The sequence below is a fragment of the Pleurodeles waltl genome, chromosome 3_2, assembly GCF_031143425.1.
Source record: "Pleurodeles waltl isolate 20211129_DDA chromosome 3_2, aPleWal1.hap1.20221129, whole genome shotgun sequence".
NCBI classification, from domain to species: Eukaryota; Metazoa; Chordata; class Amphibia; order Caudata; family Salamandridae; genus Pleurodeles; species Pleurodeles waltl.
The window spans coordinates 107,062,673-107,134,761 of NC_090441.1; positions in this window are offsets into that span (position 1 = coordinate 107,062,673).

Consider the following 72,089-nt stretch of genomic DNA (forward strand, 5'->3'; position numbering starts at 1 on the left):
TCCTAAGGCCGTGCTTGGTGCAGAGTTGGGTGGTTATAGGGGGTTGGCTGCAGGGCCTGGTCACAGGTAACCCATACTGTGCACGGCCAAAGGCCATATGTGGTGTAGGGTTGGGTATTTATAGCAGCCCCCACACGCCCCAGGGACCACCACCTCCCTGGTGCAACATCGGAAAATAAAAAATAGGGGGTCTTTCAGGTGGGGACACCACCTCCCCGGGGACCACTATCTCCCAGGGACTAAATTCAAAGATGGAGGTGGGCCCTCGTGGAGCCATAGATGGCCTTATGAACCCCCCCCCCCACAAGGACAGCTGTTTCTCCTGGGATGCCCACCATCGGGTGGTAGCAGTTTGCCTTTGCTTGGTAAGAGCTGACAGCTCCCACCAAGAAAAAGCAAACATAACTCCGCTTTCTGCAAATGGGAGGTGTCAAACATCTCCCCCTTGCAGAAAAATAGATTTTCATCTGTTTCTCTTCACGCAAATGTGAAAGATGAAAGCATTTTTCCTACAACCAGGGAGCTGCTATTGAAAGCAGCTCCCTCCCTGATGGGGCAATACCGGCTCCCGCAGGACGTAGAGATCCAGCTAGGACAGTGGGGGCTTTCAGGCTCCTCCCATGGTCCTCTTCTGGCACCAAGCATCTTGCTTGTGTGCCGCTTTGAAGTCATTCTATAGAGAGAGCATTGCAGTAACAATAGCCTTTCCACAGAATGAATTCAAAGCGACATAGATGTTTGGTTCAAATGTTATAGTTAGGTTTTGATGCACAGCAAACCAGACTCCCAACTGGCATTCTGGTAAAGGTCTTGGACTGCCACTCAGTATGTTGAAGGTTCAAATCCTGGTAAGTCATGGCAGTGTGTCTATTTATTTACTAGTGTTTTGACTGTTAAACCTTCCCAGTTATGTAACATTCATATCTTTTTGACATAAATAAATTGGGTTGAATGGCAAATTTATGTCTGGAAAGTGCACAGCAAAGAGTCACCTGTGGCCTGGAGGTTAAGGTCTCAGGCCCTCACTCTGAAGGTTGAACGTTCAAGTCTAAGTGTGTCAGTAGTCACATTCCTGTTTTAATTACTTTTCATATTCAAATATTTAAGGTATATTCCAAAATGTGATTGCACTTTTTACTTGACAAATGCATGTTTCTTTTCAATTTGTCCTAAAATATCTAATTCTAAGTATATCATTCATCAAAGTCTAGAAAAACTCTTTGGGTGGTTAGATGGGGTTGGCCACAAGGCCCTTCTGCCAACCCCTGCCACATATGGCCAAAGGCAGTAAATGGGCCTGAGTTGGGTGGGTACAGGGGGTTGGTCACAGAGCCCAGCCACAGGCAGGGCCCTTACGACCAACCCCCGCCATGCATGGCTGAAGTCTGTGTGTAAAATGGGTTGGGTGGTTGTAGAGGGTTGGCCGCAAGGCCTAGCCTTAGGCCAGGCCCTGCAGCCAACCCCTAACGTGCAGTGCCAAAGGCAGTACGCAGTGGAGGTTGAATTAACATATAGGGGGTTATTCTAACTTTGGAGGAGGTGTTAGTCTGTCCCAAAAGTGACGGAAAAGTGACGGATTTACCACCAGCCGTATTACGAGTCCATTATATCCTATGGAACTCGTAATACGGCTGGTGGTATATCCGTCACTTTACCGTCACTTTTGGGACGGATTAACACTCCTCCAAAGTTGGAATAACCCCCATAGTAATTAAAATTACTTTAAGGTTAAAAAAATGAAATTCACTTAAAAAATCAAAAATTACACTGATGTCATAGTTAAGCTCACATTTAAAACGTACAAAACCATTGTAAATCAGCTGTTATAGTTAGAGTTATCTCAAGTAGCTATAACTCGTGCCCTCAGGTAACAATAACTTGTGTCCTCTACATGCACTGCTGATTATCCCACAAATTACAGCACTCATGACATCTTTGATAATATAATTGAGAATGTCACTGCAACATCTGGAGTAAAATTATTGATGGGATAACTGTGCAGGGCGAGGGCGCGAGATATAGTTACCTTAGGGCACAAATTACAGTTACTTGAGATAACTCTAACTAAAACAGCTGAATTTCTCTGATTTTGTACGATTAAAGTGTGACCCTAACTATAAAATCCCTGTAACCGTTAGTTTTTTAAGTGAATATATCTATATATTATATATATATGAATATATGTATATGTATATATATGGATGTGTATATATATATTTACATATATATGTATATATATATATTCACAAAAAAAACAAAGGTTACAGGGACATAACAGTTTGGTTCAGATTTTACAATCAGAAAACCATAGAAAATCAGCTGTTATAGTTAGAGTTATTTCATTTAACTATGGTTTATGTCTTAAGATATATATAACTCACACCCTTTTTCTCATCAATGATTTTATTGCAAATGTTACAGTGATACTATCAATTATGTCATAGAATATGTCATGAGTGATGTAATATCTGGGATACTTAGCATTGCATGGATAGGGTGGATTTATAGTTACCCTGGGGCATGAGTTATAGCTATTTGAAATAATTTAAACTATAACAGCTGAATTTCTATTATGTAGTGCATGTAAAATATGAACCTAAGTATAATGTCCCTGTAGCCTTAGGTTATTCAGTGAATTTCTAAAGGTTTTGTTTTTTATTCTATTTCATAACTATAATGTCCCTGTAACCTTTGGTTATTTCACTGAATTTCAAGTTTTTTTTATTTTTATGTAAGATGTCCATCAGAATGCACAGTGGTGGGGTTGGATGCAGGGCCTGGCATGGCATTATGCTGCTTCCACCCAAGATTGCTACTCCTGCTCAGTTATATGCCCCATCGTTGCCATCCTGCTTAGCCTCCCTGCTAAGTTGCTGCCCATACCCCCCTTATGCCTGACCTCCAAAGTCTTTGTGCATGCCCCTGCTCCCTCCTTTTTGGCACCATGCTCCATGGACCTGCCACTGCTCCTCCTATCTACTTTAAGCGTTCTGCTGAGCTGCCACTGACCCTCACACCTTTCTAGCATGGTCATATGACTGCTGCCAGTCCCTGCCTCATCCACCCTGCCTGTCTGAGTTCCATTCCCCATACCCTCTCTCCTGTCCTCCATGGTCCATTTTGCTGCCACTCCCTTTTGCAATCCATGCTCTGTTGTGCTGCAACTGCTCCCCCTGCCTGCCTTGCGTGGTCTGTTCTGAAGCCCCTTTACCTGCCCTCACCTTGCCTCCCCTCTCTTGTCTATGTCCAGCCCCTATATCTGATGCAGTACTTCTGCAGAGGCTAGGCAATGCCAAAATAGGCAATCTCATTTGCTCACCACAGCCTGAGGAAAATGTTGCAGGTGGCATCTTGGGACTCGGGACTTGATCCTCACATCCTAGAATTAATTAAAGAAAAACTCATAAGATGGCATGGTAGGAGTACCCAGACCACATGGGAACCGTAGGGAAAAAATAACAAGAAAACGTAGGAGCACTTTGAGTATCTGTGGATGGCTTCAGCACAACCCCGTTGTGGATTTGCAGATTCCGGGCCGCACAAAAAAAATAAAATCACAAACGTGTATTCATGTGTGGCAGGTGATGGCTGCCCATGGGGAGTTGGTTGCAGCCCCTGTCTAAAAGCCACCCAGGCTCCCAAACCCACACGGTTCATGACCAAAGGCAGTGCACAGCAAGGGGGGTGGGCACCTGCGCAGAGTAGGGTGCAGGGCCTGTCCACAGGCCAGACTCTGCATCCAAGCCCAGCATTCGCATGGCCTTTAGCTGTGGGTGGCTTATGGTGGTGTAATAAGATATAGTAATAAAATAGTATTTTACATTAAAAAATGTTTTCAAAAACTAGAAATTGACTGTAAAAACAAAGTTTAAAGTGATGTTATAGTTAGGTGAATGTCAGTTAAAAAAATCTATTTGAAACTCAAAAAAACTCTAAAATTCACCATTATAATTATCTGAAGTAACTGTAACTTGTGCCCCAAAGTAACTATGGGGGTCATTATGACCCTGGTGGATGGCGTTAATATGGAGGAAAGTACTGCCAACAGGCTGGCGGTACTTTCCTCCATATTAAGACATTGGTGGTTTGGCTAAAGCCAAACCGCCAATGTACCACACTGACTGCCATGGCGGTAACGACCGCCAGGCTGGAGACTTCAGTTTCCAGCCCGTCGGCCGTCACTTTTCCCCGCCTGCAGGATTATGACCCCACCTACCGCCATGGTTTTTGTAGCAACCTTTCCGCCACGAAAACCATGGCGGTAGGCACTATCAGTGACAGGGAATCCCTTCCCTGTCACTGATAGGGGTTTTCCTGTCCTCCTCCCCAGATTCCCTCCTCCCCCTTCCCTTCAGACCCCCACTACATCCACGCACTTTCCTTCACACACGCACACATGCATACACACACTCATTCCAACATTCATCCATTCACACACACCTCCACACACATTGACATACATACAGGCACACACGCATTCACACAACACAACATACACGCACTCACACCCCCAGACATGCACACACATACAACACGCAACACACCCCTGCATACACGCACACACAGACATACACACACACCCCCACACACACACAATACCCCCCACCCCCTCCCCTGTCGGAGCACTCGACTTACCTGTTGTGAGGGGGTCCTCCGGCAGGAGACAGGACGGGGTGCTGCTGCCAGCAGCAGCGTCCACCAGCAGAACACCGCCAGGCCATCTTATGGGTCATGATACAGTCTGCGGCGGTCTACTGGTGTGGCGCTGCTGCTGGCAGCAGTACCACCTTTCGCCATCTACAGGCATGGCCACAGCTGGATTTCCGGCATCCTTCCGACAGAAATCTGGCTGGGGTCAGAATAGGGCGGACGGATGGTAGCCGCGGCGACGGTCTTTTGGCGGCTGTCGCCACGGCAGTAGGTGGTTTTTACCGCTGGGGTTGTAATATTCCCCTATGTCATGCGCCCTCGCCATGCACTGCTTACACCTTCATATATTGCATCACTCATGACATGTTTAATGACTGCATTGATAACATCCCTTAATGATAATAGAAATTACATAATTTATGACAAAACTGTGCATGGTGGGGGCACGAATTAATAGTTACTTTATGGAATGAATTATAGTTAATCAAAGCCAAAACTGAAGAACAATATTTTTAATGGTACTGCAAAAAAAAGGACCCTTTGCATTTTTCTAACTAACCCACTCCTGCAGGGTGTGCCAGGCCCGGGGGAGGGTCATCTCATATTATAATGCAACTGCAAATCAGGGAGGGGTGTGCATAGGGCCCCAAAATGTCACCTTCCCCAGGGACCCATCTTCCCCATGCTGCCACATCAAAGAAGGAGTCCTAAATCCTGATATGGTATATTTGGTTAGAGGGTGTCTGTGGGCCCCTCTCCCCAAAGATGTTTTACCCCTGGGGGGGCCAAGGTAGGCACTGTTGCACACTCCCAACAATGCAGTGTGCCCACGCTTTCCCCATCATTGGGGGAGCAGGAGAGAACACACATGTACTGCCGAGCTGTAAAGAGCGGGCAGGAAGCAGGAAGGTGTTGCCCCTGTGCCAGTACAGACCGCTAGCCAAGGGAGGAACCAGCATGGCAGAACAGAAGTGGTCTCTCTGGGCTGCCATTAGGTAAAAAACAAGTCGGAGGTAGACCTCTAATTCCTCCTACCTAATTTAGATGGGCAGAATTAGAGGTCCTGTTTTCCCTACCATTCACCCAGATGTGGTTCATTAATATGGGTAAAGGAGCCATGCCCTTGTTCTTTTTCTAACCCCTAGTTGTTTTTTAAATTTTTGATTGAGACACAAATTCTACCAGTAAACTGCCTCAGTCTTTCTGCTAGGCAGACACTAACAAATCAGGGTTATGGCATGCACAAACCATGCAAAATTGACTTAAAATGAATGGGGATAAAACCGAGATTCTGTTTTTAGGGTCCGGTAGCCTCATTTGGAATTCTAGCTAGTAGAAGGACCATGGTCCTTTACCTACTCCGGTATTGGAAGTAAAGAACTTAGGAATGGTTTTTGACCAGGAATTGACCTTCAAGACTCAGGTCAGCAAAACAGTGAAGACATGCCATTGTATTCTTAAAATACTTGAAAGATTTTGCAGAATATTTCTGAGGAGCAAAGGGTTCCTGTAGTTCTGGTGCTTATTACATTGCACCTAGATTACTGTAACGTCCTCTATTTAAAAATTACTCAGTACTCCCTTAATAAGCTGAAATTGATCTAAAGTGGGGCAGCATGTTTAATTCTTGGGCTCCCTATGGGTCACTCAGTTAGGGAGGGTTTGAGGGCCTTATACTGGCTCCTGATCAGGAAGTGGGTTAGCTTCAAAGCAGTATGTCTGGGGCACAAGGCACTTCATCAGACTGTTCGCACTTGGTATTTCCCAGCAGAGCTCTGAGATCAAGTGTCAATAAGAAGGTAAATATCCCTAGTTTTAGGAAGTCCAGATGGGGGAGAGCCTTCTCAGTGGCAGCAGGCAGGCTCTGGAATATGTTACAGCTGGATATCAGGAGACTGGATTCACTTTTGGCATTTTGCAGTCAAAACGTAGCTATTTAGGACACAATAGGTGGCTCTTGGGGTAGGACTGTAGCCAGGTGCTGTTCGCACTCACTTAGCCCGGTTCTCACTCACTTAGGCCCTGATTTATAGTTTTTGACGCTAATCTGCGCTAATGCAGTTTAGCATCAAAAGGTATACCGCCGGCTACGCCATCCCAAAATGCCAGCCGGGCATCATATTTATGGGATGATGTTAGCCGGCGGTAAGGCCTGGTTAGTGTCAAAATAGTTCACGCTAATAGGGTGGGGGAGGCGTAGGGAAAACTGGAGGTTGTGCGTCAAAGAATGGTACTAGTCAGGTTAGAGTCAAGGAAATGACTCTAACCTGATTAGCGCCATATTTCGGCGCACAACCCCCATGGACATGACTCTTCTCTAAGTAAAGACAGGAGTCAAGCCCCCTAGCCCAATGGCCATGCCCAGGGGATTTATGTCTCCTGGGCATGGCCATTGGGACCAGTGCCATGTAGGGGGGCCCAAGTTAGGCCCCCCCCATGGCACTTATTTTTTTTTTAATATACTCACCTCCACTTACGTCTACTTACCTAGGATGGGGTCCCCCCCCATCCTTAGGTGTCTTCCTGGTGTGGGTGGAGGTGGGTGGGTGGGGGTGTCCCTGGGGCCAGGGAAGGGCACCTGTGGGCTCTTTCCATGGCCTCTCACCATGGAAAAAGGCCCACAGGTCCCCTAACGCCCAACCAGATCCAGGTGTTAAATATTAGCACTAAGCAACCTTAGCGCCATTATTAAGGCCCGCCTCTCTCCCGTGCACCACTTTTGCACGGGAGGGTAAATAAGGCGCCTGGGCCTTAGAGTCATTTTTTGTCCGTGAACACATACCTTGCATCTCATTGACGCAAGGTCATTTTCCGCCAGCAAAAAATTACTTTAACTCCAATATTTTGACGCTAGACGGTCTAGCGCCAAAATATAAATACAGAGTTAAGTTTGCTCTGAAATAGAATAAAAAAATGATGCTATTTCAGCACAAACAGAGTATAAATATGCCCCTAAGCTTTTAGATACCCACTGGGTTTGATGCACAGTATAAGTGTAAATAAATAAACGCAGTATGAGCATGCACCAGCAATCCTAACTAGATGTGCTGGGCTGATGAGCTCACATCCCTGAGCCTTGGGATATCACCAGCCTGGAAAGCCATTGCATTCCTTCCAGAAGGACCTCCCCCACCAATAAAGTTAGCCTTGGGTGCTGCAGGCTTCAGCTCTGCAGCAGCCAAGGATACATGTCAATCACAGTTCAGGGAGCTACACAGTTAACCCCACTCTGCCCTACGACCAACTAAACAAAGGCAGGGTTAAAATTAAAAGAAAGAAGCTGCACTAGGCTTCCTTGCTCCTGAGGTAAGGGAAATTAAAATGTATGTATTTCTAAAATAAACTGCTCAAAATATATTCACCGGTTTCATCCCCCAGCAAGCCATGAAAGCGATTAGCAGTGTTTAACTGTGTATGTGCCCCGCTTCCAGATATTAATTTGCAGTCTGGGGCTGGAATCCTGAAGTGCATGATTTCTTCGTTTGGCCTTACGAGGCCGTAAACTGCAGCGTTTGGTTTGTAATAGCTGCCAAATGGAAGCATGTGCGAAAGATTTCTTTTGAAGATGCATGCTATACTGGTAGTTAATATAAACTAACTTTTATTATCACTCAGTCCTAGCGTCAGAGGCACATGTTTTAAAGCAACTGCTGCAGAGAACATTGTACAAGTTACAGGTGGAAAGTATATAATCAGTCTTTGAACGTCTTAGCCTTCCGCCTACCCGAGGCCAATAACTTGAATATAATTATACTACAAAGATTTATCTACACCGCTTAATAGTACAGAGATTTACCTACACTGCTATGAAGCACAATTTTCGTGAAAGCAAGCTCTACTTAAACAACGGCGGTTAATGATTTAAAAAACTAGTCACAGCAGAGGCACCTCCATTTGCTTTTCATCACTCTTATTTTCACACAAGGAACGACTAGTGTACAGCAACGGCTTCATATGGTAACCGAGAGCTGCATCTGCTATGTTGCAAGTGTGATCCCTTATTGTTATGCTTAAAGCCCAGAAAATCCTGGCTGACAGCAGATATGTTATCCTTGGCTTCTATTTATTCAGTTTAAGGCAGATCAGTGCTTAATTTGTGCTTGTTGTTTCCGGTGCTGAGCACTGGCACTTCTTTTTGAGGGCCGGGGCTTAGTCTTCTGCCTCAAGCATTTGCTGCGAGCAAAAGACACATATGGGAAAGAGGGAACAACGAAAAAGCGTCACAAAGGAAGAAAGCTGCAAGAGTGAGTTGAAGGGGCAGGGAGTGGCTTTATATGGATTAAAGAGGGCCGAGATGGCTTCAAGATTACGCTGCCTCAGTATTTGTGTTCACACATTTAATTGCAGCAGCCACGTGTTTAAGAGGAGGGCTTAGGGCACCGGCACCTTTTTATTTACAAATTAAGCACTGAGGCAGATACAGCATGAGCCAGGCTCCAGCAATACCCAGGCTACTGACCATTAAGGACTAGAAAGAGGAGGGTGTAGTGGTGGGAGATCGAGGGCAGTCTGAACTAAACAACCAGGAGTTGCCTTTGGAGAGTTTCAGCTAATATTCACCAATGGAATGAAAACAAACAAGTAGGGTAAATGCCTTTCCTATTTGGGGTCAGACTACTCACACCTGTAGTGGCACCTCAGCTAACATCAATCAACATTATGGGGGTCATTCTGACCCTGGCGGCCACCACCGACCACGGGAGCACCGCCAACAGGCTGGCGGTGCTCCCACGAGCATTCTGACCGCGGCGGTTCAGCCGCGGTCAGAAGCGGAAAGTCGGCGGTCTCCCGCCGACTTCCCGCTGCTCGGGGGAATCCTCCATGGCGGTGGAGCGCGCTCCGCCGCCATGGGGATTCTGACACCCCCTACCGCCATCCTGTTCCTGGCGGGTCTCCCGCCAGGAACAGGATGGCGGTAGGGGGTGCCGCGGTGCCAATGGCATGGGCACTGCAGGGGCCCCCGTAAGAGGGCCCCACTGTGTATTTCAGTGTCTGCCATGCAGACACTGAAATACGCGACGGGTGCAAACTGCACCCGTCGCACCCCTGCAACTACGCCGGCTCAATTCTGAGCCGGCGTCCTCGTTGCAGGGGCATTTCCTCTGGGCCGGCGGGCGCTCTTTTGGAGAGCGCCCGCCGGCCCAGAAGAAATGTTTGAATGGCCGCCGCGGTCTTTTGACCGCGGTGCGGTCATTTGGCGGTGGTACCTTGGTGGACGGTCTCCGCCGTCCGCCAAGGTTAAAATCACCCCCTATGTGTAGAGTCCTGACACAAACAACAAAAGTGGCAAACAATACTGCACACATCACAATGTTGGTGTTAGGGTGTGTGGAAACTACTGAAGGCCTACTTGCACTTTCACTTACACTTTCATTAAGATATTGCTATGTAGGTAACTGCTCCGAAGGTATTTGCTTGAGATGGACGATAGGGAACTCCTGTTTTAAACTACAGACCACTATTTAATTTGTAATTAAAAAAATGTAAGTCATATGCTGCTCCAGGCTTGTGTTGCCCCCTGCCAGCAATTTCCTATGCCGATTTCCCATTACTTTCTGGTATTAGTAGTCTCACATTTATAATAAAATAACAAACTACAGGCACCAGAATTCAATGTAAATTCAGACAACATGAGTTCTTATTATTTTTGGAAAGGTTTCTAAATCTGGCCACCTCAGTTCTAGACCAGCCAGCTGGTCACTCACATACTACTGAATGATTGTGCGGGAGGTCAGCAGGGGAGTGCTGGCATTGGCCTCCCTGGATCAAACCAGCCAATGAGAAGCAAAATGCAAGGCAAGTCTGGGGCTCTCTTGGCATGTAGGGGAGGTGGTGGCTTAGAGGTGCCTCTTGTGATTTGCTGAGGTTTCTGGAGAGGTCTGTTGTGTTTGCCAAGGTATTGTAAAGAGTGAACGGAGAGCCATGCGGGCTCTCCGTGTTTCAGCAGCGTGCTCAGCGTGTCCGGGAGGGGCACGGAGCACTAGGCTATAAATAAAGGACGGAACTGTGGTGACGCAGTTCCGAGTGTGGCAGCAACAATACATGTCTCTGCGTGTTCTTTAAACGCCGCTGCGCCACGTATACAATGGCGACGAGCGGGATGCGAGTCATCGCGCTGTAATTATAAAGATACAAGGTTGTACAAGCCTGGAAAGACGTACCGAACGAGTGGTGCAGACAGCCGCTGAAAATAAAGGAGACCACGCGGTGCGGCGTCAATGCTGTGAGGAGCGAAGCCCGTTTGCCTCGTGGTGTGCCTCGCGTCGGCGGAGGGTGGTGCCGTTTGGTTTCCCAATCGGGGAAACCCAAGAAGGTGAGCCCTGCCCCGCTCCGCCCCCAGAAGAGGATCGTCGCGGGGAGCGAATCGCTTTGTCGAGTGCCCTGCCCTAGGGCGTGTCCTTGCTGCCGGGAGAGCAGCTGAAATTGACGACGCTCGTCATTTCAGCTGAGCGCTCTATTTATGAGCGTCTCCGGGCTGCGAAAGCTGCAATTAAGGAGCGCTTTCCCCGAGGCCGTGGAATCTTGAAATCGACAAGTGTTTTCCCCGAGGCTGGGGGAATTTTGAAACTGACACATGTTTTCCCCGAGGCTGGGGAATCTTTCATAAAAGGAGGGGAAGGCGTGCCTAGAAAAAAAAAAAAAAAGAGAAAAAAACGACGCAAGAGTGAAAGAAGGGGTGAAACTGGCAGGCAGACCCTCAGAGAGAGAGAGTAAAAGAAAAAAAACTGAAAAAAAAGAAAAGAGACATCATTAACCCGTGCAAAGCACTGGAGTGAGACAGTGCAAACATGAGTGGCCCACCACAAGACAATGCCAATAATGCCAATCCTCCTCAACCACCAGGGAATACTAAACTTCCAGCACAACTAAATAATAGTATTCACTCCTCACTTACCTCCTTACCACCGTTTAGCCAGCTGATTGACCCGGCCACAGCTGCGCCAAGGTGGAGTCTGTGGATAAATCGCCTAGAAAACTATTTTTGTGCTACCCGAGAGACGGATGGAGCAGTGCGTAGGTCTGTGATGCTGTTGATGGGTGGAGATGAGTTACAGGAGCTTTTTGATTCTCTCCCTGATACAGGGGATAAATCTGATTTTGACGCAGCAGTGACTGCTTTGAATAGGCATTTTGATCCTCAACTTAACTCCGATTACGAACGTTTTAAGCTAAGACAGGCACAACAGACCGAGGTCGAGTCGATGGATATGTTTTACGCCAGGTTGAGAAAACTGGTGAGCTTGTGCACGGGTCTCAACCAACAAGAAGAGATCCGAGCACAGATCATTCAAGGATGTCGGTCTAATGACTTGAGAAAACTTATTCTTCGACAACAGGGAATGTCCCTTGATGACATTCTGATTCTGGCGAGGTCGCATGAACTATCGGCGGTACGAGCAGAAGCCATGGCGGCAGTGAGAGGTCAGTCATTGGCTGCGGCGTCATCGACTCGCGTAGTTCAAGTCAAAGAGGAACAAGTGGATGCCATCCAGACACGTCCGGCAACACCTCGTAAGCTGAACCCCGCTAAACCCAGTGATAGAGCCTGCGGAAGTTGTGGCTATGAACATCGACCGAATGCAGGGTGCCCAGCAAAAGGGCAATCATGTAACCGCTGTGGTAAGCCGAACCATTTTGCTAAAATGTGCAGATCTAGGAGAAACAAGCCAGGTGAACAGAAAGGAAGAGACACGAATGTCAGAGCTGTATCCAAAAGTGCGGAGGAAGTAAGGGATCAGGCGACAGCGAGTGGTCCGGTATTTGAGGAAGATGAAGATGAGGACATTTTTGTAATATCCTTTACGGGAGGAAAACCAGGGAAAAAGAGGCCGCCGCCCATGAGTGATGTTTACGTCAATGGCACGCGGGTTTCTGTACTCAGTGACACTGGAGCGTCTGTCAATGTCATGGATGAAACCCTTTTCAAAAAATTAGTACCTGCCCCGCCACTTACGACGACAGCTACCAAAATATATAATTATGGGGGAAGAGAGCCCCTTCCCCTCAAAGGAATCGTGGAAGTGGCCGTAAGCAGTGGAGATAGATCAGCAGAGGCAAAGTTCTATGTCGTGGCCGGGGATCGCGGCACTTTGCTAGGGTGTCACACGGCTGAAGAGTTAGAGCTGGTATTCTTTGTGCGTCAAATATATGACACTCAAGTGGAACGCCTTCTCCATGAATTCCCGCAGTTGTTCGAGGGACTAGGACGTTTGAAAGGAAAACGCATCAAGTTGCACATAGACCACAATGTGATTCCTGTGGCTCTACGACATCGTCGGGTGCCTTTTCATCTACGGCCGGTTGTTGAGAAAGAGTTGCGGTCGTTGGAAGAACAAGGAGTCATTGAAAAAGTGGATGGGCCTACGCCATGGGTGTCACTGTTGGTGATCGCACCGAAACCGAAACAGCCGGGAGCGATTCGTCTATGTGTCGACATGCGCCTGCCAAACAAGACTATCAAGAGAGAGAGGCACATAACCCCCACTATGGATGACATCATTGCGGATCTGAATGGGGCCCAGTGGTTCTCCAAGTTGGATCTTAATGCGGGGTATCATCAGTTGGAGTTGGACCCTGAAAGTAGGAACATTACTACTTTCTCGACACATGTGAGGCTAAGAAGATACAAGAGACTGAGTTTTGGAGTGTCATCAGCTGCTGAAGTATTTCAGAATGCGATTCGAGAAACGTTGTCCGGATTACCGGGGGTAATTAACTTAAGTGATGATATCTTGATATACTCCAAGATGAGAGAAGAGCATCATCGTCATCTAAGGTCAACGTTGAAACGATTGATGGAAGCAGGGCTAACACTTCATAAGAAGAAGTGTGCTTTCTATCAAAACTCGGTAGAGTTTTTCGGATATGTGTTTTCAAAAGATGGTCTGCAAGTGGTCCCACGGAAGGCTGAAGCGATCCGTCAAGCCCCTGTTCCACAAAATCCAACGGAAGTTCGTAGCTTTCTAGGGATGGCCACGTATTGCGGAAGGTTTATACCACAACTTGCCACCATGTCTGAACCTCTTCGACGACTCACGAAAGGGCAACACCGTTGGGACTGGACTCCGGATGCGCAACAAGCATTTGTGGACATTAAAAATGCGTTGCTGGATAAAGCGACTATGGCTTATTTCAACCCCGGTAGGAAAACTGAAGTGGTGGTGGATGCGAGCCCCGTTGGGCTTGGAGCTGTGCTCTTACAGGAACAGAGGCATCAAGAGTGGGTCCCTGTTGCCTACGCTATTAGGGCACTGTCGGCGGTTGAAACCCGGTATGCGCAGATTGAGCGTGAAGCTCTAGCCATTCGATGGGCGTGCCGCCATTTCCACCTGTATTTGTATGGGCACGAGTTTCAAGTAGTGACTGACCACAAGCCGTTGGACCCCTTGTTTGCGGGTAGTCCACGTTTGGCACCTCCGAGAATTGAACGATGGGCTGTTCTACTTCAACCTTATAGGTTCACGGTTGTATATCGGCCTGGTGCGAATAATCCTGCAGATTATCTGTCTCGACACCCGCCTCCGAAGTTGTTTGATGGTCATCAAGAACAAGATGAAGAAAATACTGAAATTTTTGTTAGCATGGTTGTGCAGTCGGCATGCCCTAATGCACTTCTCGTAACTGACATTGTGAACGCTACCCAGGAAGATGTAATGTTGAGTCACGTCAAAGAAGCGTTAAGTCACAAAAGGTGGAAATATTTTCTAGAGAAGACCCACATGTCCTGCCCTGATCAAAGAGTGGCTATGCAGAGTATCTGGAAGGTGCGTGATGAACTATCTACTGATAATGATGGGTTGGTTCTGAGAGGTAGGCGAATCGTGCTTCCACAATGTCTCTGGTCGAAGGTGATCGAGTTGGCTCATCAAGGGCACCAAGGGGCTGCTAAAACCAAAGCAAGATTACGGGCTAAAGTTTGGTTCCCGGGTATGGATACTCAGATTGATGAAATGGTAGGGAGATGTCATTCCTGCATTATCACGTCAATAGAGCCTCCGAGTTGCCCCGTAGTAACTGAACCGGCCACTCTGAAACCCTGGGCTAAAGTGAGCATGGACTTTGGGAGTTTCCCAGATGGGAGATTGACTGCTGTTTTGATTGATTCATATACCAAATTCCCAGTGGTGGAAGTTATAGCGTCAACGGCGTTTGAAAATGTACGGCCCGTTTTACAAAAGACGTTTGCTTTGTTTGGTTTGCCTGACGAAGTCCGAACTGATAATGGTCCTCCTTTCCAAGGGCAAGAGTTTAGGTCATACCTTGATGGTCTGGCAATTCGTCATCGTAAGATAATGCCTTACTGGCCCCAGGCAAATGGGGACGTGGAAAGGTTCATGCGAACCTTGAACAGAGCTCTAATGATTGGAGTGGAACAAAATGAAAATAGTGAACAATGTCTGTATCAGTTTTTGAGTGCGTATCGTCAAACGCCTCATAGCACCACTGGCTGTGCTCCCTCATCTTTAACGTTCAAAGTGTCTCCACGTGATTGTATTCCTTCCGGTCCCAAGTGGAAACCTCCTGCATTGGACGTAAAAGCCACTCAGAGCCGGCGAGAAGCTACCAACCAGCGAGCGAGTGTCCGACGGCGAGCGAAGTATCGAGGATTCCAAGAAGGGGATCGAGTGGTCGTGAAACATCGGCGAGGAGGAGGAAAGTTCCGAACGCCGTTTGAGCCTGATGTATGGGAAGTAATTGGCATAAAAGGGTCCATGATAACTGCAGCAAGAGGGAGACAAAGGGTAACACGAAACGTATCACATTTTAAGAGGGCTGGTCTGAAAGAGTCGACCAATGATGAAGGAGAGATAGAGGACTTTTCCGATGATTCACCAATACCGGCTGAGGAAAGGAAGGATGCTACAGAGCCAACAAGGATCGAGCAAACCAGGCCTGGTTGTGTTTTTGAACACGGGAGTGGTAGCACTAGAAGTGCGAGGTATGACTTACGCCCTAACCCTGTGCCAAACAGTCAGCTGAGAGACTTTGGGGGTGATTCCGAGACTGGCGGGCGGCAGAGGCCGCCCGCCAGTCTACCCCCGACAAAATACCGTTCCGCGGTCGCAAGACCGCGGAGGGTATTTTGAGATTTGCCCTGGGCTGGCGGGCGGCCGCCAAAAGGCCGCCCGCCAGGCCAGGGCAAATCTACCTTCCCACGAGGACGCCGGCTCTGAATGGAGCCGGCGTAGTGGGAAGGTGCGACGGGTGCTGTTGCACCCGTCGCGTATTTCAGTGTCTGCTTTGCAGACACTGAAATACTTTGTGGGGCCCCCAGGGGCCCCACGGCACCCCCTACCGCTATCCTGTTCCTGGCGGGAGACCCGCCAGGAACAGGATGGCGGTAGGGGGTGTCAGAATCCCCATGGCTGCGGAGCGCGCTCTGCAGCCATGGAGGATTCTCCCGAGCAGCGCAAAGTCGGCGGGAGACCGCCGACTTTCCGTTTCTGACCGCGGCTGAACCGCCGCGGTCAGAATGCTCGACGGGGCACCGCCAGCCTGTTGGCGGTGCTCCCGTGGTCGGTGACCCTGGCGGTCACCGACCGCAAGGGTCAGAATGACCCCCTTTGTTTGTTGAACAGTGTGCAATGACCTCCAGCCGTCTAATTTGGACTCTGTGAGCGACATGAGGGTTTAGGGTGCTAAGAAACAAATTTGTAGTGTTCTCAGTTATTAGTTATTTGTGATTATTCTTTCAATTTTATATTGAGGGTTGTTTCGCATGAAAATGTTTTCATTATTTGTTTAAGTTCATTTTTGTTAATCCCTGTTCATGTGGAGTAAAACATGGGAGGGATGTAAAGAGTGAACGGAGAGCCATGCGGGCTCTCCGTGTTTCAGCAGCGTGCTCAGCGTGTCCGGGAGGGGCACGGAGCACTAGGCTATAAATAAAGGACGGAACTGTGGTGACGCAGTTCCGAGTGTGGCAGCAACGATACATGTCTCTGCGTGTTCTTTAAACGCCGCTGCGCCACGTGTACAGGTATTAGTGCCATTGTTGGCATAAAGTGTGCCTGCCACTCACATTTAGCAGGAACTGAGCCATTTATATGGAGATATGAAAGGGCTGCTCGAGAGTGTGCAAAATGTGAAAGTCTAATAGATTAACCATAATTTTAAAATGTATAGAAAAATATATAAAATGCCTAACATTTGTAAAATTAGTTACAAGAGTTGTTTTATAAAAAATATAGTTGAAGTGAAAGCGCTGCCACCTGGGTTGTAGCCAGCATAGGCAGGAAGCATTAGGGATCCCTGCCCAGTTCAGGAGATCACCAGATTGTTTTCAGGAAAAATTCAATGGGTGCTTCACTGTGCTTTTATGAGTTAGCCAACTATCTGCTTCAGTAGAATTTGTACAGTTGTAACAGGATGCAATGTGTTTGTACAAGTAAGTTTAAATTAATGGCATGGGATTTATGGTACTTCCTCAGCTTGCTTGACAGCTTTGCTCTGTGTGATCAAAAATGTGCAAGTTTTAAACTTATGGTGACATAAACAAAAATACATTGCACAAACTTTTGTCTGATCGTGATATAACAGTAAAACTTATTGAACACTCCCCCTTCACCAGTTTCACCTCTTTCACCTTTCTGAAACAAAATCCATTTAGCCCACCACCCCAAAAATGCATCCGTGCTGGTGGGAAATCTGATAGAAATTCATATTGTTTTATCTCATCTTCTTTGAAGCTTGATTCAGTATCTGAGATTTTGGGAGTGAGGGGCCTTTTCAACTCTTTCAGTGAGACTGAAGTCAGAGATATATATTTTATCAAGACTTGTATGATCTGCTGCAGTACTTTAAAATAACATCTGAGATATGTTATGATATAAATGCACTTTGTGGTAGTACCCTCTATGCCCCCGTTGGACAGTCATGCTTGCTTGTTACACTCGCTCTTGCAAATTCACAATTTCGTTTTATATCCAACCACTTTCAAAGTTCACCAGCCACCAATGCCATCACCGCCAGAAAAACCCTGGTGGTAAGGGGCAGTCAAAGCTGGTAAATGATCCCCTTGCATAGAAATGGGCCATCTGCCAGATTATAAATCTGGCTCGTAGTACTTTAAGATCCTGCCCATCATAGGAGTACACTTCTAATGCCCCCCAGACCTCAAGGGAGGCAACTGGAGACTCACAGTTTGTCAGGCATGGGCCACATTGTAGGGTTAATCCCAGGGCTAGTGGTCACAGGCCAGCTGGGCAGTTGCAGAAAGAGGCCTCTTGTAGCTTGTTCTAGTCCTGTAGCTTTAACAGGAAGTCAGGCATGTGACCCTCGGAGTTCATTTCTTTGTCCTTGGTGCAGAAGAGAAAAGAGATCCAGTCTTCTAGGCTCTTCAAAAGTCTCAGACAGCAGGTTCAGTCCTCTTCTGGTCTTCCATAGGCCTGGCACAATTAAGTGGGTGGGAATGACCCATGGGGATGCCCTGACCAATGGGTGAAAGGTTCCTGGGGCTAACCTGACCTACTTTGGTTATTTTCATGATGGCTGAAGTCTTTGGCCACACTAAACTTGGGATTTGATGGGTGAGAGTGAGTGTGAAGTGTTCTGTCTAGATTGGGTGCGCATCTAACACTGAAAGCAAGCTGGACACAAACTCAGGACCCTCAATAAGCCCAGAGACAGATGACTGGCAGAACAAAAAGTAGGGTTATCAGCAACCAGACAATCAATACACAAGAACTGTTTTGGAATCTTGTTTCCCTCCTTTGAAGTGTTCCCCAAGAGTTATAAGTAAACCCAAGCAAGCTTTGACACTGTAATGTTAAAAAGAGGCCCAAAGTGATTGGAGCCGGCCTAGCTGAGCAGACAAAGGAGTAGCCGTGCAAAAAGGAGTAGCAGTGAAAAGGTGTTAACTAACATTTGCCTGTGACACAGGAGACCTCTTTGACGTGTGCTCCAAGTGTTATATGAAAATCCCAACAGATATGTCAAACACGATTTTCAGAGGGATCATCCCTGCCAAATTTAGGTCAGCCTATTGTTTCATCCTTGGAGAAAGTTTATACCCATTCACACCTATTCAAATGCTTATTGCTGGTTCACAGAAGTGGGAGAACAAACTGCAGATTAGCAGGGAGCTGAGGCAGGGGAAAAGTAACTTTCTAAACATTGTTTTTCCTTAATATTTAATAAAAATCAGATTTCATCATTAAGTCCGAATTTTAATAACTATTATAAAAAGTTGTTTAATTATTTTTCTAGCTAGTCCCAATTCCGAAATACGGTATTAATATTTAATGAACACCCAGCCTTGCTACATAACTGTAAGGGCATGTATAACATTACAATTTTACTTGTCCCATTTTTAAATAACATGCACTCTGCATTATGTGTAATAAGGCCTACGTAGGGGGTGAATTATAAATATTTAAAAATAATTTTGAGGTCTATCAACAGGAGTGATTTTGACATATCACATTTGCAGTTTAAAACGTCTTTAGCCAGGCTAAAGAGGGTAGGCCTTCAGTCATAGTTACACTGTCATTGTAGGTGATGACATAATGATGCTGAATCCACTAGTGACATTTAACTTACAAACCCTGGCTACACTTTATACCATATACAAAGCACTTATAGAAAAGGTCCATATAACACTTAGGAGTTCCCCTATTTTCCAATGTTAAGAGGAGCAGCACAAGCATCATTGATTAGCAGGGGCAAAAGTACACTGATCACACAGAGTTCTAAAGCCAAAAATAGAGTCAAAGTCAAAAGTAGAGTCCAGCAAAAGGAAAAAAGCCTGGGATGGTCATGCAGAAAAAGCACATTTCCTATTAACTCAATTTCCACAGGCTCTCAATCATGCGGTTCTACAGTTTTTCTCTGGTTTATCAATGATCTTCTTAGAATCCGTTTTGGGATGTTGACCTTTTCACTTTCCTATTCCATGGTCCAGTTTGACTACTAGATCAATCAGATCATCTCAATCCCTAGGGTGTCATCAATTTGGGACAAGGAATCCTTAAGGTCATCATTGAAAGCAAATGCTTCTTTTTGTGTCCTTAACCCCACATTTTTGGACTGATGCTGTTAGTTTTTGGGCCCTGAGACTGCACAGAGGCCTGCTAACCAGAACTCACTGCCAGTGTTCTGACCCTATATAAATTGTATGTCGAATTGGATATACCCAAATGGCAAGGGGTGGCTTACTTATAAGTCCCTAGCATATGGTACCAAGGGCATGTAAGGCAGAGTGTTGACTCAGGGCTGCAGCGCTGTGCCATCATGTGTGTGACAAAGTACAAAACAGCTCCCAGTCTGCCACTGCGGACTAGAAGGACAGTGTTTTCATTGCAAGCTCGACTTTGCCATTCACTCCAATAGCAATGCAACCCTATCCCTAACAATATATATGTCTCCTCTAAGGAAGGCTTATAGAGCCCTATGACAGAGAGCTGTGTTTTGTTAAGTAAGTCATAGATTCTTAATATTTTTTAACAGCAACACTGTTGTTTTGCTGTGGATACATTTAACAGCCCCATTGGCCAACACAGGGTTACCAGTTGGCACCCCAATCCGGTTAACTCCTGATTGGGACTGCCTAACTGGGTCGTGTAAGGGATCAAATTAATCATGGAATTAAACCTGACCTGATGCCCAGGTCAAATGTAAGACCACTGTCAAAGTTCAGCAACTTTTTTAAAGTTGATACTGTGCTCTAGCTAGCCCAGTAGTCTTGTAAAGACCCTGGCACACAAACAACTTTCTGACCACCTGGGAAGATGTGTGAACAACTCCCAGCACAGGAGCAAAGGTAGTTTCTGCAGAGTGAGGTGTCCCCTCCTCTCCCAGAATGGCAACTCAGGGTGTTAGCCCAAATGATGTGCTTCAAAAGTGAAGACAACTTTGTGAGCGAAGTTGCCCGAAACACCCATGAGCAGGATGCCTTTTGTTTCCTCAGACAAAGTGGAGAAATGGTCATGGAGGGAAAACTCGCCCCTCAAACTAGTTCTACCATGAGTGTGGTACCCTTTGATAGACACACCTCTAGGGTGGGCTACCAAGCTCCTAATGATAAAGGAAGGGTCATGCCATCTTAACCGCTTGGGTGACCTGGACGTAATGGTTACGTCCTGGGCAACACCGCTCGGGTGCCCAGGACGTAACCATTACATCCAGATACGAGCCCTCGGGGGAAGCGCTAGCTATACCCCTGGGGTCCTCGCACCCTCCTCCCCTGGGCAGGGATGGAAGGGGAATGACTTCCCCTTCCACCCCTGCCCACTTGACCCTCCCGGTGGCATCCGATGACAGAAGCACACTATTGTGCGCTGACCTCATCAGAGACCTACCCCCTCCGCGCTGAAAGCTGAGCATTTCTCCTCCGATCAAGTGGAGGGGCGAGAGAGGCATGAAAGGAGAGGAAATGCCTTTTATGTCTCCCTCAGCATTTTTGCTGCCCGATCTCGATGCTATCGAGCAGCAGAAATGCCACTAGACCCCAGGGATTTGAAAAAATATATATTTACACAGAAGGGAGGGGCCTCTAGGGCAAGGGCGCTCCCCAGGGTGGCAAAATATTTTTAGGCCTTTTATGCACCCACTGGGTAAGATCAGCCTATTAAAATTAGGCTGATCTGTCCCTTGGAGGGGGGAACCCCCAGACACCAGGGATCTTTTTTTTTTGTTTGTGTTGTTTTTTTTATATGTGGGGAGCTCCCCCGGGGTAAACATTAACTCTAGGCTATTTCTGCACCCCTAGAGGGCAGATCAGCCTATTTTTATTTGGCTAATCTGCCCCCAAGGGGGGCAGAAACCACTAGACACCAGGGATTTTTTTTTCTTAATTTCACGTGAGGATAGTGAGCCCTTAGGCAAAGGTCGCTCACCTGGGGGGTCAAATTTGTTGTAGGCCATTTCTGCCTCCCTTGGGTCAGATCGGCATATTGTAATTAGACCGATCTGCCCGGTGGGTGGGCAGAAACCCCTAAACACCAGGGATTTCTTTTTGTTTATTTAATTTTTTTATATGTGGGGAGCGTCCCCTTAGGCAAGGGTCGCTCCCCTGGGGGGCAAATTGTCTTTAGGCAATTTCTGCCCCCCAGGGGAGCAGATCAGCCTATTTTTATTAGATCAGAAACCACTAGACACCAGGGATTTTTTTTTGGCAATTTCACGTGAGGTGAGCGACCCTCTAGGCAAGGGTCGCTCCCCTGGTGGGGCAAATTTGTTGTAGGCCATTTCTGCCCCCCTTGGGGGCAACTTGGCCTATTGTAATTAGGCTGATCTGCCCCCAATGAGGGGCAGAAGCCTTTAGACACCAGGGATTTTTTTGGGGTTTATTTTATTTTTTTTAATGTGGGGAGCTACCCCTTAGGCAAGGGTCGCTCCCCTGGGGGGCAAATTTTCTGTAGGCCATTTCAGCCCCCCTTGGTGGCAGATCAGCCTATTTTTATTATGCCAATCTGCCCCCATGGGGGGCACAAACCACTAGACACCAGGGATTTTTATTTTTTTGCGTCAATTTCACGCAAGGGGAGGGACCCCTTGGGCAAGGGTCATTCCCCTGGGGGCAAATTTATTTTTGGCCATATTTGCCCCCCTTATGGGCAAATCAACCTATATTTGGAAGGCCCAACAGAGACCAGGGAAGATTTTTTTCTCAAAATAAGAGGATGGAGTATGGCCATACCCCCAACCCAAATAAATGGGGCCAAAGTTGTTCTGCTCACCAGTGGGCAGATGGAGCAATTACCCCGGATCCACACCCCGTTGGGGGGGGGAGGGGTACTAGATGCCAGGGAATTTAAGAAAACAAAAAATATTAGGGTGGTGGCTACCAACCAGTATGGGCCTGGTTATGCCCCCACCCCAACTGAAGGCGGTAATCGTCTTTCAGCTCTCCCCCTCACACACTAAAACATCTTATCCACGGCCAGCAAGAGGACATTTGATTGTTTGGGGTTTTGGTTTTACATTTGGGCCGTGAAAGCTTGGCTAACTCTCAAAATCGTCCACTTGGACTGGTGAGGGCTGCACTTTTTGGACTTTGGGACACTGCCATTTAGAAAAATCCAAAAGACCAAGACACATCTGAAAATTAAACATCTGGGTGATTCCAGGGTGGTGTGCTTCACATGCACCCCACACTAGTTTCTTACCCACAATGCCCTGCAAACATCCAACTTTGCTGGAAATCACACATTTTTTCCACATTTTTGTGATGGAACCTTCGGGAATCTGCAGGAATCCACAAAAGTCCTACCACCCAGCATTGTCTCATCTATACAGATAAAAATTCTACCCCACTTGTCAGCCTAAAAGTGTTTTTTTTCAAACTGCCCTTTTGGACCAGCTTTTGTTGCTCCTCAATTTTGACATGTTTTTGGCTCTTCGCCCTTGCAGGCGTTTGGCCCACCTAAACAAGTGAGGTATCATTTTTACCGGGAGACTGAGGGGAACCTTGGGTGGTAGGACATTTTTCCCAGTGCGGTGATCCCACACAGAAATGTGGGGAAAATGTGATTTTTTTTAGATAAATTTGAGTTTTGCTGAGGATTCTGGGTAAGAAAACACTGGGGGATCCATGAAAGTCACACCTCCCTGGACTTTCTAAGGTTTCTAGTTTTCAGAAATGTTTGGGTTTGGTAGGTTTCCTATATGGCTTCTGAGCCCAGGACTAAAAACGCAGGTGCCCCCCCGCAAAAACTTGTAGTTTTGTATTTGATAATTTAGATGTGTCCAGATAGGGTTTTGGGGCATTTCCTTTCACGAGCACTAGGCCTAACCACACATGTGAGGTACCATTTTTATTGGGAGACTTTGGGGTACGCTGGGTGGAAGGATATTTGTGGCTCCTCTCAGATTCCAGAACTTTCTGTCACTGAAATGTGAGGAAAAAGTGATTTTTTGGCCAAATGTTGGGGTTTGCAAAGGATTCTGGGTAACAGAACCTGGTGAGAGCCCCACAAGTCCCCCCATAATGGATTCCCCTAGGTGTCTAGTTTTAAAAAATGTGCAGGTTTGGTAGGTTTCCCTAGGTGCCTGCTGAGCTAGAGGCCAAAATCCTCAGCTAGGCACTTTGCAAAAAACAGCTCTGTTGTCTTTAGGAAAATGTGATGTGCCCACGTTGTGTTTTGGGGCATTTCCTGTCACGGGCACTAGGCCTACCCACACAAGTGAGGTACCATTTTTATCAGGAGAGTTGGGGGAACGCTGGGTGGAAGGAAATTTGTGGCTCCTCTCAGATTCCAGAACTTTCTGTCACCTAAATGTGAGGAAAAAGAGTTTTTTTGGCCATATTTTGAGGTTTGCAAAGGATTCTGGGTAACAGAACCTAGTGAGAGCCCTACAAGTCACCCCATCCTGGATTCCCCTAAGTGTCTAGGTTTCCAAAATGCGCAGGTTTGGTAGGTTTCCCTAGGGGCCAGCTAAGCTACAGATCTAAATCCACAACTAGGCACTTTCCAAAAAACACATCAGTTTTCAATGTAAAAATGTGATGTGTCCATGCTGCGTTAGGCCTACCCACACAAGTGAGCTACCATTTTTATCAGGAGACTTGGGGGAACACAGAAAAGTGTTATTTCCCCTTGCCTTTCTCTACATTTTTTCCTTCAAAATGTAAGTCAGTGTGTAAAAAAGACATCTATTTCAGAAATGCCCTGTAATTCACATGCTAGTATGGGGACCCCAAAATTCAGAGATGTGCAAATAACTACTGCTTCTTAACACCTTATCTTGTGCCCATTTGGGAAATACAAAGGTTTTCTTGATACCGATTTTTCACTCTTTATATTTCACCAAATGAATTGCTGTATGCCCGGTACAGAATGAAAACCCATTGCAAGGTGCAGCTCAATTGTTGGCTCTGGGTACCAAGGGTTCTTGATGAAACTACAAGTATATTTCCCTACAACAAGAAGAGTCCAGCAGACGTAACGGTATATTGCTTTCAAAAATCTGACATTGCAGGAAAAAGTTACAGAGTCAAACATGGAGAGAAATGGCTTTTTTTTTTCACCTCAACTTCAAGATTTTTTTATTTTAGCTGTTATTTTCTGTAGGAAAACCTTGTAGGATCTACACAAATGACCCCTTGCTGAATTCAGAATTTTGTCTACTTTTCAGAAACTATTCGTTTTTCGGGATCCAGCATGGTTTCACACACATTGCTGTCACTAACTGGAAGGAGGCTAAAAGCACAAAAAATAGTAAAAATGGGGTATGTCCCAGAAAGATGCCAAAATTATGTTGAAAAATTTGGTTTTGTGATTCAAGTCTGCTTGTTCCTGAAAGCTGCGAAGCTGGTGATTTTAGCACCGCAAACCCCTTGTTGATGCCATTTTCAGGGAACCACAAACCTTCTTCTGCAGCCCTTTTTTCCATTTTGTTTGCAAAATAAAAGTTTTCACTGTATTTTGGTTAATTTCTTGGTCTCCTTCAGGGGAACCCACAAACTCTGGGTACCTCTAGAATCCCTAGAATGTTGAGAAAAAAAGACGCAAATTTGGCATGGGTAGCTTATGTGGACAAAATGTTATGCAGGCCTAAGCGCGAACTGCCCCAAATAGCCAGAAAAAGGCCTGGCACCTGAGGGGGAAAAGGCCTGGCAGCAAAGGGGTTAAAAAGGGGCAGTAATATGACACCCTGAGATAGCCATTATCGCATTGGCTGATGACCACGTGGTCCCCTCAGGAAATGTTTCTGGGATAAATATGGCACCCCTTTTGACCCTCAGATCATCCTGGAATCAGAGAGAGGACTGAAGGACTGCCCAGATGCAGTTGAACCCACATATGGAGAGGCTAAACCATTAGGAGGACTGCACATGTTGCAATTTGGGCTAGCAAAGTTTGGGCTGTGCCTGTGGCTCCTTGCTTGGGGGAAAGTTGATACCCAGCCCCTACCTACAGCAGTGACTGGAAGGATCAGTCGGCTAATCTCCTGGAACCAGCTCCAGGGACACAAGAGCTGAAGTCGCCCAAACTGACAAGTTGGTAACCACTGCAGACGTCTTGCTACTACCAATCCCCGGGCACCCAAAAGGATAAATCCAAGGTAGCCAAAAGTTGCACCTGAGTCTGCCTGACCTGGGAGTGCTATCCAAGTCCAGATTCATCATATCAAAGGGACACTAACCCCCTCCTAAGGATCTCGCCTCAACTGCATTGCAGACTCACAGTAGCTCAGCATCAGCTTGCCTGCTACTGCAATGTAGCTTACTTCGAATGACCCCAATCTCCGTGGCCAAGTTCATCCCTCTTCACCCGTGAACTGAGGAGCACCCACAAAGACACCCCGTCGACTGCACCACAACTGAAGCATCCTTTGAGAATCTTTTGCCACCGTCTCTCAGCCTGAGGACCACTCCATTGAAGTGTATTGCAGTTTCCCTGTAAAGTTTGGATTTTGCTTCAAAAACGCTCTGGTGGCCAGGTAACTGACGAAAGTGTCCACTCTGGCCCCTAGAACTCTGTCCTGCCGGAATTGGTTTCCCAATCAGAGCCGGAGTAGCTGAACTTTTCAAATGTTTTCAAAGTTTCTGTTGACCAGTGCTTGTTAATAGTGATACAATCTTCTAAAATCTTTATCTCCGGAACCCTTAAGCAGATTATATTAATCAAGGTCTTTAAAAAATCATAAAAATATAATCTATGTTTATAAATTGGTATCTTCTTTCTTTAGTGTGTTGTTGCTTTCTTATTTCAATATATTGGTGAAGTTAAATGCTTTACACATAGGTCGTTTGCTAGGCCTTACTGCTCGCAGCCACAACTATCCAGGGTTGAGCTTGAGGTTAAGTACACAAGCCTGACTGGCTGGACCCAAGATAGTATTTGTGAGTGTACTGCACAACAAGTCCCACAGCCATATCATATAGTACACCCAAATCCTCACATTCATGGAAACCCAGATAAAATAGAGATTATCTTTTTTCCTTCACGCCAGTTTGTTTTTCTGACTACCTACTGAAATTAGATAAAAAGGTTCACAGGTCCCTGTTTCCGTGCCTTATACTCAAAAGTTGATTATCAACAGATCACTTATACATATGTCTAGTGAAACATTTTCTCATGTCTTCCTTGAAAATATGACAATTATACAAAAGAGGCTCATATCTTTCACCAAGAGAAATTAACAATAAATCTGCACTACCCCCAAGATAAATTGAAATGAATGCAACTGACCTAAACGGGTATTGCGTTTGCACTGATTCATGAATATAGAAAACTTAGAATGATTCTCATTAATCTTTCTGATGGAGGACAAAGGATTGGTTGGGGTGTGGACACCAAAATATGTAATGGCTGACCTACAGATATATCTACTTGAGGGAATGGTGGATTTACATGAAATTGCCCAAAATGTGAAGGTTGAAGAACAGGTCCAGGGATTGCTGTAGGTCCTTTAGAAAGGGGGAATTTACAAGGACCTCCCATAGGATGATGTTGTTGCAGCTCATCTCTCAAACTTAAATGTTCTTGTCTTAAAGACTGTAACTTCAAATCAAATCATGGTTTAGAAAGTGCAACTACTCACCTGTAAGGGTCTCAAGATGCTAAGGGGGTTTGTCCTGTGAGCTTCAGTTGAGGAGCCAGGTTTTAAGGTCCTTCCTGAATTGGGGTAGCGATGGTGACTGCCTGAGGTGCAGGGGCAGGGTGTTCCAGCTCTTTGACGTGAGGTAGGCAAAGGATCTCCCACCATCCAAGGTCTTCCATATGGGGTGTACGGTGGCTAATGCTTGTTGAGCAAAGACGTCTGGTGGGGGAGTAGAAGGTGATGCAGTGGTTAAGGTAGGTGGGTACTAGATCTTTGAGGGCCTTGTAAGCATGGACGAGGAGCTTGAAGTTAATACTATTTTCGATAGGGAGCCAGTGAAGGTCTCTTAGGTGATTGGAGATATGTTTGCGGCGGGGAATGTCCATGTTGAGTCTGGTAGAGGCGTTTTGGAGGTGCTGTAGCTTCTTGAGGTTCTTCTGGGTGGTACCGGTGTAGAGGGTGTCACCATAGTCGAGTCTGCTTGTAACCAGGGCATGGGTTACCGTTTTGCGGCAGTCCTTTGGGATCTATTTGTAGATCTTCTGGAGAAATCATGTTTGAAAGCAGGAGGATGCAACTGAGTTGACTTGGTGTTCATGGTGAGCGATGAGTCCAGGATGATTCTGAGGTTGCATGCAGTGGTTTGTTGGGGTGGGGCGTGCCGAGAGTCGATGGCCACCAGGAGTCATCCCAGGCTGATGGGGATGGTCCCAGGATGAGGATCTTGGTCTTGTCAGAGTTGAGCTTGAGGCAGCTGAACTTAATTCAGGTGGCGACTGCTTCCATGCAATTGTGGAAATTCTTCTTGGCAGTAGTGGGGTTTTCAGCCAGTGAGATGATCAGCTGGGTATTGTCAGTGTAGGAGACGATGTTCAATAAGTGGTCCCTGACAATGGATGCAAGAGGGGCCATGTAGACGTTGAAGAGTGTGGGGCTGAAGGAGGAGCTCGTGGAACTCCGCAGCTGATCTCCAAAGGTTCTGACAGGAAAGGTGGGAGTTTGACTCTCTTTGTTCAGCCAGTTGTTGTCATCAATGTGCTTACGGAGCTGAGCGTTGATAGCCTTTTCGATGACCTTGGGTGGGAAAGGCAGCAGAGAAATGGGGCAGTAATTCTTGAGGTTCAGGGGGTCGGCCGTGGGTTTCTTCAAGAGTGGGCAGATCTCGGCATGCTTCCAGTCCTCTGGGAAGGTGGCTGTCTCTATGGAACAGTTGAGGGTATGTTGAAGCTCGGGTGCGATGGATGTAAGGGCCTTGTTGGAAATGAGATGAGGACAGGGGTGCATAGGAGGTCCGGAGTGAATGCTACTCAAGATGGTGCAGTTCTCATCTGTGGTGAGGATGGTCCAGCGGTGCAGAGTCTGTGGTGGTTCGATGGGATAGATCTGTGGGGTTGTTGGAGGGCTTGGAAGGTCTTGGGATCATAAGTTGTCGTATATGTCTTTTATTTTCCAGTGGAAGAAGTTGGCTAGCCTGTCACAGGAGTCTTTAGACTGAGGGATGCTTGCTGTTTCTGATTGGGAGTTGGCAAACTTTTACCACGGCGAAGAGCTCTTTGGTGTTGTGAGTGGTGGTGCTGTGGTTCTACAAGGGAGCTTTCCTGGTGACTCTGATGGGGTGGTGGTAGGATTTGATGGCCACTTTGAAAGCTTCGAAGTCTTCTGGAGATTTGCAAATCTTCCATCTTTTCTCTAGCCATCTGCAGGTGTGCCTGGAGTCTGGAATGTGGGGCAGAACCAGCTGGCCTTCTTGAGGTGGTGTTTAGTTGAGGTCTTACGGAGAGGTGCTTGTGTGTTAGCACATTTGGAGATCCATTGGTGGAAGTTCCGTACTAAGATGTTAGTGTCTGTGGTGAGGGGCGAGGGAGACTTCCTGAGGATGTTGAAAGTAGGCATGGGCAGAGTTTGTGTAGCAGCACTACGCAAAGTCTAAAAAAAACTCTGCCCGACTACATGGAGTCACTGGCAACGTGAAGTTGTATCTCGCATTGGAATTCTCACACGAATGGCACCACACGGTTCGCATGGGCGTGGCCATTTTGGGTTTTTTGCTTGTTACGGTGCTGAGGCCTAGTTTTATCCTCTGTATATGTCTCCCATTCCCCACTATTAAAACCTTTTTTCACCTAGTTTCTTTTCATTATATTACCTTTTCTCTTTCTGCAATTATATTTTAACTTTTCTTCAAATTATTTTGTGCTTTTGGCGACTTTTTAGCTTTTTCTTTTTTCCTTTACTTTTTTTCTTCCTTTTCCTAATCTTTCCTTCCTTATATCTCCCACCCCCCTACATCTCCAGCACCCTTGCGGAAGGTGGCGACATCAAGGGGTGCAGCCCCACTCCATATTTTCTGAGGTAGAGGTGGCTGCCTTGGTGTTTCATGTGCAGAGCCACCTCCCCTTAACCTTGGCAGCACGCGGCAGTCCCGGTTCTCGGTACGGCCTCCGGTAGTGCCAGCAGCACTGGGAGAGGGTGAGCTGGGCTGTGCGCCGCAGCTCTGGGGTCCAGTGCACCTAGCAACAGCTAATGCACCACTGGGCCAACATCTTCGATCGTGAGATGGACCTGCTCGACCTGCTAGGCGTCAAGGTTGCGGGGCTCGATGAGTAAAAATAAATTATTAGTTGTGCTCTATGCTAATAGTCTCTTCCTAAATAGCAGGCATGCTGCTCAGTAACTCGCAGGTAAATTAACTTTACGCTACAAATATAATATTGTGTGATCATAGTTGTAAATGACCTCTTTGAAAGGACACCTTAACCTTTTTTGCCTTCCTCCTATTCTTTTTCTTACCTCGTTTTTGCTGGCTTTAGGACTCTGGACACTTTACCACTGCTATCCAGGACTAAAGTGCATGTGCCCATAGGGCATGGTGCTATGTAGGTAAAAAGGCAGGGCATGTACATATGTGTTTTACATGTCCTGGTAGTGGATAGACTAGCATTAGGGCTGCCCTCATATTTTTTGAGTGGTAGATTCTGATCTGAAAGGGGTAACCAAGTCACATTTAGGTCCATATTTATACTTTTACATACAAAACTGCATTAGCACATATTTTGACTTTGGCCCTCATTATGACATTCACGGTAAATTCCACTTACCGCCACACTGACTACCGACAACATACCGCCGCTGCCACAGATATCCGTTCACCATATTATGACACACACACACCAATCTGTCACTATTCAGCCACATACACAATTCCACCACACCAAAGGTCAGTGATAAACTGGCAGTATCAAAACCCATACTGTTACGCCAACAGAACAACTCCCACCACATTATGACCAATGAATCACCACGGTGGACATTCAATGGCGTTAAACCATTGGCGGTAAACACCGAAGCACTCAAAATACACACACACATACAAAACAACATTACATTGGTCAATTTGAATAACACACACCTGACACTCATACACACACCCACACCACTATAAAACACACACCCACACTACCCACAACCCCTTACGAATACAAACCATTGGCACAAGACACACCACGACTACAGACAGAACCAGAGCCACACACCACCTACACCTATACACCACTCACGCATCCCACATCACACACCCCAACACATCACCAGACACACCCTCACTTACACACCTTACACAACACCAATGGCACAACAAAGACACCCTCGAATCTCAGAGGAGGAGCTAAGGGTCATGGTGGAGGAAATCATCAGCCACAGCTAAAATCATTAGCCACAGCTATTTGGAGCACAGGTGCAGCAGATATCCATTTCTAGGAAGATGGAGCTATGTTGGAGAATCGTGGACAGGGTCAACGTTGTAGGAATACCCCAGAACAAGTGACGACATCAGGAAGAGGTGGAGTGACCTACGGGGGAAGGCGCGTTCCATAGCAACATGACACCAACTCGCTGTACAGAGGACTGACGGTGGACCCCACCTCCTCCCCCACAACTAACAACATGGGAGGAGCAAGTCTTGGCAATCATGCATCCTGAGGGCCTGGCCGAAGTAGGAGGAGGACTGGACTCTGGTAAGTCAACTCAATACTATTATCACCCTCGTACCATGCATGCCATCACATACCCTCACCCTCACTCCCATCACTCCAACACCTCCCACACACCCCACCATCACATCCCACCCATCCCAATGGCAAGCCCTGCATGCACCACCAATACATGGACATCACTCACAGCCCTGCATGGACACTTATCACCAAAGCATGCACAATAGAGAGAATCAGCTAGCCCACCACATACCAACTTACACAAGTTAAACCTGCCATGGCAACTACAAACAAATAGAGCAACCCACTGATGCACAATATGTCACACACAGACACAATAACACAGCATTTACATCCCTACAGGTATCCTAGCCAATGTCAGCGGAAAAGAGGTGCCAGCACTATCCAGTCCCCCAACTGAAGAGGCCCACAGTGATGACAGCAACTCTGGTCGCCTGGATCTAGATGACCAACTTGGCCCATCAGGGACCTCTGGACCGTCGGATACCCAAGTCCAGTCACATACCACCACAGAGCCTCCCCCATCTGGAAACACCACTACAGCACCCACCCAGCGTACCCACACCTCTGTCCCCAGGACATGTCAATCAGCAGTGTGTCCACCACTATAGGGACCGCAAGTCACACCTCATACCCAAGACAATCAGGAACCTGGGGTCAGTGGCAGTGGGCATACAGTTCAGGGGACAGAGGCACAGGCCACCAGGGACACTGGGATGACTGCTGTGTGCCAGGGGGAGGACAGGACCAGGAAACCGACTCTCCAGCAGGCACTGACCGAGATCCTAGGAGCCTACCAACATTCCCAGGATATGCTGGGCCAGATCCTGGACAACGTACAGGAGAACAGACGGCTGCAGGAGGGACAGTAACAGGGGATCAGGGAGGACTTGCGGGCCATCAACACCACCCTGCTTTCCATTTCAGGGGTGCTGGCAGACATGGCCAATATTATGTGGGAGGCAATCTCACATCCATGCCACTAGCCAGACATCTGAACTGCATTCCACCTCCGCTGCTGCTAGTGGACAGGAGGCACCACCACAGGACAAACAGGCCACCAGCACCCCTCCCCCTGCAGAAGGAAAACCACCCTGCAAATGTTCCCTGCGATCCAGGCAGAAGCCAGAGACTATTGCGAAGACCCGGACAGGAAATAAGACTCTCCTGAATGTCACCCTTGTGTCCTACTCTGTCACCCTATCCACCTTGAACTGCCATTGCTCTCCTTCCTATGTACCCTTGGACAATGCATCTGTGCTACAAATAGACTGGAACAATACCCTAGACTCTCCACCATCATCACCCCATCCCAATGTACTTGCCCCTCTTCTTCTTTGCACTTTGATAAACACCTTTGGAAAAAATAAAAGTATGGAGTATGTAAGATTTTTTAAGTATGTATTCATTTAACCAGGTTCAAACATTGCAATTCAACTGTACAATAATTTTCACATAGGAAAGACCGGTAGTTTCCTGCAGTGATCACACCAGGAGCGATAGTGGGGCACCAACATCTGCAAAATGAATTGCCAAAGGGTACAGTGAGTGGGCATGGAAGTAGGAAATAACAGCACGCCAGTGCAAACATAATCTAAATAATGACAATGAAATGTGAAGTAACACTGTCTTACCTGTGTGTCATTGGAAATATTGTCATATCACTGCTGTTCTGTTGTCCTCATCCTCATCCTCTGCCTCCTCATCCTCACTGTCCACAGGATCCAATGCTGCCACAAGGCCATCTCCAGTCTCCTCCTCCTGCATAAAAGGCACATGGCGTCTCAAGGCAAGGTTGTGAAACATGCAACATGCCACGATTATCTGGCAGACCTTCTTGGGTGACTAGCAGAGGGAACCACCAGTTAGATGGAGGCACCAAAACCTGGCCTTCAGGAGGCCAAAGATCCATTTGATTATCCTTCTTGTTCGCCCTTATGCCTCATTGTAACGTTCTTCTGCCCATGTCCTGGCATTCCTCACAGGGGTCAGTAGCCATGATAGTTTAGGGTAACCTGAGTCACCTGCAAATATCGAGGGACATCATTTAGCCACACACAATCCTATATGGCCCACAACATACCCATACACCAACATATGCTGGGTGGGAACCAGGGCTCACCTATTAGCCACACCCGGTGCCTCTGTAGTTGGGCCATCACATTTGGGATGCTCCTATTCCTCAAGATTAGGCATCATGAACAGACCCAGGACACTTAACATTGACATGGGAGATGTACTGGTCCGCCAAGCACACCATCTGTACATTAATGGAGTGAAAACTCTTATGATTTCTGAACACCTGTTCAGTTTGCCGGGGGGGGACAAATGCAATATGAGTTCCATCAATCGCCCCAATTATGTTGGGGATATGCCCCATTGCATAGAAGTCAGCCTTCACTGTGGCCAAATCCTCCATCTGGGGGAAAACAATGTAGCTGCACATGTGGTTAATCAGGGCAGACAACACTCTGGTCAGCACTATTGAGAACATTGGCTGTGACATTCCTGCTGCCAAGTTCACTGTCACTTGGAAAGAACCTTTTGCCAAGACATGGAGCACAGATAGGACTTGCACAAGAGGGGGGATCCCAGTGGGGTGACGGATAGCAGATATCAAGTCAAGCTCCAGTTGGGCACACAGCTCTGTGATTGTGGCTCTGCCAAGTCTATAGGTGAGGATAATGTGCCTGTCCTCCATTGTTGCCAAGTCCACCAGGGGTCTGTACACAGGGGTATGTCTCCATCTCCTATTCATCCGCAGTGGTAGCAGTCTAAGGGACAAAAGAGTGATGAGTCAGTAACAAACTGAACATTGGAGCCACAACAGTACAATGCATGATGTCAATTTGTAATGGGTAAGTGGGATTTGTCCTGTATGTCCAAATTTTAACTGTGAGGCAGTTATTGTCCAGGGCCTGCCACCCCTCTTAAATGGCATCCTCCTGTCCCATGTGGAGGGACAAGTGGAAGGGAGATAATTCCGCTGAAGTTGAGCGCCGCTGCGGGAGGCGGTCGGGAACCGCAGTGCAACTCCTCATTGGTTAACATTGGGCCCTATGGGTTACAGTGGCCAATAGTGATCTACTTCGGCGGTGACGGTATGCACCGCCACGAACGTGACTGCCATTTTCTATCTGTTCCCTCACTTGCTATCTGACCTTCAACAGGAGAGGACCTACACTGCATGAGCTGCTCTGACCTGGGCCTGGAACCTACCACGGCCCATGTGACTGGGGAAAGGGCCCCTGCCTTCATCTCGGAGGAGTTGGAGAGACTGGTGGATGGATTCCTACCCCAATTCGAACTGCTGTATGGGCCTCCAGACCAACAGGTGAGTACACTGTGGGTACGATGCATGTGGCATGAATGCATGGAGTGGTGTGTGTGAAGGCCTCGTGTAGGGGGGGGGGTGTCTGTCCCCTAGGTGGCATACATCTTGTGTGCTGGGCCATGTGTGTGTAAATGGTGATGGGAAGGGGTATGGTGGGCCATAAGTGTAACAAGCAGGACGGTCTGACTGATACCATTTTCTTGTGTGTATTTCCTCTGCAGGTCAGCGCCCATTAAAAGAAGGGTACATGGCATGCCATCCCCAAGGAGGTGTGGACCTCGGGGGTCTACAGCAGGCGGACCACCCACTGTCAGAAATGGTGAGAGGACCTGAGACGCTGAGCACAGACGACGGTGGAGGCCCAGCTGGGGATGGCCTCCCAACGAGGAAGGGCTGCCCGTCGAACCCTGACCCCCCTGATGGCCTGTATACAGGCGGTGGCCTATCCGGAGCCGGATGGGCACTTGAGGGCATCACAGCAGCAACAAGGGGGTGAGTACAGTGCCCATCATTACAACTTATGCATGGTAGGTTGGTATTGGTGGGGGATGTGTGTCAGTGGGTTCCCCTAGGCCAGGCCTGACATTGTAGCATAGGTCCCCTGGAAGCTAGGGTTCTGAGGGGATAATCCTACTACCTAGCTTGTAAGGATCCACTACTGGTCAGGGCTGTGTGGATCCCAGGTGTGCAGCATTTGGCGGTGTGTGCCCCTCCCCTTGCCTTGGATGCTAACATTTTCTCTGGTAGTGCTATGGCATGTTACATAGGCCAGTTCCCTGTGTGTGAGTGTGAGTGTGCTGTGTACGCCAATGGTGGTGTTGGTGCAGCCATTGATGAAGTGTATCCTTTGTCTCTTCCCCCTCCCCAATTGTTTTGTCATTCTGTCCTTATGCATTAGCATAATCTGGCAGAGGAGTAGAGGCACCGGCGATGGAGGAAGCTGCACCCCACAGGACCCAGACTGACGCTGAGGGCACCAGTGGGACGGAGGGGAGGGGAGCACCATGGTGGAGACTGGAGGGGACAGTTCAGGCAGAGATACCTCCTCTGATGGAAGCTCCCATGTGGTGGCGGACACCTCTGTAACCACCCCAGCTACAGGTATGTCCGCCACCCCCGGTACCAGCACCGCCCTCCCAGAAGCACCTCATCGAGTTGCCCGTGCCCCCTCACCCAGGAAGGTGGGCATCTCCTTCGCCCCAGGCACCTCAGGCCCTGCCCCAGTGAGCTCTGCTGCCCTGAGTGAGGAGGCTATTGACCTCCTGAGATCCATCTCTGTAGAGCAGTCAGCCATTGTGAATGCCATCCAGGGGCTGGCAGCCCAGATGCAACAGACTAATGCATTCCTGGAGGGCATTCACACTGGATTAGAGGCCCAACAGAGATCGATTCAGGCTCTGGCCTCCTCTCTGATGGCAGCCATTGTCCCTGTCCCATTCTCATCAGCCCCAACCCATCCGAAGCACACAGGCAGACGAGCATGCACACAAGACAACACACAAGAGTGGTACAGGCAAACACGAGTACCACACTTCATCCCACAGGCACTCACACAAACACCATGCAGATGCAGATATACCAACATCTACTATTTCCACTGTCTCCCCCTCTGCCTCCTCCTCCACCTCCCTCCTAGTTCTGTCCACACTCACACCTGCATGCAGTACATCATCATCCACTACCAGCATCACCACCACACCAAGCAGAACACACACCTCACTGGCAAACACCTCCACAACAGCCATGCACACATCTCCTCTGTCCTCTCCCACTGTGCCTGCCCCCCCTCCTAAGGTACACAAATGCAAGCACTCAGACACCCAACAGCCATCCGCCTCACAACAGCATCCAGCCCATGCACCCAAACACAGCAGACAGACACCACCTACAACCACTCCCTCTTCCTCATCTCCCAAACCTTCTCCCTCTTCCCGCCCCAATGTCTCCAAGACGTTTTTCCTCTCCAACATTGACCTCTTCCCTACCCCTCCCCCTGTCCTTCACGTCTGACCAGGGTGGCAAAAACCCAGGCAAGCACCTCAGCCAACCAGTCCATGGGCCCAATAGTCTCCACACCCACTCATGGTGGAAATGATCCAGGGCACCTGTGCAGAGGTTGAAGGAGCCTGCACCAGGCAGCCTCAAGGGAAGGGTGCCTGCCCCAGCTGTGGCCAAGAAGACTGAGGAGCCATCCCCAGCTGCTGCCAGGAAGGGCAAGGAGCCAGCCCCAGCTGCTGCCAGGAAGGGCAAGGAGCCCGCCCTAGCTGCTGCCAGGAAGGGGAAGGAGCCAGCACCAGCAGGCAGAAAATGACAAGGGGCCTGGTGCAAGGACTCAGACAGAGCCCCCACCACCATCCATGGTTGTGCAGCTGTCCGAGGCTGCAGGGGATGGCCTGGAGCTTCCCTCCACCACCACTACCAGCAGCAGCAGCACCACCACCACCACCAGTGGGCAGTCATCCGAGGCTGCAGGGGATGGGCTTGAGACTCACCCCACCATCACCAGCAGCAGCAGCAGCTCCACCACCACCACCAGTGGGCAGCCATCTGAGGCTGCAGGGGATGGGCTGGAGCTTCCTCCCATCACCACCAGCAGCACCACTACCACCACTGAGCAGCCGTCACCTCCGACGGATGGTATGTAGTCCTGCCTCCATGGGCTGCTGTGCGGCCTCGCTCCTGCAAATCCAGTGGGTATGACACCCACCTGTGAGACTGTGACCTTGTACTCCCCAGGATCAAGAGCACAGGGCACAATGCCCCCTCCAGAACCAGTGGGTAAGACACCCACCAACCCCAGCCTCCCCAGGGTCAAGAACACAGGGCACGATGCCCCCTCCAGAACCAGTGGGTAAGACACCCACCGACCCCAGCCTCCCCAGGATCAAGAGCACAGGGCACGATTCCCTCTCCAGAACCAGTGGGTAAGACACCCACCAACCCCAGCCTCCCCAGGATCAAGAGCACAGGGCACGTTGCCCCCTCCAGAACCAGTGGGTAAGACAACCACCGACCCAAGCCTCCCCAAAATCAAGAGCACAGGGCACGGTGCCCCCTCCAGAACCAGTGGGTAAGACACCCAGCAGCCCCAGCCTCCCCAGGATCAAGAGCACAGGGTACAATGCCCCCTCCAGAGCATGTGGGCAAGTCACCCACTTGAAAGACTGTGGCCTTGTACTCCCCAGGATCAAGCACAGGGCATGTTGCCCCCTCTAGAGCATGTGGGCAAGTCACCCACTTGAGAGACTGTGGCCTTGCACTCCCCAGGACAAAGCACAGGGCATGTTGCCCCCTCTAGAGCATGTGGGCAAGTCACCCACTTGAGAGACTGTGGCCTTGCACTCCCCAGGACAAAGCACAGGCAATGTTGCCCCCTCCAGAACCAGTGGTCTTGTTCCATCTGCCGGCTGAGATGCCCCCCGTTTGCCGTCCCCCTAAGGTGCCTGCCTATTTTCCAGCTGATGCCCCTGAAGTGTTCTCTCCGTGTTGCTGCAGGTGACAGGTGGGGTCTTGGACTTTGGCCTGTGGCCCTGTGGCCCACGCACAGTGAGGACTGGGCAGTGTCCCTTGAACTGTACATATGTACATACCAGTTACATTGCATTTTCGTATTTCTACTGCGTTGATCTTATTACAGTCACTTTGACACATTCCTGTTGTCCTTGCATTAGGGGTACGGGGTAAATTTGTTTTATTGTTGCAGCTGTATGTGTGTATGGTGTTGGGGGTGGGTGTGTGTGTTGTGCATGTGTATGTCAATCTCTTTTTCCTCCTCCCCTCCCCTGTGTGCTAGGCGGCTGTACTCACCGTGGTTGTCTTCGCCGTCGTTGGTGTTCGTGGTGTAGCAGGACATAGAAAATCATTGGAAATATTTGCAGCTCGGGCTCCATGGCAGTGTGGTTGTTCCCTGTGTCTCCAAAGGTGAGTCCTTTCCCTTCTGAGGTCTGTTTCTGCCAGGCTTTTGATGTCATTGGTACCGCCCCGGAAAAAGTGGCGGTTTCCTGTCTCATAATTTGGTGGGGGAACATTACCTTCCACCTGGCTGTTGGTGGCTACTGCTGTGGTGGCTGTTGTTTCCACCCTGGCGGTCGGTGTGGTAAAGTGGCTGTCTATCTGAGTTCTCACCGCGATGGTCATAATTTGACGGTAGTTACCACCAGCCTGTTGGTGGTATTAACGCCACTTTATCACCGACCCCCAGGGTTGTAATGAGGGCCTTTATCTCTTCAAAGAAATTCCTTGTGAGTCAAAAATCAATGAAATGCATGCTGAAAATTATGCAAAGCCTGCCTTGCGACTGTGAAATCGTCAGCCAGAACGACGCACCCCGACTTCCCTACTGGAAATTCGATGAAGAGCATGCCTTGCGACAGAAAGATTTAACGCATCATCTACTGATCGATGCAGCGCCTTTGCCTGCTTTCAGCGCGTCAAAAATTTTCAAGCATCATCCCTTGGCATCAGAATATCCCTGCCTCACAGTGAGGAACCAAGACTGAGTGCCAAAAAATGATACAAAACCTTTGCAGCATGGAAAGAAATGATGCATTGTCTGATCTGCATCGGGAAATTCAATGCAACACCTTATTTTTCCATGGATCTCCTCCTCTGCAGTCTCTGTGTATCGTTATTTTTGACACATACCAGGTACTCTGTGTCACAAAGAGACAACTGTTTATTTCTAAGAATTACAACTCTTTTAAACCTTTTAAAAGTGATTTTTCAACTTGTGCCTATTGGATCTTTGTCGTTTTGACCTTCGTTTTTTTCAGATAAATATTATCTATTTTTTTAAACCTGTGTAGTGTATTTTTGTGATGTTTTCACTGTGTTACTGTATGATTTATTGCACAGATACTTTACACATTGCCTTCTAAGTTATGCCTGTCTGCTCAGCGCCAAGCTACCAGAGGGTGGGCACAGGATAATCTGGATTGTGTGTGACTTACCCTGACTATGATTGTGGTCCTTACTTGGACAAGGGTGTATACCTCTGCCAACTAGAGACCCCATTTCTAACAATCGCTATCTAGCCAGGTGCTCAGCACTACCTAATTGTACTTTTTGAAGCATGTTTGGACTAATTAAGAAGTAATGCAGAGAGTCCTCCTGAGTCCTGTGTCCTGTCAAACATAGTCATCATTAATATATTAGTATTAGTAGTTTTGCGTGTTCTCTCACTTCCACTAATCTTTTGTGAGTTTTTTTTCTAATATCAGCCAGCATCCATGGCCAGGAGGTGCGTGAGGCAGGTAAAGGAGGCCCCTCCACAAGTATCGGGGCAGATGGGTCTCCTGGCCCCAGTAAGTCCTCCTGTTGTTGTTAATATTAATATTTATTTCCCTAACTTTTACCGCTCCACATTTAGACTTATTTTCTGCTTTTTTACTGTGCCTGTCTCTTATTTTATTTCAACTCCACTTTGATTTATCTGTTTCATAAAATCTTCCTATTCCTGCATTATCCTATTTTCTATACTTCAAGTTTCTTTACTTCGAACTATCTGGCTATGATAATTTGTCTGTAGCTTCCTTTCTTTTGCTGTGTCAGTGAGCTTTCCCTCTCCCCGTATGTATCTTATCTTGTGGAGTGGCGGTAAGGCTAAGAGAACACATATACTGAAGATTGCATGCCCATGTAAGGTATTCTACACGTTTTGTGAGAAGACATTCCTTTTCTTGCTCCAGCTCAAGCATTAAAAAAAAAACGTAAAAAGGGTGTTTTTGAACATGGTCATGTAATTGTACCCTCCAATATTGTGTATGTATTAGTATATTAGCAGTTGATGAACATGCATCATGGTTGGAAGTATGAGATGGATGGCACCATTGTCTTAGCCAACCAAGACTATGGCCCTCATTACAACCCTGGCGGTCGGTGTTAAAGCGTGGTGATACTGCCAACAGGCCGGCGGTAAAAAAAAATGAGATCATGACCATGGCGGAAACCGCCAGCATAGACAGCCACATTAACACTCTGACCGCCACGGCGATCGAAACAAACACCCCGACGGTTCAAGTTTCCGCCCACTGTATTACAAGAGGCCTATCCGCCACCTTTTCCGGGGCGGTACCAACACCATCAAAAGCACAGCGGAAACAGTCTGTGGAATGGAAACCACTCACCTTTCACCACCCAACGAGGAACCAGGACGCCATGTAGCCCGAGTTACAGGTCCTGTCCATGTTGGTTTACCTCCTCTTGTATCAGGAGCAGCAAAGACATCGGTGACGACCACAGTGAGTACTGCACCTAGCACACAGGGGAGGGGAGGAGGGAAAAGAGAGTGATATACACACGCAACACGCAACACCCCCACCCACAACACCATACACACAAATACAGGCAGCAACATTACATATAACCTGTCACCCCCTGGAAGAACGCAAGGACAAAAAAATTATTGTAACGAGTGTAATCATTGAAAAATCAGAAAGGCCAAATTAAAATATCAGTATGTACAAATATGTACACCAACTACACAAGTCCAGATAGTAATGAAATCATTGTCCGTGGACCAGTGGTCCCAAAATGCATGGGCGAAGCCCACACAAGATACCTGACTCGAAACGGAGAGAACACTGCTCGGGCATCAGATTGAAAATAAACAGACACCTCAGGGGGAGGACAAGGGGGGGCACCTCAGCCGGATGAACCCGCGATGTCACTGCTCCACGAGGGGGCTCCATGCCCACAGTTTGGTCCTGGGGAGTGCAAAGCCACAGTCTCTCAAGTCTCTCCAGTGGGTGGTTTGCCCACTGCTTTATCCTGGGGAGTGCAAAGCCACAGTCTCTCAAGTCTCTCCAGTGGGTGGTTTGTCCACTGCTTTATCCTGGGGAGTGCAAAGACACAGTCTTTCAAGTGGATGTGATTCTCCACTAAAAATGTAAATTAGCACTTGTATAGCGCACTACTCACCCGTTAGGGTCTCAAGGCGCTGTACTCATACCGCTATGGAACCCCTCCTGGCTTTTCCCTGTGAGGCACCCACACCTGAGCACCCCCAGGGTGAAGCCAGGCATCCAAGCGCTGTTGGGGCCGTTGTGGAGATTAAGCAAGCTATTGCCCAGAGTTGCAGAGTGGGACCCATGAATTAGATTAGGCACCGAGGCGAGAATTATCTGGTCAAGGGGAATTGAGCCCAAGACCTGCCGAAGCGGGACTTGAACCCGATCTCTGCTTCAGGGTCTGCCGCTCTAACCATTGAGCCACACTTCTCCACACTTCTCCTCTGCTTCTGGAGGGGGCATTGTGCCCAGAGTGCTTCATCCTGCCGATGTCTGGGGTAGTGGATGCGATTCTCCACTGGTTCTGGAGGGGGCATTGTGCCCAGAGTGCTTCATCCTGCCAAGGATTAGGTGAGTGGATGCTTTTCTCCACTGGTTCTAGAGGGGGCATTGTGCCCAGAGTGCTTCATCCTGCCAAGGACTGGGGTAGTGGATGCGATTCTCCACTGGTTCTAGAGGGGGCATTGTGCCCAGAGTGCTTCATCCTGCCAAGGATTAGGTGAGTGGATGTGATTCTCCACTGGTTCTGGATGGGGCATTGTGCCCAGAGTGCTTCATCCTGCCAAGGACTGGGGTAGTATATGCAATTCTCCACTGGTTCTGGAGGGGGCATTGTGCCCAGAGTGCTTCATCCTACCAAGGATTAGGTGAGTGGATGTGATTCTCCACTGGTTCTGGAGGGGGCATTGTGCCCAGAGTGCTTCACATGCAGTGCGGCAGGTCCCATTCCCTCACCTGGGTGTGTGTGCCACGAGATTGCCTGGGAACAGGTAGCATGATACTCCATGGTGGCAGAGACACACTCCACCCTGCTGCAACTACGCCTGCCACATGCAGGTACAAACTGTGCTGGGTGTCGTGCCTCATGTACGCTGTGCAGGGTCCAGGACGTCTCCTGCAGCCTCGGATGGCTGCCCACTGGGGATGATAGCCATGTCAGCTGTGGTGGCTCTGTCTGAGCACGTCGCAGGGCTGGTGGTGGTGGTTGCGGCGGTGTCTGTGGCGGAGGTGCTGGCGATGGTGCATGTGTCAGCACCTGTGGAGGGACACAGCAGGACATCTCCTGCAGCCTCGGATGGCTGCCCACTGGGGATGATGCTGGGGACTGTTGCTGAGGCAGCAGACGTGCAGGTGGAGGTGCAGGTGGCGGTGCAGGTGGCGGTGTCCACCGCTGAACAGGTTGATGTTCTGGTTGACAGAAGGGGTGACTTTGGTCCCTCAGCCAGAGCCTCCGTGCCCTGTCCTGACTTGCCCTTCGCCTTGTGTCCCTTCCCCACCTTTCATGTTGCTGCTGGTCTCTTGGCACTGTCCCCTTTTGGCTTGGAGGAGCCCTTGCTTGGTGCGGCTTCTCCCTCCGGCATGTGGGCAACCTCTTCACCTTGGCAGGTGGCAGAATGGGCTGATCCTTGGCCTCGCTAGGTGGCACACTGGCAGCCCTGATGGGTGCCGCCTGCGATGTGACCGGACTTGCTGAGACCACTGTCCTGGATGATTTGGTGGTTGAGGTGCTGGGCTGGGACCTGGACAACCTGGCCCTAGGGGAAGGATGGGGGGGGTGTAGGGAAGAGGTCATTATTAGCCAGGAAGAGTTTCCTAGACACACCGGGACAGGAAGATGGAGGGGATTTTGTAGTGGAGGAAGAGGTAGTGGTTGTAGGAGGTGTACGTCTGCTGAATTTGGGTGAAGGTGCATGGGCCGGAGGCTGTTGTGAGGTGGATGGATGTTGGGTGGGTGTGTGCCCGCGTTTGTGTAGTTTGGGAGGAGGGCTCACAGACACACTGGGAGAGGACACAGGGGATGTATGCATGGTAGTGGCGGTGGTGATTGCACGTGAGCGGTGTGTGGTAATGGGCGTGCTGGTGATAGAGGTAGTGGATGAAGATTTAGTGCATGCAGGTGTGAGTGGAGACGAGACAGGGAGGGAGAAGGAGAACGTGGAGGAGGGGGACACAGTGGAGGCAGTGGATATTAGTGTGTCTGCATGGGGATGGTGCTTGTGGTGAGTGCCTGTGGGATGTGTGGTGCTTATATTTGCCATGTCCACTCTTGTGTGTTGATGAGTGTGCATGCTGGCCTGATGGTGTGCTTGGGATAGGCTGAGGTACATGGGAATGTGTCTGAGTGGAGGAAGTTGGAGGGAGGAGGCTGGACACAGCGACAACGGCTGCCATCAGTGCTGAGGCCAGAGCCTGAAATGCTCTCTGTTGTGCCACCACGCCAGAATGAATGCCCTCCAGGTATGCATTTGTTTGCTGCAAATGCCTCTCAACACCCTGGATTGCATTCAAAATGGATGATTGCCCAACAGTGAGGGATCTCAGGAGGTCAATAGCCTCCTCACTGAGGGCAGCAGGGCTGACTGGGGCAGGGCCTGAGGTGCCTGGGGCGAAGGAGATGCCCACCCTCCTAGGTGAGCGGGCACGGGAAACTCAATGAGGTGCTGCTGGAAGGATGGTGATGGTGGGGGGGTGGCAGCTGTACCTGTTGATGCGGTCGGCACAGAGGTGCCCACCACCGCAAGGGAGCTCCCATCAGAGGAGGAGTCGCTGTCGCTGGTGTCTCCTCCTGTCCCCGTCGTGGAGCTTCACTCGCCCTCCGTCCCACTGGTGCCTTCTGACTCCGTTACTTCACCCTCCAGGGCCATGTGGGTTGCAACTCCCTCCTGCTCGGGTGCCAATGCTCCTCCGCCAGATGATGCTAATGCTCATAAGGACAGGGTGACAAAACAAAAAGGGGGGGAAAGACAGAGGAGACACATGGTCAATGCCGGCAACACCACTACTGTTGGCGGACACAATACACAGGGAGCAGCCCTATGCACTAAGCCATGCACTAACAGTGCAGGGGAAAAGCACATGCCCAAGGGGGACTCTGTCTAGACCCATTTCATGCACAGCTGGAACCCATGGGAGCCTGACTAGGTGTAGAGGGCAAATGCCACCTTTGGGGTGGGAATGAGCCTGCAAATCAATGGATCTACCTTTGTATGTCTGCACTGGCCTAGGGGAACCCACAGCCCACCTCCCCCACCCAGACACCTCACAAAGCGCGCAGAGTCAGCTGAATGAGAGTGTACTCTCCCCCTTGTGGCTGCTGTGATGCCCTCAAGTGCCCATCCAACTCAGGATATGCCACCGCCAGGATCCGGTACATCAGGGGGGTCATGGTGCAACGGGCACCCATTCCACGTTGGTAGGCCATCCCCAGCTGGGCCTCCGCCCTATTCTTGCTCCAGCGGCGCAGGTCCTCCCATCTTTTACAGCAGTGGGTGCTCTGTCTATGGTAGACCCCCAGGGTCCGCACTTCCTTGGCGATGGCACGCCAAATACCCTTCTTCTGGTGGGCGCTGACCTAGAGGAATAGTGAAGTTAAAAAGGATGTTACTTTACCGTACAGTTCTTCTCACACATTGGACACAAACCTCCCACCCTGTCCCATAAAAACATACACTCACCATCCTCACATGCTGGCCTGTCCCCACCCCCTGTCTCTTCCATCCACGACACTCCATACAATCATGACCCATCCACCATGCACACGGTTCACTCACCTGTTTGTCTGGAGGACAGTAGAGTAGCGTGTACTGGGGGAGGACCCCATCCACCAGTTTCTCCAAATCCTCTGCAGTGAAGGCAGGGGCCCTTTCCCCAGACACTGTAGCCATTGTCACTTCCAGACACAGGTCACAGCAGCACCTGCAGTGTAGGTCCTCTCCTGTTGAAGGTCAGGTATCAAGTGAGGGAACAGATAGGAAATGGCGGTCACGTTCGCGGCGGTGCGTACCGTCACCGCCGGCGTACATCGTTATTGGCTCCTGGAACCCATAGGATCCAATGATAACAAATGCTGAATTGTGCAGCGGTCTTCGACCGCCTACCGCAACACTGCACAACGCCAGCACCCTTACCTCATTTCCCCTTGTCCCACCTTACAGGTCAGGCAGCCGCCATTTCAGGGGCCCACATGGCAGGCCAACTAACTGCATCACACCTATTTAGGTCAGGAACATGGACAGACAAAGGCACATAGAGATAATTTTACGATTGTACTAAACAGCCTTGTGAAACCTATGTGGTGTATGACCCTCTGCTCTCCCTTCTCCTCCATAGGGCACGTCAGCTGGGGCAGGTGATGAGATGGCGGCATCCTCCGGTGTACAGACCCCTGGTGGACCTGTCGACAATGGAAGACTGACACATCATTATCCCTTACAGACTTGATTGTGCAACAATCCAGGAACTGTGTGCCCAGTTGGAGCCAGACCTGATGTCAGCTATCCGCCATCCCACAGGAATCCCCCCTCTAGTGCAGGTCCCGTCAGCGCTCCATTTCCTGGCAAGTGGGTCTTTTCAAACAACAGTAGCCATGGCATCAGAGATGTCACAGCCAATGTTCTCTAACGTGTTGTCCAGAGTGTTATCTGCCCTGATGAAACACATGCGCAGCTACATCGTTTTCCCTCAGGTGGAGGATCTGCCCACAGTGAAAGGTGACTTTTATGCCCTGGGACATATCCCAACATCATTGGTGCCATTGATGGTACACATGTGGCATTTGTCCCCCCTCCGCAGGAATGAACAGGTGTACAGGAACTGGAAAAGCTACCATTCAATGAGTGTGTAGATGGTGTGTTTGGCAGACCAGTACATCTCCCATGTGAATGCCAAGTATCCAGGCTCTGTGCATGATGCTTACATTTTGAGGAATAGCAGCATCCCTTATGTGATGGGGCAACTCCAGAGGCACCGTGTGTGGCTAATAGCTGAGCCCAAGGTCCCCACACAGTTTAATCAGGTGTCTGGGTATGGGAGATTCCCTAATGTTTGGAGGATGTCTAACAGTTGTCCCTCGATATTTGCAGGTGGCTCTGGTTACCGCCAACATGTCATGGCTACTGACCCCAGTGAGGAATCCCAGGACAAGGGCAGAGGAACGCTACAATGAGGCACATGGGCGAACTAGGAGGATAATAGAACACACCTTTGGCCTCCTGAAGGCCAGATTCCGGTGCCTCTATCTGACAGGTGGGTCCCTATACTACTCACCGAAGAAGGTGTGCCAGATCATCGTGGCATGCTGTATGTTGCACAACCTGGCTGTGCCACACCAGGTGCCTTTTCTGCAGGAGGATGGGCCTGAGGGTGGCCTTGTGGCAGCCGTGGAGCCTGTGGACAGTGAAGAAGAGGAGGCAGAAGAAGAAGATGTAGACAACCATAACAACATCATCATCCAATACTTTCAGTGAGACACAGGTAAGAGGATGGAACTGCTTCCCACATCTCATACTATTGTAGGACCTAGCATAAATCTGCCTTTTTACCTCTGTGTATGGACCCTGACATGTCACTTTGCCTTTCCATTTCACAGATCTGGGTCCCACTTTGTGCCCTCTGCTATGTTTACTGCTGGCCAACAACTGTGTAACATTGGTATGTGAACATGTACATTGACATTGCCATATTTCTGAGAGGTTGCAATTAAAACATTTGTGAAAGTACAGACTGACTCCTGACTGATTTGTGATTCAAGGGTGTTTATTTCTGTGCTAATAAGTGGAGGGGGGTGTGCAATGGGCTGGGGTGATGGTGGAGGAATGTCTATGGTGGAGTTCAGTCTCTGGTCTCATAGGTGCATTGTCCATGGGGGCATAGGAAGGAGAGCAATGGCAATTTAAGGTGGACAGGGTGACAAAGTGGGACAGAAGGGTGACATTCAGGAGGGTCTTATTTCCTGGCAGGGGTCTTGGCAATGTTCTCTGTCTTGTTCCTGGATCTCAGGGACTGTTTGCGGGGTGGTTCTCCTTCTGCAGGGGGTGGGGTGCTGGTGGCCTGTTGTTCCTGCGGCGGTGCCTCCTGTCCACTAGCGCCGGCGGAGGTGGAGGGCTGTTCATCATCCAGGCTAGTGTCAGGGGCCCGTTTGTGTGCCACTGTGTCCCTCATGGTGTTGGCCAGGTCTGCCAGCACCCCTGCAATGGTGACCAGGGTGGTGTTAATGGACTTCAGGTCCTCCCTGATCCCAAGGTAGTGTTCCTCCTGCAGCCGCTGGGTCTCCTGAAACTTGGCCAGTACCGTGCCCATGGTCTCCTGGGAATGCTGGTATGCTCCCATGATGTTGGAGAGTGCCTCGTGGAGGGTCGGTTCCCTGGGTCTGTCCTCCCCCTGTCGCACAGCAGTACTCCCAGCTTCCCTGTTGTCCTGTGCCTCTGTCCCCTGAACCGTGTGCCCACTGCAAATGACCCCAGGTCCCTGATTGTCTTGCGCTGGTGGGTTTGCCTAGGATCCCTGTAGTGGTGGACACACTGCTGATTGACGTGTCCTGGGGACAGTGGCATGGGCCCGCTGGGTGGGTGCTGTGGTGGTGTTTCCTGAGGGGGAGGGTCTGTGGTGGCTTGTGACAGTGGCAGGAGAACCGACTGTCCAGAGGTCCCTGATGGGCCGGGCTGGTCATCTTGATCCAGGCGTGCAGAACTGCTGTCATCACTGTGGGCCTCTTCTGTGGGGGGACTGGATATGTCTGGCACCTCTTGTCTGGTGACGTTGGGTATGGGTCCTTTTGGGGTGTAAATGCATAGTTTTAGCATCTGTGTGTGCCATCTTCTGCATTGGGTGAGTTACCCTCTACTCCTGTGCTTGCATTATTGTGTTTGCCTTTTTGTGATAGTTGGTTTGGGGTCTGTGTGGGTATCTGTACTGGACATGCTTTGGTGATGGGGGTCCATGCATAGGTGTTGCATGCAGGGCCTTGGTATTGGGATGGCTGGGTTGTGATTGTGGGGCATATGTGAGGTGTTGGAGTGATGGGGGTGAGGGTGAGGGTTGGGGTATGTGATGGCATGCAGGTGGGGTGTGGGGATATGGTAAATAAGATATGACTTACCAGAGTCCATTCCTCCTGCTACTCCTGCGAGGCCCTCAGGATGCAGTATTGCCAAGACTTGCTCCTCCCATGTTGTTAGTTGTGGGGGAGGAGGTGGGGATCCACCGCCAGTCCTCTGTACAGCAATCTGGTGTCTGGATACCACTGAACGCACCTTCCCCCGTAGGTCGTTCCACCTCTTCCTGATGTCATCCCGTGTTCTTGGATGCTGTCCCACTGTGTTGACCCTGTCGACTATTCTCCGCCATAGCTCCATCTTCCTAGCAATAGAGGTGTGCTGCACCTGCGATCCGAAAAGGTGTGGCTCTACCCGGATGATTTCCTCCACCATGACCCTGAACTCCTCCTCAGAAAACCTGGCGTGTCTTTGAGGTTCCATGATGTTGTGTGGGTGATGTGTGAGGTGCTGGTTGTTATGCTGTGTGAATTGTTGTGTTGGAGTGTGTTGCGTGAGGTGCGTGGATGTTGTATGAGTGATGGTGTTGTGTGCCTGTGGATGCTGGTGTTGTGTTTACTATTCTCTCAAACCAGCTTTTTGTTGTATGGGTTTATGGGTAATGTGGGTGTGTGTTTTATAGTGTTGTGAGTGTGTGGGTGTGGTGTGTGTATGTGTATCAGGTGTTTGTATTTTGAATTGTCCAATGTGGTTGTGTTTTGTAAATTTGTGTGTATTTTGAGCGGGGCGGTGTGTACCGCCAATGGATTACCACAGTTGAAAGACCGCTGCGTTGATTCGTGGGTCGTGATAATGTGGGCGTATTCTTGTTGGCGTGACGGTGTAGGTTTTGATATCGCCAGTTTATCACTGACCTTTGGTGTGGCGGACTTGTGTGGGTGTCTGCATTGTGGCGGATTCCGAGATGTGGGTCGTAATACCGGTAGTGGATTTCCGCCATCGTGATGGTATGTTGGCGGCCTTCAGAATGGCGGTAAGTGGGATTTACCGCAAGGGTTGTAATGACGGCCTACATGTCTTTCATTGACCAATTCTTGCACCTTTTTATTTCACTCGAAAAACTCAGATTCATCAATAGGTAGTTTAGCACCTTAATTACCATTTTTTTTATTACTTGAGTACCTGGCTTTTAACTAGGCCTGGTGAGAATGAATGGAGTCCGGCTTTGCGGAATTCCATGGAGTTGAAACAAAACTCTGTGTAATTCTGCAAAGCTGGAGTTCCATGCCCCAACCCTGCTTGGCGCTTCTGAGAAGGGTGCATTCAGGATGGCCATAGGCAGTGCACACAGGACAGGCCGGTGCATAAGAGGCCTGAAACTGCAGTTTTCTTTCACTGTCAACGGCCCTGGATTCAGGCCAGGTCCGTAGGCCAGGTCCGTAGGCAGTGAAAGTTTCCAGGTCTATTGTGTCCCGTCCTGCCCTGTGTGCAGTGCACACGAGACAGGCCGGTGCATAAAAGGCATGAAACAGCAGCTTTTACGATCTATAACCTGGCCTGAATTCCGTAAGCAGCAAAAGCTGCTGTTTCAGTCCTTGTTTGTGCACCGGTGTGCACAAACAATGACAAATAAAGAGAAGTGGACTTACCTGGGTCTTTCTGGAGGGTCCTCCTCTCTGACGAGTCTTCCTTTCCGCGCGGCTGCCTCTCTTCTCTTCTCTAGTGCAAGCTGCATCCCATTTATGGGCTGCACAGCACAAGCGCAGATTGTCTGTGCTTATGCTGTGCAGCCCATACAGGGTTGCAGCATGCCCCGGGTGAGCTCGGCTCCGCTGGCAGGGCTAGCAGAGTTCTTAGAACAACTCTGCGCTCCAAGGAGAGAGCAGAGTTCCAAAAACTCTGTTAGCTCCACCAGTGGAGTATGGCGCCCTGCGCACCCCTACTTTTAACAAATTCCAAAACAACAAACCACCTGATATTTTGATAGAAGAGAATCCGTACCAGAAATATAGTGATTTATTTTTGCTTCTATTTTGCTATTAGAAAAAAAACAATAGGAGGAGGCGTGTGTGGAGTCCAAAATGTGTTAAAAAAATTCCAGCCACACCGACCACCAGTGAGGTCACCAGCAGTGTCAGTGCCAGCGCTGACACAGCTGCGTGGGTGGATCGTGGAAGAGTCTCTGCAGCGGCAGTGGCAGGTGGTGGTAAGTCCTATTGCTTCCTTATTGACAATTAGTAATATAGGCACTACAAAGGTGTACCAGTGGTGTTGGCTCACTCGTCAAGACTCTGCTTTTGCAGATGCAGCGAGTGTTAAGTAAGCATTGGGTTCTTCTATCTACAACTCAGCAGACTAAGGCCCTCCTTACAACCCTCGCGGTAAATGCCGCTTACCACCGTGCAGAAGACCGCCAACATACCGCTGCGGCCGCGGAATTTTGCTTCAGGTATTAAGACCCACAGCTCAGAATCCACCATAATACGGACACCCACAAAAGTCTGCCACAGCAAAAGTCAGTGATAAACTGGCAATAACACCGTCACGCCAACAAGAATACGCCCACACTATCACGACCCACGAATCAACGTGGTGGTCTTTTAACCGCGGTAATCCATTGGCGGTACACACCACCGCTCTCAAAATACACACACATTTACAAAACACAACCACATTGGACAATTCAAAATACACACACCTGATACACATACACACACCACCCCCACACACCCAATCCAATATAAAACACACACCCACATCACCCACAAACCCTTACTAGCAGAATTTTGAAACCACGCCAGAGAGAGACACTACCTAAAACAACACCAGCATCCACAGACACACAACACCATCACTTACACAACATCAACGCACCTCAAACAACACACAACAACACATTCCCTCACACATCAAAACACACACCACCTCACACATCACCCACACACCATCACGGCACCTCAACGACAACATTCTGGATAACACATTAGAGAACATTGGCTGGGACATCACCTGATGCCATGACCACTGTTGTTTGAAAGGAACCACTTGCCAGGAAATGGAGTACTGACAGGACCTGCACTAGAGGGAGTATCCCTGTGGGATGGCAGATAGCTGACATCAGGTCGGACTCCAACTGGGCACACAGTTCCTGGATTGTTGCATGATCAAGTCTGCATGTGACTATTATGTGTCTCTCTTCCATTGTCGACAGGTCCACCAGCGGTCTGTACACCGGAGGATGCCGCCATCTCATCACCTGCCCCAGCAGATGTGCCCTATGGAGGAGAGCAGCGAGAAGAGAGTCAGCCAATACTGAGGTATCACAAAATGTCACACATTTATTAATCCACAATGTGCCTGTAACTGTGTGTATTCCAGGGCTACATAGGTGTGATGCAGTTATGATTAATGCCATGTGGCCCCCTGAAATGGGGGCTGCCTGACCTGTAAGGTGGGACAAGGGGATATGAGGTAACTGCGCTGGCGTTGTACACCGTCTCGGTGGGCGGTCGAAGACCGCGGTGCAATTCTGCATTGGTTAACATTGGGCCCTATGGGTCCGAGCAGCCAATGACGATGTACGCCGGCATTGGCGGTACGCACCGCCGCGGACGTGACCGTCATTTTCTGTCTGTTCACTCACTTGATACCTGACCTTCAACAGGAGAGGACCTACACTGCAAGTGCTGCTGTGACCTGTGTCTGGAAGCGACGATGGCTCATGTGTCTGGGGAAAAGGCCCCTGCCTTCACTTCGGAAGAGTTGGAGAAACTAGTGGATGGGGTCCTCCCACAGTACATGCAACTATTCGGTCCTCCAGACAAACAGGTGAGTACACTCTGAGCATTCTGCGTGGGCAATGCCTGTTTTGAGTGGTGTGGATGGAAGATACATGGGGGGGCTGAGGCCTGCATGTGCGGACTGTGAGTGTATGTGCATCAGGGCAAGGGTGGGAACGGGGGGCAATGAGTATGACGGTCCGGACGGGTAATGCATTTTCTTTCCCCTGTACCATTTCTCGAGGTCAGCGCCCACCAGATGAAGGCTATTTGGCATGCCATCACCAAGGACGTCCGGACCCTGGGGGTCCACCACAGATAGAGCACCCACTGCCATAAAAGATGGGAGGACCTGTGCCGCTGGAGCAAGAAGACGGCAGAGGCCCAGCTGGGGATGGCCTCCCAACGTGGGAGGGGTGCCCGTCGCACCATGACCCCCCTGATGTTCTGGATCCTGGCGGTGGCCTTTCCAGAGTTGGATGGGCGCTTGAGGGCATCACAGCAGCCACATGGGGGTGAGTACACTCTCATTCAGCTGATTTTGCGCGCATAATGAGGTGTCTGTGCAGGGGAGGTGGGCAGTGGGTTCCCCTAGGCCAGGGCGATCTTGGTAGGCAAGGTCCCTTGTGAGGCAGGCTATGTGGCACCCCAACCCCACTAGTGGTTAGAGCCATCTACACCTAGTCCGGCTCCTGTGACTTCCAGGTGAGCAGCAATTGGGCTTAGGCCTCATACCCCATGGGCATGTGATTAATCTAGGAACTATAAGTGCATGGCGTAGTGCAGAGGGCTGCTGTGTCTGTTGTGTCCACCAATGGTAGTGGTGTTGCATGCACTGAACATGTCTTTCTTCTGTCTTTACCCCCCTTTTTGTGGTCTCTCTGTTCTTGTGTATTTTGAGTGCAGCGGTGTGTACCGCCAATGGATTACCGCATTTGAAAGACCGCCGTGTTGATTTGTGGGACGTGATAATGTGGGTGTATTCTTGTTGGCGTGATGGTGTAGGTTTTTTTATCGCCAGCTTATCACTGACCTTTGGTGTGGCGGACTTGTGTGGGTGTCTGCATTGTGGCGGATTCCGAGATGTGGGTCATAATACCTGTAGTGGATTTCCGCCGCTGTGACGGTATGTTGCCGGCCTTCAGAACGGCGGTAAGTGGGATTTACCGCAAGGGTTGTAATGAGGGCCTACATGTCTTTCATTGACTTTCATTCCTTAATCTGTTACGTTTACTTCAGTACACCGCTTCTCCGACTGCATACTTATCACAGACAAGATGTCTGCATGATTGCTTATATTATGTTGCGTGTTTCGTTCTTAGTATTCATTGGACTTGTAGTATAGGGACAAAGAAGAACAGGGCCATTGGAATAAAATACTTTTCTAGTACAACTGCCCCAGCTGCAGACAGTAATGAGTACAACTATGGTGCAAGCTGAGCTAGCAATGCACCCATTAATTTAGCACAACAGTAGAGGGAAGAATACTTGTACTCCATAGTGCATATTATGGCTGTGACAGTTATCACCTTAAAATTGAATGGCTTGAGGTGACCACCAAATGCACTGCCACCGTGCCACTACACTGCATGATTTTAAACAAGTGCTTTGCTGAGATCATTGTTTACAATTTCTGTTTTTTCTTTCTTGATTTAGCTATTACTGCTGTTCCACCATTACAGCAGGAAATAGCAGCCCAGCTGCAGCGGACATTGCTGGAGGCCATACGGGCCGAGTACCAGCGGCTGGTGGTACTCGAGGAAGAGGAGGAGGAAGCAGCAGCAGTCACTGCTGCCGGTACTTAGGACCCGAGCCAGGTCCCAGTACCTCCAGCCCAGCAACACTTATGCCGCAGTGCCAGGGCAGGAGCCCACCATATTATCCCTGCTGCCATTCTCCAGAGACTGTCTTCTAATACCGCGTCCTGCAGAGGTTGGTGCAGCTAGGGGCCTGTCAGGCACATGTGGAGGGGCTCCTCAGGAGAATCCTGGCCTGTCTTGAGTGCCCTCCTCTGGCCCTTTTTTAACCTTTTATTTTGGTGGGTGGGACGTGTGGGTGAAGATGGTGAGAAGGGGTTTTTGTGGGACAATTTTTTTTATTATTTTGAACAATGGACAATTTGACATAATATTTCTGTTTTGTTTACATTTTTTGGGGAAGGGACAATTTTTTGGGGATTGGGTGGGCAAGTTGTGGGTGGAAGGGGTGGGTATTTATTTATTGCTTTTGTTAGGGACAGGGTTAAATAAATAGTTATGTACAATTCTTTATGCCTAAAATCTTTTTTTGGGTCTTTTACTTCGCACTGCTGCCTTTATGCAGTGTGTTTTCAAAATCTACAGATAGTCTATTCCTTTTAGTGCAGCATGTTTTACAAATCTGCTGATAGTGTATAACAATTATTTATGCAGTTAGGCAACCTTATCCCAATACTCTTCTAGTTTCTGCGGTGCATTCTTCAAAAATTGACCCATAGGAGTGGAGTAAAGAGATTTGACTAAACCTATGGTACAACAATGTTCCATAATTATCTTACCTGAATGGATGAAGCGAGGGCTTCATGGCTTCTCAAGGTACCATGGTGGTATAGTAGCAGCATGCGAGCGCACTAACAGTGAAGGCATCGGAAGCGAAGTCCCACTTCACCTAGGTGAAATGAAATGAAGATCCTGCACACTGAGTTGAGGTAGCTTCTACCACATCTGCTCCACCAAGTGGGCGATTAATCAATGGTATAAATTATGAAGTAACACCTCAATCAATCGCACAATCCAGGGGAAGAGGGTTAGGGATTTGATGAATGGATGGGAAATGGATTTTGGGAAAGGTGTAACAAAAAGACAAACACAACACAAACACAATATTCACCTGGGAAATGATCACCAGCCTGTTGTGGGAGATATAGAAAAACATTACTATGTATGACACAGTTAACCAGTGAGACCCAAACTGTATATATCTAGAAATGTTCGGTCAGCTATGTTTGAAAAATAGTACATATAATAATTAATCTTGGGGTGAAGGTAACACACACAGTTATAAACAAAAGGAATACTGAAAGAAACATGATACTAGTCTGTATTGCTAATTTGGGTGGTGCATCTGCCAGCTTCTGGGATGGTCCAGTCAATCTTCTTGGGTGCCTGTCTGAAGTGGTCCGATAAGGTAAGCATGAATGTTATGGTGCAGGAGAAGAGAAGGCCTGTGTTTGTAAAACGGAAATGATTATCATCATGATGTTATAGAATAAAGAAGTATGGAATGGAAGGTAAGCTTCAGGAGAAGTAGTGTACCAAGAAGACTCAGAGGTGGCAGAGCGAGAGAGCAAAGACCTTTGAGATCATCCAGCAAGAATTACAGACAGGTGTCAGCATGTATCGGGGTGATCTAACTCGCAACTGTCATGCTCATCATAACATTTAGTCTAGAGCACTGCATAATGTGAGATTATCATCCATCACGTCTGTCTCCTCCAGTTTCCCACAACAGGCTTCGCACTCAAATATATAGTTTTCAAGTTTGAGCCAGCCAGCGGACACACACAGCAGTATTGCTTTTCCCAAAGCAAGTAATTGGAGCACCTCTCACCACTAGTCCACAGATTGGAGACGGCCTCTTAAACTCCTCCTCACATCACTCTTGTTGATTTCCATGAAGTTGATAACTTCCTGTTTCTGGCAGTTGTTTAAGTGGTCAAATCACACTCCGATTTCTTCCATCATATTCCATTCCAGACTTTGATTAAAGATTATTATGTCTAACTCCATACCAACTGCTCCCGAGAGTCACAGTCTCAGTCACAACCAAACTGAGATAGAGTGACCTGTAAATGTTTAACAACAAAAGAAACATTAAGTATTTTTTATTTTCTGGACTAGAATTTTGTTTGTTAGCTAAATGGACTGGTTGGGTCTTCTTTGACAAATGTGAACCAGAAAGCAGAGCACCAGAAAACAAAGCAGTGTGAAAACGCAAGCAAACAAATTTTGGTAGATGCAAAAGGGGAAGGTGGAAAAAAATGACCTCAAGAAAAAAATATCACAAACTCTTATTTTTATGCCACTAACATTGTAAATCGATCACAACACAAAAACAAGCCAGCATAATATATTTAACCAATATAAATACCCACTCTCACTATCTGCCACCACTATACATGATGAGTCGTCACAAATTCTAGAAAACCCATTCCTTCCATAAAAGAAAAAGGGAGGAGGTCCAACGTTAACATTTTAGACGGCTACCCATTGTACAAACATGCAGTTGGGTGGTTGCCTTCGTACTACCCCTCCTACCTAAACATGGCAGTAATAGTAGCCTGTTTTTTTTTTTTTGCTGGTGCCACTGATGCAGGAGACTTAGAAGTTGGTGGTAGGCTCAATGTGTGTCTCAGGGGGGCAGCCACTGTTGGTTCTTGCCTTGATGTTTCAACCTGAGTCTTCCTGTGCCATTGCGATTTTGCTGATGTGGGCGACGATACTACTGCACTGAAGGGGACAGGGCTGATTTGTGTAACAAAAATGTCACCCTCTTTGTCGCCTTCCAGCATTATCGGATCAGATTCCCTGCTTTCAAACTTTCACTAAGATCACTTGCAGGCTTTCCTTTTGGCCGCTAAGTGGATTGCGAGGGTTTTTCTCTCAAATGGGTTGTTTGGCCTCTGGTTCCACAGTTTCTGCCAAGCTTACCCTGACTAACACTTGCTCGGCAAATGGAGCAATAGAGCATATGGCAATGTTTGGCTCCTTTTCACTAACCGTAAAAAAGTCCCAAACTGGGGAGGTCATCTTTCAAACACTGGCAGTGGCACGCCAATGTCTGAAGAAGTGGCAGTAGGTGGATGTTGTTTTGGTGATGTTTGCCTCTCTGCAGTGCCTTTTTCTACTGAGGTGGGTGTGGATGTATGTTGCACCCGGGGCCTTGTAAATATGGAAGCTGATGGAGGTGGTGGTATCGCTGCCTCATCTCTCGGAGCAAGTTGAGAAGATGAGGTAAAGTTTGACTCCACTGAGTTTGGGCTAACATCCATGATGACTGGCTCATTGTCAGACTCATCATCCTCCTCTTCTTCAACCATAACTCTAAGGCTTTCAGGAACCTTTCTTTTCACTCCTTGCCTCTCCTAGCATGTCTGAGACTTAGGTGGCATCCAAGTGGAGTCTTGATCATCAGAAGAGGGGCTTGAGAAAGAAGATCTGGAAGACAGTGGATCTTGTGAAAGAGGGGCTTCTTCGGCCTCCTCTCCATGAAGCTCAACATCCTGATGTGCTCTTACTTTGGGAGGAGCTGCTATTGCTGGCTGTGGCTGTTGTTGTTCACTGGCCTGAGTTTCCGGCAATGATTGGGTACTACTTTGAGAAAGAGATAAGTCCAATTCAATGACACTGCTCGTCGGCGTTCCTGTGATCAGAGAGGCTCCCTCGGTGCCAGGCATGAGCTTGGGTCTACGCAACGCACCCTGCTGTGCTACATTGGTGACAAGACAGTGCGCTACGCACGCCCTGGGGGTCCGACGACCAACTGTTTTTTTGTTTTTTTTAAACATATTTTTATTGAATTTGCAATAGAATCATACATTTCGATGCGTCCATTTAACAGCAGTGATAGGATGTTGACAGTTACAGTAATTTGCTGGGCGCTTATTTATTGAACTTAACAAACAACAATAACTTTCGTACACCGCTAGATCCGGGCTATTATGTCTGTACTTACAGGCATTTCTAGTTCGCGCATTTGAGTCTTTCTTCCGTGCGGAAGTTTAGATGCCGGTAAGGGTTCTGGTTAAGGGCAAACCCTAAGATAGGGGGGGAGCGGGGGTCGGGGGAAAGAGGTAGCTTGGCTTCTGCCGAACCTGTATTCGCTAATTGGGGATAATAGTCTGTGTGCATTATTTGGCTAGTGTGTGTTTGGGGGTGCAGTGTATTTATGTCAGTGCCTAGGCACTGTTGGCAGGTGTGTGCACTACTCATGATTTACTGCGGTATTGCAACCGGGTTGAGACCTGCAATTATCTGGGTAATCGCATCTATCTGCTGTTCAGGGTTTTTTTTCGTCGTTCTTTGTTTCTAGTTTGGAGACCAATGTGCCCCAGGTTTCACAGCCCGAGTGTCGAGGACCACCTCGCGCCAGTTTCGTTAGTACCTGATATTCAGCACGTGTCCAGCGAAGCGTGAGGGCAAGCCAAGCTCCATGGTCAGGGGCTTTGGAGGCCTTCCAGTTCATGGCTATTAGTCTTTTGTACATTGCATAAGCCAGGTCTACGAATCTATGCATATATTTGCTTCTTTTTGTTCTTGTCCTGAGGCCAAGTAGGCAGGATTTGGGATTCGCGTCCAGGCCCAGGCCGGTCATTTCCGACAGTGCAGTGGTCAACGCGGTCCACTCCCCCCTCACCTGCGGGCACTCCCAGACCATATGATAAAACTGTGCTGCTGGGGTTTTGCATCTAGGGCAAGTTGGGTCCGATCCAGGGAACATACGTTTTATTCTGGCTGGCGCTAAATAAGTCTGATGTAAGTAATTAAATTGTGTGTATCGGAATCTGGGATTTCTTGAGACCTCGCGTGTTTGACTCAGGGCCTTTGGCCATTCTGTCTCTGTGATCGGGTCAGGCAGTACGGCATTCCACCTCTCTTGGGCTTTCTGCAGATTAGACTCCGGGGGCTTATTTAGTAGTTTGTACGTGTTTGAAACTACTTTTTCGCGTGTGTCGTAGCTCAGCATATGGTGTAGGTTCGTTGAGGTGTCTGGCTCAGTGTCCCCGGACCCCCATGTACCTCTAATTGCATGACATATAGCGTGGTATGTCAGAAATTGCCCTGGGCTGATCTCTGTGAGGGCCTGTATGTCTTCAAAGGACATTAGTTTTCCTTCCTCAAAGCATTCACCTACCATGCTTATGCCCGCCTCTATCCAGGTTGCGGATGGGTGAGATCCAGTTGTCACCCATCCGGGGATTCGTTCTAGTGGTATGAGAGGTGAGTAGGGAAGTTTTTTGGCATCCTTTTGAATATACTTCTTCCAGTATGCCTGTGCTGCTGCCATCAATGGATTTGCGCATGTGCTTTTAGTTTGCTTGCTCGTGAGCCACTCAAGCAGAGGGACTCCCCGGAGTCGGGTTACCAGCCAGGCAGCCTCTGCTGACCCGGGATTATGAATCCAATTTGAGATCCACTGCAGCTGTGCTGCCGCAGAATAGAGCTCAAAGTTAGGGGCTCCCAGTCCACCCGCCGGCACTGGGTGATATAGTGTGTTGAGTGTGACCCGCCTTCTGCCATCACCCCACACCAGCTGCACCAATGCAGAATTTAAACTGTTGAAGAAGCTTTTAGGGATTATGATCGGCAGGGCAGCGAAGTAGTACAGCAGCCTGGGCAGCACTAGCATGTTGGCTATGGCAACTTTTCCCAGTGGTGAGAGCGGTAGTTTATTCCAAAAATGCAATGAGCTCTTTATAGATGTCACCGCTCTCCCCAGGTTGCCATCCCTGAGGTCTTCTGCTCTGTGGTAGACGTTAACCCCTAAATATTTGAATGTGTCGAAGCACCATTTTAATGGGCCTGCTGAAGTATTCTCTCGTTTCGTTGGGGACCGGCCAGTCAACGGGAATATGCAGGATTTCCCCCAATTAACTATCAAGCCCGATATCTCTCCAAACTCGCGTAGCAATGACATCACCGGGGGCAGTGCCACCCCAACACTGCGTATATAGATCAAGGCATCATCTGCATACAATGATATTACGTGGGATGTGCCGTTCCTTACCACCCCCCATTCTTCTGTTTTTGCACGGACACGCGCGGCCAGTGGTTCCATCGCCAGGGCGAACAACAGGGGGGAAAGGGGGCAGCCCTGCCTTGTTCCCCTGCTAATTGGGAAGCTCTCTGATATGACTCCTCCTGTCTTCACCCTGGCCTGTGGGTTGGTGTACAGTATGCGTACCCATCTTATAAATTTTGGGCCTATGCCCATTCGCTGCATGGTGGCAAACAGGAAGTCCCATTCTAATGTGTCGAATGCCTTTTCGATGTCTAGCGAAATCACCGCTTCCTCAGATGCACTCAGGGGGGTATCGCCCATTACGCTTAATAGCCTACGAATGTTGAGGAAGGTGTTGCGTTTTGGGATAAATCCATTCTGGTCTTCGTGTACTAAAGTGTGCATATGAGGAGCTAGCCTGTTGGCTAGTATTTTGCCGAGTAGTTTGCAATCTAGATTTAATAGAGACAGGGGTCTATAGGACCTAACGTCGGTGGGGTCTCGCCCCTGTTTCGGAAGGACCACTATCATTGCCTCTCTCATTGTGGGGGGGAGAATACCATTGACCTCTGCTTCTTCAATGACTTTTAGGAGATGTGCGACAAGGTGTGTCGCAAAAGTGGAGTAGTATTCTGACGGCAGGCCGTCTGCCCCTAGAGCTTTATTTCTAGGTAGTTGTTCAAGAGCCTTGTTTAGTTCTCCTAGTGTAATGGGGGCCTCTAATGTCTCCCTGTCGTTTTGTGTGAGTTGGGGCAGAGAGGATTCCACCAAAAAGGACTCGAGTTGTTGGGAGGTGCATGATGTGCGTGTACTGTATAGCTGTGTGTAGTATTTCCTGAACGCATCATTAATTTCATCCTGTGTGGTTGCTATTGCGCCTGCACCTATCACTATTGCCCCTATTGGGGGGCATTGCCGTTCCTCCCGCAGGAGCCATGCGAGCAGCCTACCCGATATGTCGCCTTCCGCTTGTAATCTGGTCAAGTGGTATTTGTAGTCATGAAGGCGTAGTGTGGCATCTGCGGCTGCGTATTCTGCGCGCGCATCTTTTAATGACGTAAATGGTGTTTCGCTGCGGGCCACTGCGTTTTCTAGTGTTCTTAGTTTCTTTTCCAGTTTGCTAACCTCTGCATAGAGTGTGCGTCTTACCCCCCATGTAGTGGAAATACAGTGCCCGCGGGTCACTGCTTTATGTGCGTCCCACTCTACTGCTCTTAAGTTTGGGGTGCCAGCATTCAATTCCCAGTACTGTTTGAGTGCTGTTCTCAGTGCGTCTTTAAATGCAAATGTAGGGTCCTGCAGCGCTTCCACTTGTAATCTCCAGGTTGGGATCGCTTGTCGCCTCCTGCCCCAGTCTAGAGTTATTTTAAGCGGTGAGTGGTCTGATAGTGACTTAGCTAAGTATTCAATCCCGTTGGTTACTGTGCAAATGTCCCGGGTACCCCATAGCAGATCTATCCTAGTGTACACTTTGTGCGGTACTGAGTAAAATGAGTATTCTCTGTGTTGTGGGTGCTTCATGCGCCACAAATCACAGAGGCCCATATTGCTGGCCCATGTTGCCAGTGGGCCCCCGGGGCATCTGTTGGCCGCTGAATGTGTGGGGGGGCTAGACCTATCCAACGTCAGGTCCGGCGTATTATTGAAATCACCACCCCATATTGCAGGTGCTGCGGGGTTAGTCAATAGGGCTGGGGTGAGCGAGTTCAGGAACTCAGGCAACGCAGTGTTGGGGGCGTATATTCCTATGAATGATAATTGTTTGCCATCTAATTTGCCCTCCACCACTACGTACCTACCTCCCTGGTCTATCCTGTATGATGTTAGAAGAAATGGAATACTCCCTGCCATCCATATCAGAACCCCCCTCGCAAAGGTTGAATAAGATGTGCCTACGATCTGTCCACCCCATCTGTTCCGCAGTTCTTGTAGGTCTGGGTCCAGTAGGTGGGTTTCTTGTAAAATTGCAATGTGTGTGCCCTGGCGTTTGAGTCTTGCATGCACCCTGGACCTTTTGCTATGGTTCCCGAGGCCCCGGACATTCCAGGTGACTATGTTATATTTGCTTACGTTATGGGCTGTGTATTGGGCCATGTTTGTTTTATAGTGGTGCATCTAACATTCTGCCCCCTGACGGGGTCCAAGCAGTTTTCCCCCTCCCCTTCGCCACGACGGCCCGGTCTCCAACCTCCATCTATGTGTCTTGTGTTATGCGCAGACCCGCGGTGTACAAACTGGTGATTACCCTCCCTCCCTCCCCAACTGGATCCCAACCCCAACTGTAAACCAACAAAAAAACAAACGCGCACCCGGTGAGGTGCGACCTGGGCTGTGTCCATGTGGATGTCTGCGGGGGAGCTATAATACTATCCGGGTGCGGCTCATTATAGGGGCTTGCATCCTTCTGCAGATTCAGCCTGCAAGTGGTGTGGGGCATCCCCCGGGCGCAGCAAACCAACCCTCCCCTGCCACGCGCAACCTCCAATTACGCGCAGGCTAAATACAGGAGTTGACTCTGAGAGCAGAGAAACAAGGATACATGATTTCAAGCGATATGTACAGCCGCTGCCAGCGAGGCACACAATGTTCAATCCTGCTCTCCTTCTGTGGCGGCGGGTCCCGCCCTGGAGGTAGGTCAGCGGCAGTTGTTCAGAGTATGTCCGCGGTCCGGGGAGTGATCTCCGGGCCTTTCAGCGACCCCGTCAGTGTGGAGTCCGAGCTTATTGAATCCGATTCCGAGCCCTCATCCGGATGAGTTCTGAGAGTCTCAAAAGCATTTTGCGTCAGCAGGGGAGTTTCCTTCAGGACCCTGGCTCTCTCTTCCGCAGCCTGTTTCTCCGTGGGTTGACCCCCGGGTCGTCTCTTGGAGCGTTTCCGAGTGGATGCTGTGGACCAGTTTTCGTTGATACCGGTTGCTTCTCGGGGTTGGGCAAACCCCTTGGCATGTAGCCATGTCCAAGCGTCTTCCGGAGATGTGAACACGTGGGTGCGTTCATCTGTTAGTACTCTTAATTTAGCGGGGAATAACAGAGCATACTTTATGTCATGTTCACGGAGACGTTGCTTTATTTGAGCAAAGGAATTGAGTTGTCTTTGCACTTCCTGAGTGAAGTCTGGATAAGCGTGGACGGTTGAGTCCTCATACTGAAATGGACCTTTGCTGCGGAATTGTTGCAGTATCGCATCCCGGTCTCTAAAGTTCAGGAACCTGGCTATCAACGGTCTTGGGGACTGGCCCGGTACTGGGGGGCGCCCAGGAGTCCTGTGTGCTATTTCAACTGAGAAGAATTTAGACGGGGCTCCATTCAGGACCTCTTTGGCTAACCATTGTTCCAGTTGAATCTCTGTGTTTTGATCTAGTGATTTTTCTGGGAGTCCGAGAAACCGTATGTTGTTGCGGCGTGATCTTCCCTCCGCCTCTTCTGCTCTTCTCAACAGTGTTTTTACTTCTAGATCCAGGCGGAGAATTTGTTTTTGGTTGTCCGTTACTTTGGGGCACATGTCGTTTAGCGCCTCCTCTGCTGACTTCACTTTTTCGGATAATTTGCGGTGGTCCGCTCTAAGAATATTTAGATCTTGCGATACCGTATCTATTCTATTTTCTAATGAAATTTTAGTGTCCATAATTGCTTGGAGTACTTTCTCGAATTGTGTGGAATGGGCCAAAAGTGTAGATTCCAGTGATTGTAAAGTAGGAGTGGGTTGTTGGTCCCCAGGCGCTGGTCCCTGCGTGCCCCGCTCCTGATTCCTCGCTGATTTTGATCTCCTGGCCATTTTGACTCGATTTATGGATCTCTGTTTCTTCTGCGCTTACGTGAACTCCACGAGCCCCAGGTTGGGCAGATATGGAGGGCTGTGTGTCCCCACGGATCCACACCGTCGTGCGCTTTAAGTTTTTTTGGATCACAACCTGCCTAATATTCCACGAGGTGAGTTCCTGCTTGGTTGCCCGTTTCCAGGCCCCTCGACCGGCACCAGCGGGAGGGCGACGGATAGCGGGGTGGTCTCCGAGGTCAATCCGATATACCCATCATGCCGGCACCAACGATTCAGGGCTTGGGTGTGGGTCCCCCATCCACACGAGGTCGATCGCTTTGTGCGCTCACTTTCAGCTGGGCTTCCATGCAGGGTTCTGCTCCTCTTACCGGGGGAATGGTGGAAACATAATGTACTTCGGAGGGCGCCTCACACATAGCCCACAGGTGTTCAGGAATTACAGGAGCCACCAGGAGTGTCCAGGGGGCATAAAGAGCAAACCGCCAGCGCTCCAGATGCGCCCCGTGAATTTCACTGCGCGACCCCCCTAAGTCGTAGGGGGGGCACGCCTTGCAGTCGGACCGCAGGCCGAGGGGGGGGAACCGCCAAAGGTCCCCGACCGTGGCTTCACCGCCCCTCCGCCCCTCCCCGCAGCGGCAATGGGGAGGGTTGACCAGCGGTAGAGGGGGGGGGAGAGTCCCGAGGCAGGTCTGCTGCCCTCCCGCAAGGGGATCCCCCCACCGCCGCACCCCCGCCTCACCTCAGGGGCTCCGGGACGGATCTCCGAGCCTCGCAACGAGGCAAGATGGCGGCCGCAGGTCCGAGGCGATGTCGTCGTTCTGCAGCTCCCCCTCTCAGCCGCCCCAGCGCCTCCGTGGCCTCCGTGGCCGTCAGAGAGGGGAGAAAGGCTCCTAGAGCGGGTTTCTTCTCTATACAAGGATATTGGCGACCCCGGGGTGCCCCGCAATCGTTTTGGTGGCAAGCCCGAGACGGAGAGCTTTACGAAGCGTCCTTCCCGGTCGCCATCTTGGCTCCTCCCCCGACGACCAACTGTTGATCCCTCGGAGGGATTGCCCCAGGCCCGTCGGCTGCCTCGGAGGTGCAGCCTCATCGGAGGCCTGCAGGCACCAATCAATGCGGTTTTCCCCATCCCAGGGAAACTTTAAGCTACGGGGAGGTCGAGGTGCCCCGCCCTGCAGTGGGCAGTCGTGCGCACGTCTCCAAGAGGCATCTGGATCTCCTCAGTAGCACACTGGAGCACGAGTACCACAGGGCTTCCCAGGCCCATGCCTGACTGGAATAGGCAGCAGCATTGCCATGACTTCAGCGTGACATCACGACTGAGGAGAAAGTGCTTTTCTGGCCTGCACATGTGACATCAGACCAAAAAAAAATTCAAAACTTTGTGGAAAGTAACACGTGCGAGCGGACTATATTCCAGGTGCTAAGGGTCTGGCACAGAGGCACAGTGGCTGATGGTGTTATCTTCACCTCTTCCTCAAGAATGACATCCATGTTGCTACACTCACTCACTGAACCAAGATTTGCCAACGAAAGGATTCTTGAGTGAACGGGGCTGTTAGCAAGTCATTGGCCATAACAATGAGTTCACTGCCAGATACCGACCATCCACCCCAAGCATGCAATCTGGGAACACATTTGTCGGTCACTGCACTGCCCCCGTTCAGCCGGCTAGTGGATCCGGCCATGGCTGCACCCTGGAGGTGCCAATGGCTCGACAGATTGAGACACTATTTCAGGGCCACAAGAGAAATGGATGGTGCGGTGCAACGATCCCTAATGCTGCATTTTGAGGGCGATGAACTCTACGAATTGTTTGAGACATTGCCAAACACTGGCAATGATGACGACTTCGACCTGGCAGTGGACGCCCTCAACAGGTACTTTGACACGCAGCTTAACCTGAACTATGAAAGGTTCAAGCTGTGGTGGACATGTTCTACGCGCGTCTGCGCAAACTGGTGAGCACCTGCACCGGCATCAACCAACATGAGGAGATCAGAGCACAGATAATACAGGGATGCCAGTCCAAGGTGCTGCACAAGCTGATCCTGTGGCAGCCAGGCATATCGCTGGATGACATACTTATCCTTGCAAGGTCACATGAACTGTCCAATAGTGGAGCAGAGGACATAGAGGCTGCTCTAGCGCAATCTGCTATGGAAATAGGCCTCGCCAAATTTGGCCCAGTGAAGTAAGAACGGGTCAACGCCATCCAAGGACACTACAATCAACCAGAGGTGGCTCAACCGCCAAGACTGGAGGAAAAGGGGTGCAGGAGCTGCGGCCTAGAGCACAGGACACCACGTGTATGCCCCGCCAAGGGCAAGACTGCTCCAAATGTGGTAAGCCCAACCATTTTGCCAAAGTTTGCCGTCGGGGCGGCCCAGATCCAGGACCATGTCGGCCAGGAAGGTGGCAATAAAGCAAGTGATGCCAGACGATGGCGCCGGGATGGCGCCAATGGACCCGTACTCAAGCAATAACTCCTACAAGGATGATGAAGACGGGGAAATATTTGTCGTCTCGTTTGCTGACAGGCTGGATCAGAGGCGGAGGTCACCACCCATGTCTACCATAACAGTAAATTGCACGCCAGTGACTGCGCTCATAGACACTGGGGTGTTGGTAAACGTTATGGACGTGGAACAATACAGCAAGATATCTCCCCCACCAAAGCTCACACCATGCCGGACCAAGATATATGCCTATGGGGGCAAGGACCCATTAGCCCTGTGAGGAGTGGTAGAGGTTACCATTGGCGGTGACCAACATTTGACACATGCCAAATTCCATGTGGTGAAAGGCAAGAAAGGAACCCTTCTTGTATGCCACATGGTGGAAGACCTGGAGCTAGTGTTTTTCATCCGGCAAGTCCACGACTCCCACGCTGAGGTGTTGCTGGCCTATTTCCCTGAGTTGTTTCAGGGGCTAGGAAAACGGAAAGGAAAGCAGTTCCAGCTACATGTCGATCCGGCAGTACGACCCACCGCCCTAAGGCACCGGCGGGTGCCTTTCCACTTATGACCCCAGGTGAAGCGTGAACTACAGACCCTTGAGGACCAGGGGTAATAGAGAAGGTGACCGGCCCGATGCCCTGGGTGTCGCCTCTGATCATTGCCCCAAAGCCTAAGCAGCCTGGCGCCATTCGCCTGTGTGTGGACATGGTCCTTCCCAACAGTGCCATAAAGCGGGAGCGCCACATCACGCCCACCATGGACAATATAATTGTGGATCTTACTGGGGCCCAGTGGTTCTCTAAGTTGGACTTAAACTCGGGGTTCCATCAGCTGGAGCTAACCTCCGATAGTCAGAATATCACCACCTTCTCAACCCATGTAGGGCTGCGACGTTACAAGCGCCTCAGATTTGGGGTCTCTTCAGCTGCAGACATTTTCCAAAATACCATACGGGAGACACTGTCCGGCTTGGCCGACATCATTAATCTGAGTGACGACATCTTAATTTTCTCCAACATGGTAGAGGAACACCACAAACACCTGAGAGACACTCTCCAGAGATTATCGGAAGCAGGGCTAACTTTGCCCCGGAAGAAGTGTGCCTTCTACTGCAACTCCATTGACTTCTTCGGTTACATCTTTTCAAGGGAAGGTCTGAAGGTTGACCACAAGAAAGTAGAGGACATCCGAGGAGCAGCCGAACCTCGCAAAGCCACTGAGGTCAGAAGCTTCCTCGGTATGGCAACGTACTGTGGGAGGTTCATCTCCAATCTGGCCACACTTGCTGAACCTCTTTGACAGCTCACAAAGGGCAACAACCCCTGCGAGTGGGGCATAGAAGCAGACAAGGCGTTCCAGGCAGTCAAGAGTGCGCTGTTGGACTCTGTGGTCATACCATACTTCCTTCTGCACAAGAAAACAGAAGTAGTGGTGGACGCCAGTCCCGTTGGGCTAAGAGCCATGTTGCTGCAGGAACACAGCCACCAGCAGTGGATGCCGGTGGCCTATGCCAGCAGGGCCCTCTCAACAACAGAGGCCCGGTATGCGCAACTTGAGCGGGAGGCGCTGGCCATATGATGGGCCTGCCAGCATTTCCACCTGTATCTGTGTGGACATGAACTGGCGAGCACCTGCAACGGCATCAACCAACATGAGGAGATCAGAGCACAGATAATACAGGGATGCCAGTCCAAGGTGCTGCACAAGCTGATCCTGTGGCAGCCAGGCATATCGCTGGATGACATACTTATCCTTGCAAGGTCACATGAACTGTCCAATAGTGGAGCAGAGGACATAGAGGCTGCTCTAGCGCAATCTGCTATGGAACCAGGCCACGCCAAATTTGGCCCAGTGAAGTAAGAACGGGTTAACGCCGTCCAAGGACACTACAATCAACCACAGGTGGCTCAACCGCCAAGACTGGAGGAAAAGGGGTGCAGGAGCTGCGGCCTAGAGCACAGGACACCACGTGTATGCCCCGCCAGGGGCAAGACTGCTCCAAATGTGGTAAGCCCAACCATTTTGCCAAAGTTTGCCGACGGGGCGGCCCAGATCCAGGACCATGTCGGCCAGGAAGGCGGCAATAAAGCAACTGATGCCAGACGATGGCGCCGGGATGGCGCCAATAGACCCGTACTCAAGCAATAACTCCTACAAGGATGATGAAGACGAGGAAATATTTGTCGTCTCGTTTGCTGACAGGCTGGATCAGAGGCGGAGGTCACCACCCATGTGTACCATAACAGTAAATTGCACGCCAGTGACTGCGCTCATAGACACTGGGGTGTTGGTAAACATTATGGACGTTGAACAATACAGCAAGATATCTCCCCCACCAAAGCTCACACCATGCAGGACCAAGATATATGCCTATGGGGGCAAGGACCCATTAGCCCTGTGAGGAGTGGTAGAGGTTACCATTGGCGTTGACCAACATTTGACACATGCCAAATTCCATGTGGTGAAAGGCAAGAAAGGAACCCTTCTCGTATGCCACATGGTGGAAGACCTGGAGCTAGTGTTTTTCATCCGGCAAGTCCACGACTCCCACGCTGAGGTGTTGCTGGCCTATTTCCCTGAGTTGTTTCAGGGGCTAGGAAAACGGAAAGGAAAGCAGTTCCAGCTACATGTCGATCCGGCAGTACGACCCACCGCCCTAGGGCACCGGCGGGTGCCTTTCCACTTATGACCCCAGGTGAAGCGTGAACTACAGACCCTTGAGGAGCAGGGGTAATAGAGAAGGTGACCGGCCCGATGCCCTGGGTGTCGCCTCTCATCATTGCCCCAAAGCTTAAGCAGCCTGGCGCCATTCACCTGTGTGTGGACATAGTCCTTCCCAACAGTGCCATAAAGCGGGAGCGCCACATCATGCCCACCTTGGACAATATAATTGTGGATCTTAATGGGGCCCAGTGGTTCTCTAAGTTGGACTTAAACTCGGGGTACCATCAGCTGGAGCTAACCTCCGAAAGTCAGAATATCACCACGTTCTCAACCCATGTAGTGCTGCGACGTTACAAGCGCCTTAGATTGGGGTCTCTTCAGCTGCAGACATTTTCCAAAATACCATACGGGAGACACTGTCCGGCTTGGCCGACATCATTAATCTGAGTGACGACATCTTAATTTTCTCCAACATGGTAGAGGAACACCACAAACACCTGAGAGACACTCTCCAGAGATTATCGGAAGCAGGGCTAACTTTGCCCCGGAAGAAGTGTGCCTTCTACTGCAACTCCATTGACTTCTTCGGTAACATCTTTTCAAGGGAAGGTCTGAAGGTTGACCACAAGAAAGTAGAGGCCATCCGAGGAGCAGCCGAACCTCGCAAAGCCACTGAGGTCAGAAGCTTCCTCGGTATGGCAACGTACTGTGGGAGGTTCATCTCCAATCTGGCCACACTTGCTGAACCTCTTTGACAGCTCACGAAGGGCAACAACTCTGCGAGTGGGGCATAGAAGCGGACAAGGCGTTCCAGGCAGTCAAGAGTGCGCTGTTGGACTCTGTGGTCATACCATACTTCCACCTGCACAAGAAAACAGAAGTAGTGGTAGACGCCAGCCCCGTTGGGCTAAGAGCCATGTTGCTGCAGGAACACAGCCACCAGCAGTGGATGCCGGTGGCCTATGCCAGCAGGGCCCTCTCGACAACAGAGGCCCGGTATGCGCAACTTGAGCGGGAGGCGCTGGCCATATGATGGGCCTGCCAGCATTTCCACCTGTATCTGTGTAGACATGAACTGGCGAGCACCTGCACCGGCATCAACCAACATGAGGAGATCAGATCACAGATAATACAGGGATTCCAGTCCAAGGTGCTGCACAAGCTGATCCTGTGGCAGCCAGGCATATCGCTGGATGACATACTTATCCTTGCAAGGTCACATGAACTGTCCAATAGAGGAGCAGAGGACATAGAGGCTGCTCTAGCGCAATCTGCTATGGAACCAGGCCACGCCAAATTTGGCCCAGTGAAGTAAGAACGGGTCAACGCCGTCCAAGGACACTACAGTCAACCACAGGTGGCTCAACCGCCAAGACTGGAGGAAAAGGGGTGCAGGAGCTGCAGCCTAGAGCACAGGACACCACGTGTATGCCCCGCCAAGGGCAAGACTGCTCCAAATGTGGTAAGCCCAACCATTTTGCCAAAGTTTGCCGACGGGGCGGCCCAGATCCAGGACCATGTCGGCCAGGAAGGCGGCAATAAAGCAACTGATGCCAGACGATGGCGCCGGGATGGCGCCAATGGACCCGTACTCAAGCAATAACTCCTACAAGGATGATGAAGACGAGGAAATATTTGTCGTCTCGTTTGCTGACAGGCTGGATCAGAGGCGGAGGTCATCACCCATGTGTACCATAACAGTAAATTGCACGCCAGTGACTGCGCTCATAGACACTGGGGTGTTGGTAAACGTTATGGACGTGGAACAATACAGCAAGATATCTCCCCCACCAAAGCTCACACCATGCAGGACCAAGATATATGCCTATGGGGGCAAGGACCCATTAGCCCTGTGAGGAGTGGTAGAGGTTACCATCGGCGTTGACCAACATTTGACACATGCCAAATTCCATGTGGTGAAAGGCAAGAAAGGAACCCTTCTCGTATGCCACATGGTGGAAGACCTGGAGCTAGTGTTTTTCATCCGGCAAGTCCACGACTCCCACGCTGAGGTGTTGCTGGCCTATTTCCCTGAGTTGTTTCAGGGGCTAGGAAAACTGAAAGGAAAGCAGTTCCAGCTACATGTCGATCCGGCAGTACGACCCACCGCCCGAGGGCACCGGCGGGTGCCTTTCCACTTATGACCCCAGGTGAAGCGTGAACTACAGACCCTTGAGGAGCAGGGGTAATAGAGAAGGTGACCGGCCCGATGCCCTGGGTGTCGCCTCTCATCATTGCCCCAAAGCTTAAGCAGCCTGGCGCCATTCGCCTGTGTGTGGACATAGTCCTTCCCAACAGTGCCATAAAGCGGGAGCGCCACATCATGCCCACCTTGGACAATATAATTGTGGATCTCAATGGGGCCCAGTGGTTCTCTAAGTTGGACTTAAACTCGGGGTACCATCAGCTGGAGCTAACCTCCGAAAGTCAGAATATCACCACCTTCTCAACCCATGTAGGGCTGCGATGTTACAAGCGCCTTAGATTTGAGGTCTCTTCAGCTGCAGACATTTTCCAAAATACCATACGGGAGACACTGTCCGGCTTGGCCGACATCATTAATCTGAGTGACGACATCTTAATTTTCTCCAACATGGTAGAGGAACACCACAAACACCTGAGAGACACTCTCCAGAGATTATCGGAAGCAGGGCTAACTTTGCCCCGGAAGAAGTGTGCCTTCTACTGCAACTCTATTGACTTCTTCGGTTACATCTTTTCAAGGGAAGGTCTGAAGGTTGACCACAAGAAAGTAGAGGCCATCCGAGGAGCAGCCGAACCTCGCAAAGCCACTGAGGTCAGAAGCTTCCTCGGTATGGCAACGTACTGTGGGAGGTTCATCTCCAATCTGTCCACACTTGCTGAACCTCTTCGACAGCTCACGAAGGCCAGCAACCCCTGCGAGTGGGGAGTAGAAGCGGACAAGGCGTTCCAGGCAGTCAAGAGTGCGCTGTTGGACTCTGTGGTCATACCATACTTCCACCCACACAAGAAAACAGAAGTAGTGGTGGACGCCAGTCCCGATGGGCTAAGAGCTGTGTTGCTGCAGGAACTCAGCCACCAGCAGTAGATGCCGGTGGCCTATGCCAGCAGGGCCCTCTCGACAACAGAGGCCCGGTATGCGCAACTTGAGCGGGAGGCGCTGGCCATATGATGGGCCTGCCAGCATTTCCACCTGTATCTGTGTGGACATGAACTGGCGAGCACCTGCACCGGCATCAACCAACATGAGGAGATCAGAGTACAGATAATACAGGGATGCCAGTCCAAGGTGCTGCACAAGCTGATCCTGTGGCAGCCAGGCATATCGCTGGATGACATACTTATCCTTGCAAGGTCACATGAACTGTCCAATAGTGGAGCAGAGGACATAGAGGCTGCTCTAGCGCA